The 71,905-nt window shown below is 46.7% G+C and overlaps 1 protein-coding gene and 1 long non-coding RNA gene across 2 annotated transcripts; both read right to left on the reverse strand.

Moving 5' to 3' along the window:
• Window positions 1–933: 933 nt before the first annotated feature.
• On the reverse strand, window positions 934–30,353 carry LOC128337244 (hepatocyte nuclear factor 6-like). Its single transcript, XM_053278013.1, has 2 exons — window positions 29,408–30,353; window positions 934–1,880 (listed from the first exon to the last, which is right to left on the reverse strand). The coding sequence occupies exons 1-2, from the start codon at window positions 30,351–30,353 to the stop codon at window positions 1,573–1,575; spliced, it is 1,254 nt and encodes a 417-aa protein (XP_053133988.1). The 3' UTR covers window positions 934–1,572.
• A 48-nt stretch (window positions 30,354–30,401) lies between these two features.
• On the reverse strand, window positions 30,402–31,558 carry LOC128337474 (uncharacterized). Its single transcript, XR_008312286.1, has 3 exons — window positions 31,460–31,558; window positions 30,985–31,031; window positions 30,402–30,516 (listed from the first exon to the last, which is right to left on the reverse strand). It is a non-coding gene; the product is annotated as an uncharacterized LOC128337474 (long non-coding RNA).
• Between the last annotated feature and the right edge of the window lie 40,347 nt (window positions 31,559–71,905).

Genomic DNA, 71,905 nt, shown 5'->3' on the forward strand with positions numbered 1-71,905 from the left:
CCCCCACCGATGAGTTTCACCATCCTTTTTGGTGCACTGACATGCATTCACACAATCCACATTGCTCCGTGCAGCGGAGATCACTAGAGGCCGGGACTTGTCGTCCTGACCTCCAGGAATGCCACACTGGGGGATTTCTCCAGGAGTTGGGCTCTCTAGGCACCTGACTCTGTGTACACATGACCCTGGTGCCAGGCTTAACCCTTAAAAGGCTTAACCATGTTTAAACCTGAATAGCTTAAGGTTAAGCTTGCACTCTTACCCCTGGCTAAAAGCTGGGCTTCGAAGTTGGGTTAGGCTGGGGGTTGGGAGCAATCTCAGCACTCCACACGAGCAGCCTAACTCGGGCTGTGCTGCCCTAACCTGGGTTAGGTTGCTCGTGAGAACAGCCTTATCGTGGAAAGCAGGGACTAAAAATCGCATACTGTAAAATTTAAATAAATTAAAAGTAAAAGGCTTGGAGAAATGAATATGATGTCACCTGGTATCAAAAAGATAAGTTGAAATTCTCTGGGCTCAACATATCAAGCTGCTGTTGAAAGCACAAGAGCAAGCCAAATTGTTCTCCCCCCCCTTTTTTTTCCTGGACAATTGGGAACGTTCACTGTCCATAATCTGACAGGGATACCACCTTTTATTCTGACCCAAATGTTGTGCCTTTAACCACTGCCAGGCTGCTATTAAGGCTCAGGAGCAGTGACAGCAACATTTATTTATTTACTACCCTAGCAATAAATGAAGCTGCTATGCTACCGAGAATGGGTAAGGACAGGGTGACTACAAGCTGATATTCAACGGATGAAGCTCATTATAACTGGTCTAGCTGCCCTGCACTTGTGAAAACACAAAGAAGCCCTGTCCAGAAAACAAAGCTGCCCTTTTCAGTCTGGCCTTGCCTAAAGAAGAGCCCTGTGTAACTCAAAGCTTCCTTCAAGCATTTCAGGCGCACTAAAAGGAGCTTCTCACTTGCTCAGCATTTATGCAGCTCACTAGTAGATGAGGGGAACTCAGTTCAGCCCTTCTGTGTCGGCTGAGATTTGGTAGTTTGGGTGGGGGAAAGGACAATTTCAGATTTCCTTTCCTTTCCAGGATTATGTATGAAACCGATGCTTTGCTCCTTTATCTACTGCCATCTTTCCATAAACGGATAAAAGATAACCAAGAGAGGTTTCAGCACTTCCACACTCCCCTATTTCCTGCCTCTCACCACTAGATGGCACTGCCTCCTCTATAGGAACAACAAAGAACAGGTCACAAGGGGAACAAAGAAGCAAAAAGTTCTTGAAATGGCCTTGACCGTAGTGCCTTCAAAACCTCCATCCTCTGCAAGGGGAGATGCTATTTTCTATTCCTGATTTTCGGTGTTAACCCTCCTTGGAGTCTCGGTAACCAGAAATGGTAACTCCCCCCCGCCTAGAATCTGGCTTGATTTCAAAGTGTAGGATTAAATCCAGAAGGGGGCAAATCAACTAAGTCAAGCTCCCCGTTTTGCCCTTTCGACACATTGGCCAAGTGCCATTCCGCCATCTTTGGTGTATGGAGGGTAGAGAGAGGCGATCAATGCACCACCCGCTATGCTTTGGTACAAGTGACGGCTGAGGAGGCGTTGGCGGCATGGCTGCCCGAGGATGGAGAACGGCCTTCCTCCATCCATTTGTCCAGACTCCGCCGTCGAGCGTTCATGAAGAAGTTGCTGACGGTAGAGAGCTCCAGGCCCAGCTGTTGGGCAATGGTGATTTGAAGGTCTTTGGAAGGGCGCTGGTTCTCATGAAAGATGGCGTGAAGCGTGCGGCGCTGGATATCCGTGAAGACCAGCCGGTGGCGCTTAGGGACGTGGTTTCTGTCGGCTTTGCTTTGCTCTTGTTCTTTCCTTTTGCAGGCTGCGTGGGAACGGTGGCAGGAAAGAAGAGGAAAACATGAGCGTGTCAATCAGACATCATGTATCAAAATCAAGAGGGGGGAAATTGATTTAAAGGGATCAATTCTCATAGCTAACTTTTCTACCACATGCAATTTCTTCGACTGGAGAAAGTTCGGCTGTTGAAATGGGACAGTTCCTAATTTTTTGGACCCCTATTCCTGGTTCTCATTATGTTCAACACTCATACAATGAATGTTACATTGTAGACAGGTACAGAACTGTACACAGGTATGGTGATTCACATGTGATGTTGCACAAACATTCAGCAGTGTACTCCCTGTATGTACTATGTGTTTGATGGGCTTATACCCAGGTTCACTTTTAATTGAATGCAGGTACAGTCATTCACACAAACTCATGTACGAGTGTACAGACATTTGTAGACTTGTACAATACAATGTCTGAATAGGGCTGTTTTCTCAAATACTTGCTATAACAATCACTCTGAGCAGCGTACAGACTAAGTTAGTAATGACTTAAGTCTTATTGAAATGATTGGGACTTAATCATAAGTAATTGATCATCTGAGGGCTATAGGCCACTGCCAGCCTCAGAAGCAAGATGGCTCTAAATACCAGTTGCAGGGGAGCAACAGCAGGAGAGAGGGCAGGCCCTCAGCACTTTCTCATGGGCTTCCTGAAGGCATCTGGTGGGCCACTGTAGGAAACAGGAGGCTGAGCTAGAGAGGCCTTGGGCCTGATCCAGCAGGGCTGTTCTTAATTTGTCTCATTGGTTTCTATGATGCATAGTCACAACTAACTTGTCCAGATGCTGCCTAGTAACAACAATTTAAAAAGTATTGCCCCTATTTTCTTATGCGCCAACTGTCCTGATATTCCCAGGGCAATCCATTGTCTCTGGTACCTCTGTGATAAATCAATGTCCCACTTTTCCTCTTGGAGGGATACGTTGTTCAAATTTTGTTAAGGTGAATCGTTACAGCCAGTATATCCCTGCTAACGTGTCCCTATTTTCCCATTCACCTGAATGCTAAAATAGGGACATGTTGGCAGGCATGGGATTAATTTAGTCAGGACTAAGCCCCGTTGAAATTAGTAGGGTTTAAGTTAGTCACAATCAGCTTGTCTCATTGATTTCAATGGTGCTGAGTCGTGACTAACTCCGTTTGGATGCTGCTGACTGCAACTACGTGCAGTTGGTAATACATAGCAAAACAATTATATAAATTAGCCAAAAGAAGAGCCAGCCCCTCAACATTTGGAGCCAGTGTGGTGTAGTGGTTAGAGTGCTGGACTAGGACCAGGGAGACCCGAGTTCAAATCCCCATTCAGCCATGATACTAGCTGGGTGACTCTGGGCCAGTCACTTCTCTCTCAGCCTCGCCTACTTCACAGGGTTGTTGTGAGGAGAAACTTAAGGATGGAGGACACCACTCTGGGCTCCTTGGAAGAAGAATGGAGCATAAATGTAAATAATAATTAATAATTAATAACATTTAGATCTGAGGTCTGCAGGATATTTGAAGGCCATGTCCAACTAGGTGGTGAAGAGATTTTAAGTTAGGTATAGTGTTGAGAGAGGTGAAACGGGAGTGTTACAATTCCTTATTTCATCCTGTGAAAACAGGGATGCTACAAATAGGATTGGCTGGAGTCTTCAGAAATTGGTATCTACAACTCCCGTTATCCTCAGCCACAAAGGCCATGTCTGGGGATGATGGGAGTTGTCGTCCAACAACATCTGGGGGCCCAAGGTTAAGAAACCCTGCTCTAGGGCATCTTGGGAGGGTGTGAGCTTGACAGTTAAGAGCGTAAGCCACGAGCAAGAAACCCCTGGTTCGAAATATCAGCACAGCTAGAAGTGTACTGAGTGGCCCTTTCTGGGCTTCAGTCCCTCCATCCATTAGTAACCCTGACAGGACTGCTAAAGATAACTGAGGTAACATGAGACACACGCTTGAAGCATTTAAGAGGAAAGCACTGTCTACATTTTTACATCACAATGGTCCCTTCTTCTTCTATAAGCTGCCTCGGGTTTGCTTTGAAAGCAAGGCAGGATGTAAATGTTTAAAATCAACGAATAAATAAGCATGGTGTAGTGGTTAGAGTGCTGGACTAGGACTGGGGAGACCCGAGTTCAAATCCCCCTTCAGCCATGAGACTTGCTGGGTGACTCTGGGCCAGTCACTTCTCTCTCAGCCTGACCTACTTCACAGGATTGTTGTTGTGAGGAGGAACTCAAGTATGTAGTACACTGCTCTGGGCTCCTTGGAGGAAGAGCGGGCTATAAAATGTAAAATAAATAAATACATTAAAAGTTTGATTGCTGCTGTGTATAAAATGGGATGACCCTGTGTGTTCCGCCACTGAATGGTGCAGCGGGGAAATGACTTGACTAGCAAGTCTGATATATAATGAGTTAAAGAAAATATTTTAAATGACATTTCCTAAGAAGCCAGAATCCTTCCTGCTGGGGATAACACAAGGTGTAATTTCTACAACTAACTTAACATTTTTTATGTACGCTTCTACGGCGGCCAGAATTATATATGCACAGCAATGGAAGAGTAATGAACTGCCTTCAAAAGAGGATTGGCTGATAAAAATTTTGGAATATGCGGAGATGGCAAAACTTACAACACTGATAAGAGATCAAAATTTGGAAGGCTTCAAAGAAGATTGGAAACCATTCTTGTTGTATCTAAAGGATAATTTCCCTACTATGGACTTTACAGCAGGGTTTGAAATTTAGTAAATACTGCAGGTTGGGTAGATTAACTGTGTAAGGGTTTAAATTTATGTTTTGAATTATTATTATAGCAAGGGTAAATTCTATAGCCGATGATTCACGAAGAGAAGTGTGTGGGAAGTCCACTTTTGTGTATATTGTAATGAATGACAATATTATTATTGTTAAAATCAATAAAAATCGAATTTGAAAAAAGCAAGTCTGAGGTTGCTGGTTCGAATCCCTGCTGGGGTGTTCCTCAGACTGTTGGAAACAGCTGTATCGGGCAGCAGCGATATAGGAAGGTGCTGAAAGGCATCCTCTCACACTGTGCGGGAGGAGGCAACGGTCAAGCCCTCCTGTATTCTACCAAAAGGAAATCACAGGGCTCTGTGCTGTGGGTGCCAGGAGTCAACACCAACTTGACGGCACAGCTTTACTGTGCGTGCCACCTTGTAGTCTTTTGTCCCTACAGAAAGCGGTTGGTCACTAGGCCACAGGGAGGCTCAGGATGCATGGGGTGGGTAGGGGGGGCGCTTGCTAGGCCTCAGCTGCCACAGGGAGGGAGACCCCGGTGGTTGCTAGGCAGCAGGGGGGCCCTGGGGGTTGCTATGCCTCCCAAGAGCCCACATTTGTGGCAGAGCCAACAAGCCTTAAAAAAAAAAAAAAAAAAAGCTACACCTCAGGCAGAAATTCCACGAGTGTGACTTTTCCTGGGGTTGCAATGGAGGGGGAAAGTGTCACTGGCTCCTTATTTTATTTTCCTGTCTGCTGTGCAGCTACTCGAAGCATATGCTGTCATAAGCCTCTGTCAGGTGAGGGGAGTGCGGGGGGGGATAGGCCCCTGGTGAACATCTACCTGCCACACCCTTCATATTGCCACAAGAGGCTGCAAAAGGGTGACTAGGCTACATTGGTCAAGTCTCGCAAGATTCTGAGGTGAATGCGAAGGTTCATGTGGTGGGGGAGGCAACAGCTACCAGGACAGGCAGTGAATTTAATGGCCACATTATATTATTATTATTCACATTTATATCCCGCTCTTCCTCCAAGGAGCCCAGAGCGGTGTACTCCATACTTAAGTTTCTCCTCACAACAACCCTGTGAAGTAGGTTAGGCTGAGAGAAGAGTGACTGGCCCAGAGTCACCCAGCAAGTCTCAGGGCTGGATGGGGATTTGAACTCGGGTCTCCCCGAGCCTAGTGCAGCACTCTAACCACTACACCACGCTGACACCATTCTGTGTCAATGGACAATCATTCTTAGTGTTCATAAGGTGCTTTCATCTGTTAAAACACTGTTCATAGCGTGTGTGTGTGTGAGAGAGAGAGATTTCGCTCTGTATGTCTCCCTGCTTTTCTCCCTTGATACAGGACTGCTCAGAATCCAAAAGAAAGAAACAATTAAACACTGGCAATTCTAGCCCAGGGACGACCTCACGAGTGTATCCCCACAGCACTCTGTTTTTATGCCTGCACTTAACTACATGGGACGACGTTGAGAGGAGGGATGTGGGAGGGAGGATGAATTTAATGCCAAATCAATAGCTCTGATGACTGAAGTCTCCTGTCTCCATCCAGGCCTACCAGCCCCTCGGCCCCCTCGTAGAGGTTTCTCCAACTCACCTTTCAGCAGCAAGAAAATCCTTGCCGCTGATGTCCCCAATGGCCCGTAGAAAAACGAGGCAGGACTTCCTAGTTCCTGAGTTTCCGGAGCCACTGGGACAATTCGGGATATCTGCCCCCAGAGTGTCCAAAGTGTGCACGCATTTACTGATTTGGAATAATTTATTCCAAGGGCAAAAACTGTGCATGAGAGAAGGAGGCTGACCTTGTGGTAACAAGCATGACTTGACCCCTTAGCTAAGCAGGGTCTGCCCTGGTTGCATATGAATGGGAGACTAGAAGTGTGAGCCCTGTAAGATATTCCCCTCAGGGGATGGAGCCACTCTGGGAAGAGCATCTAGGTTCCAAGTTCCCTCCCTGGCAGCATCTCCAAGAGAGGGCTGAGAGAGACTCCTGCCTGCAACCTTGGAGAAGCCGCTGCCAGTCTGTGAAGACAATACTGAGCTAGATAGACAAATGGTCTGACTCAGTATATGGCAGCTTCCTATGTTCCTATGAGGCTATTGCAGCATCATTGTTTGTGGGGCAGCCAACTTTTTGGCTGGATGCTGCAGCTGTGCCTTTAGCGGAAACTTGATTTACAGAAATGGCCAGGTGATAAAGATGATACCCATGCCATGGAAAGTTTTACTGTGAGCTGAGATGAAAAGTGCAAGAGCAGTTATTTTTCTGGTTAGTTGGTAACCCAATTTATTTGTGTTTGTTTATTTATGTATTTACCATATTTCTATACCACCTGATATGTGTATCTCTAATTTCATGGGATAAAAACAAACAGTTTAAAACTAATTTCAGTTAAAAGCCTGAAAAAACAGGTGTGTCTTGAAGGTCTTCCTAAAAGCAAACAGAGATAGAGATTGTCTTATTTCAATAGGGAGCATATTCTCTGTGGGGCAGCCACAGAGAAGGCCGGGTCTTGAGTCACCACCAAACAGATCAGTGGCAACCATAACTGGACTTCTCCAGATGATCTTAATCGGTCGCAGGGTTCATATCAAATAAGGTGCTCTCTTATTACTACTCAACAACAAAATGGCACCAGCAAAAGTGTAGTGAAAAGGGCATCTTCTCCTGGTGAACTTTCATTTATTTTATTTCACATATCTTTATACTGCCCAAAACGTGCGTCCCTGAGCGGTTTACAATAAAATAATAAAAATAACAAAAAAAGTTAAAACACAACAATTTAAAATTTTTAAAAAAACAAAAACATAACTTTTGCCAGTTATGCTGTTGTTGAAAGCATGGGAACCCTTCTGGGATGGAAAGGTGGCAACTCCAAGGCTGGGAGGGTAGATTAACACTCTCTCAGTCAAGGATTTGTTTACTTGCTGCACTCAGGTAAAACTAGTTTTAGTTAGTTGATTAATATTCTTTGGGTATTCATTTAAATGCCTTTCTTTGCTCCCATTTCTCCCTATTTCCTCCAGTTCCTTATTCAGTGTGCAACTCTTATTTCTTAATAAATTTCATTTAATTAGAAGCGGCTTCAGTCTGGTTTTAAAAGGTGTGGGAAGGTTACTTGCAAGATTCTTCCCCATGTGCCTTTTTAATTTTCTTTTAATTCTGAACTGCCCAGGGACCTTTTTGAATCGGGCAGTATATAAATGTACTAACTAACTAACTAACTAATAATGCCATGCACTACTGATGAGTTTTTAGAATAATAAATATATTGTTGGCGAGAGCTGGGTTCTCTGGACTCTGGCTGTACACTGCCAGTTAGATCCCAAGCCGGACAGTTCTGGGGTGCTGAAGCCATATCTAAGCCTGGTCAGTGGTTTTAGATCAGTCTTCAACTACCTCGAAGGAGCAGTGTGCTCCTAAATTGGGATCAGCACAATCTCTCTATTGAGGGTGGATCTTTGGAAAGTGTACAGTAACCTTCAATCTGTCACAGTAGAAATGAAGGAGGAAAGGAAATATGGGATATTAAAGCGGGGAGGGGGGTGTAATGCCACCATCAAAAGGTTGAGGGATATTGAGAAAGACTGTGAATTAAGTCAACTTTTTTTTACCAGTCTCTTCTCCTCTGCTCCTAACAGCCACTTGAACTGCAGATGTTACAGCTGACCACCATCCCACAAAAGGTCTCCTCCACTGATTTCCACGCAAGGCACAAGAGCAACCCAGGCAGCTATATTTCTGGTCAGTTAGCAACCCCCTACATGAACCGCTCCAGCAGCCTCTCTTGGCAGCTCCCAATAATGAATGTGGCATGTTTGAAAAGCAAAGGTAAGGGAATAAACCCACAGCCCTAGCCATCCGGGGCCATCATAATATTAAAACAAGATGTAATTTTGCAAAACTAAGATGTTATTGAGCAACTTGGCAGAGGGTCTCCATTAACATTTAATGGACAAAGCTTTTATGGCTGCATGTTAAAACCTTGCACATTTCTGATTTCTAAATGAATGTTTTATTTTAACTAACAATTTGCAGGAGCACTTGTAGTAGCAGCTCAGAGAATGTGGCTTTGATGGGGTGGTGGTGAGGAGTGATTTCCTGATATATTTCTACCCACCACCGCCCTATCCTGAAATCTCATGCTAGACTATAAAATATAACACAGAGAGAGCACGTGAAGCTCTCAGATTACCTTTTACCAATGAATGTTCCAAATGAAATGAGGGAGGCTGGCCAGATTCTGTACTTCGTACACGGCCTGGCATGCCAGTGCAGTAGGTTTGCAAGCTCTAAGAAGTGGTTCCATTCAGTTGATAAGGAAAGCTCCTCCCTGAAGTTGGAGGAGAGCTGGTCTGGTGGTAGCAAGCATGACTTGTTCCCTTAGCTAAGCAGGGTCTGCCCTGGTTGCATATGAAAGGGAGGAGACTAGAAGTGTGAGCACTGGAAGAGATTCTCCTTAGGCAATGGAGCCGTCGCTCTGGGAAGAGCAGAAGGTTCTAAGTTCGCTCCCTGGCAGCATCTCCAAGATAGGGCTGAGAGAGATTCCTGCCTGCAACCTTGGAGAAGCCACTGCCAGTCTGTGAAGACAATACTGAGCTAGATAGACCAATGGTCTGACTCAGTATATGGCAGCTTCCTATGAAGTTGTGTAATCATTTCCAAAGCCATCCAAGTTCATGGCTATAACCCCCATCTTTGGGGAATGAATTTTGCAGGATAATTAATCATGAATTATTAGGAATATTTATATACTGCTTTTCAACCCAAAGTGTTCTCAGTGATAAGGCTGACAACGAGCACAGTATTTGGGCTTCAGGAGTCCCCATCCTGATGCTCCCTTCTACCCATTATCCATTTTGATTGGCTGTCAGTCTTTTCCGGCCCATTACTGTGTGTCTTCAACATCACCATAGTAAGCAGAAATCCTACTGGTGAAGATTTTTCAGGCTTGGTGATACAGTAATGTATGTTGTACCTTCAGAATGTCTACTTGTCACACTGCTATTAAAAGCATAACAGCTCTGAGGATTGTCGACGGGGCGGGGTGGGGGAGAGATGTTGGTGATGGCATGGATGCTGACCAATATGTGTCTACTACAGACAGCTTTTCCTCAACACACTGGAAATAGACAGAACTGGGTTATTTTGATGCTCATTCCAAGACAGAAAAATTTATATATGTGTGTGTTTGCTTCTTGGTAGTGAAAGTGCTTTCCAGTTGCCTCCTCTATCCTTAGAGTTATGTCAGTATTAATGCACAACCTGTGGAGCATGGGTAGGGACGTATGGACAGGCCTGGCTGAACATGGTAGGCAGTATAGGCAACTGTCTAGGTTTTATAGGGGCTTCCCTCATACACACAAGGAAATCTGAAGTGAGCTCAACTAAAGGTTTATTCAACAGCAATAGCATTTTCTCCTTCCCCTTCTCCTCCCTTTTTATTTATTTATATATTAGAAACATTTAATATACCGCCCACTCCGAAGACTCTGGGCGGATGGTGCACAAAAACATGCCAACAAGGCAACATTAAAAATTACATTCTAAATTAAAAACTAAAGCAACTAACAAAAAACAAATAGGTAAACTACAGGGCAAAAGCCTGGCGAAAAAGAAAAGTCTTCAATGGAGATTTGGATCAGTAAGGAAGGGGCTAAACAAATCTGGAGGGGAAGAGAGTTCCCCTGCATATCTCATCCCCCACAATCTCTACAGGATCCCCCTCAGGACAAACACCCAAACAAACAAACTTGGAAAGATTACTGAATAGAATACAACACTTAAGGTGACAGAATTCCAGGGTTAACTGGAAAAATCTAGGGAAGCAGAAAGACCCCCTCATTCCAAACCCAACAGAATCTGAGGAGTAGTGGCATTAATACGAATACAACAAATATTTATATACTGCTTTTCAACCAAAGTTCTCAAAGTGGTTTACATAGATATTAATAAGATGGCTCCTTCTCCCCAAAGGGCTCACAAGCGAAAAATGAAACAAAAGATAAGACACCAGCAACAGCCACTGGAGGGATGTTGTAGTGGGGATGGAGAGGGCCAGTTACTCTCCCCCTGCTAAATAAAGAGAATCACCACTTTTAAAAGGCGCCTCTTTGCTCAGTTAGCAGGGGACATTAACCCTGTATTCCCCCCCCCCGTTTATCCCAGTCGCAACCCCTCAGGGAGGAAATATCCACCCTGCTTACAAGATGCAGTAGTGGCATTTAGTTCTGAACCAAGATAGCCTCCATTTTGCCTCCCAATTTGCAGGCAGTGAAGCTGGGCAAATTATGTTGGGAATTTTCAGCTGTGGAGAGCAAAAACTGGGCAAATGCACCAACATAAGAACAGCCCTGCTGGATCAGGCCCAAGGCCTATCTAGTCTAGCTAAACTGTGTTTCACACAGTGGCCCACCAGTCAGATGCATCAGGGAAGCCCACAAGAGTTGAGGGCATGCCCTTTCTCCTGCTGTTGCTCCCCTACAACTGGTATTGAGAGGCATCTTGCCTCTGAGGCTGGAGGTGGCCTATAGCCCTCAGACTAGTAGCCATTGATAGACTTGTCCTCCATGAATTTATCCAAGCCCTTCTTAAAACCATCCAGGCTGGTGGCTGTCACCACATCTTGTGGCAGATAATTCCGTAGGTTAAGTATGCACTGGAGGGGGGGATTCTTTTTGTCACTCCTAAATTTCTTGGCAATCAGTTTCATGGAATGACCCCTGATTCATATGCGGAAGGGAGAAGGTTTTCTCTCTCTCCACTCTCCCCACATCAGCAGTAGCACTCCTCCCACCAGCTACAGTGGCTGCCATTTTGTTTTTACTCAGAAGTCCCCTCACCATGATGGGATTATGCAGCATTGGGATGAGGGAGCTTCTGGGAGAAATGGCCACTATTAAACAGCTGGTGATAGAAAAGATGAGCCAGGGGACATTTTGGGTCCCTTTTGCCTTCCCTTCCTCCCACATTTTGAGTTGAACATTCTTTTGTAAGAACCTTTGGCTCAGAGCCATAATTCTCACCTGTGGCAACAAAAATGTTTGGCACAACAAAAGTGCCACTCTCCTTGTGTGGAGAGTGTCCCCCCTTTTACCCTGAGAAATGTAGCTCATCTTCTAGAAACCTGCAGAAATTCCTCATATTTTCACCCCAAACAGAAACTTCCAACATTATCTCAAAATTTTGCTTGGCAGTTGTTCTTAAAACAGCGGCATTGGCTCCCCGTGTATTTCCAAACAAAGGGTTTAAAGTCCCAAACTTTAAAGACCCAAAGCACGTGGGGCCAGAGTATCTGAAGGAACACCCTCCCAGAGTCCAGGTAAACCTGTCTGTCCACTGCCGTCATCAGTGGGGACCATGTTGCACATATCCCTGCTTGAGAGGTAAAACTGGAAGTAATCAGGAGATGGGGACTTCTCTGTTGTAGCCCTTCCTCAAGGAATGCCCTCTCTCAAGAAATCCTCCTCCTCCTCCTCCAAATCCATCTATACCAGGGCTGCTCAACTTTGGCCCTCCTGCAGATGTTGGCCTACAATTCCCATACCCCCTGACTATTAGCCACTGTGGCTGAGAATTATGGGAGTTGTAGTCCAAAAACAACTGGGGGGCCTAAGTTGAACAGGCCTGATCTATACCATTCTTCCACCAAAGTTCCCGAAGCGGTTTACATAGAAAAATAAATAATACATAAATAATTGTGAGCCCTGTCCCCAAAGGGCTCACGATCTGAAAATTAGATTGTGAGCACCACAAGTTGTGAGCAACTAGCACCATCCCTGCTTTCTTTTAGACTTGCAAGTCAAACCCTCCCCACCCCCATCCCCCGCTTGCGTCCATTTACTGCTTGGCTCCCTGACTAAGTGGCTGTTGTCCGATAGTTGCTTGGTTTCCTGACTAGTTTGGAAGTGTTTGACCATATTGTTTTTTAGCCTACAGTAGGCTTATGAGATCACCCGGCATTCTGTCTGTGTGTGTCTGTGTGTCCATCCGTGTGTCCCCCCGCCATCAGTTTCACAACGCCTGAACCAATATGAACCAAATTGGGTGCAGTTGTAGGGACACATAGGGACACCTCAACAGCATAGTTTGTGATGATGTCATCCACCCCGATCCAAGATGGCGGACACGTAAGCTTTTGAGGCGCAAGTGGGCTAACTTGTGTACTGCCTAGCCGATTTGAACCAAATTTGCTACAGCTGTAGGGACACATAGGGATGCCCAAATGGTGTGGTGTGTGATGAAGTCATCCACTCCCATTCAAGATGGCAGCCATGTGAACATCTGAGGCAGAAGCGGGACTGTCTAACCAATTTAAACCAAATTAGGTACAGTTGCAGTGAGTGACACACAGGGACACCTCAACGGCATAGTTTGTGATGATGTCATCCACACCAATTCAAGATGGCAGACGCATAAACCTTTGAGGCCCAAGTGGGCTAACTTGTGAACCGACTAGCTGATTTGAAACAAATTTGCTCCAGCTGAATAGACACATAGGGAGGCCCCAATGGTGTAGTTTGTGATGATGTTACTCACCCCGATCCAAGATGGCAGATGCATAAACTTCTGAAGCGCAAGTGCACTAACTTGTGGACAGTCTAACTGATTCGAACCAAATTTGGAACAGCTGTAGTGAGTGACACACAGGGACACCTCAGTGGTGCAGTTTGTAATGATGTCATCCATCCAGATCCAAGATGGCAGACACATGCACATCTGAGGCGCAAGAGATCTAACTTGTGGACTTTGATTTGCACCAAATTTAGTCTGAATGTAGAGATAGTGATGGGAAGGTAGGCTGATTAGTTCTAACTGGAACAACTTGTGTATAAGCTCTTTTCAGACGTTTGGCACTGGGTGCTACATGCTGAATGCACACACATAGCTGGGGGAGGAAGGAGGCATCACAGGCAGAGGTTCTGCCCCTGTTCATTTCAGCCCAATTCTGCAACATGCTGACCTATATAGGTACCTCGCCATGTGATTGTGGTGGCCCAGTTCCCAGTTGAAGGGGGAAGCCTGGAAATGCTTGTATGGCAGGGGCCTGAGCCTACCACCCACCTGACTTATGCACCTTCCGAAAAAGTACCCAACCCTCTACACAGAGCTATCATCATCATTGTTATCGTCTTTGTCATCATCATCATCATCCAGGAGGAGAGCTGGTCTTGTGGTAGCAAGCATGCATTTTCCCCTCTGCTAAGCAGGGTCCACTCTGGTTTGCATTTGAATGGGAGACTACATGAGTGAGCACTGTAAAATATTCCCCTAAGGAGGTGGGGCCACTTTGGGAGGAGCATCTAGCTTCCAAGTTCCCTCCCTGGCATCTCCAAGATAGGGCTGGGAGAATCTCCTGCCTGTACCCTTGGAGAAGCCGCTGCCAGTCTGTGTAGAAAATACTGACCTTTTCCTTTTCATCATCATCATCATCATTATTATAGTATTAATGGGTGTGTTTATGATTTGAGAATATTACGTGAGCCACCTTGAGCACTGGGAGGGGGGAACTGGAAGGGTGGGGTGTAAAGGTTAAAAATAAACACCAAATAGGCAGCATTGTGAGTTACGTGCCACATAATAAGTGCTTTTTCAAATGGCCTTAATTAGTTGACAACTCTCTGCATGTAGCAGGTGCCAGGTTGGAGATAACGGAGGGAGGGAAAAGGCCTTGAGATTGTACAGTGCAGGAGAAAGAAAAGGCAGATTTAAAAAGAAACAAAAAAAACCACACACACACAAAACACTTCTCCTTTGCCCCAAAGTGGTGAGACTTTTCCCAGTGCCGTGATCTATGTGTCTGTCTTGTGGCCATGAAACGTGACAAGCCCCCTTCACTCTCCCATCTGCCTCCTTCCCTGGCCAGCTCTTCTCCAAGCAGACCTCGCTCCCCCCACCATCGCTCCTCATCTTCGGCTCCACGCTGATAGAAAATATTGATCAGATCCCAGCTACGCCGGCTGCAGAGAACTGTTAGTTTCGCGTTAACCCTTGCCGGACAGGATTGGTGGCACATCTCGGCTGGGGAGAGGGAGGGGCGGGAGGGAAACCAGAGTTCCCACTCCCCATTTGGAAAGACAAGGGGAGGCCATTTGGGGAGGCCAAGAAAAAGCACCAATGATGGTTGGGGGTTGGGGTGTATTCTGACACTTAATATTGATTAGGTTCCCTTAGCATACTTTCCTTCCCTGAACAGTAGCTTGATTATTTTTACCATATAGTCTGCTTATGTACAGGTTGAACTGGCATTTCCATAGAAGCAAGCACACAGATTGGTAGTGCTGGTCTTCCCAAAGCAATACCAGTCCCTCAAAAATGATTAGGGGTCACGTTCCCTATGTAAAAGGCCAAAAGCATTTGAGGCTTCCTGATGAAACAAACAAACAAACAAAAAAGGTCTTGTGGTAGCAAGCATGAATTGTCTCCTTTGCTAAGCAGGGTCTGCCCTGATTTGCATTTGAATGGGAGACTACATGTGAGCACTATGAGATATTCCCCTAAAGGGATGGGGCCACTTTGGGAAGAGCATCCTCTTGCTTGCGTGCAGAAGGTTCCAAGTTCCCTCCCTGGCATGATCTCCAAGATAGGGCTGAGAGAGACTCCTGCCTGTAACCTTGGTGAAGCCGCTGCCAGCCTGTGTAGACCATACTGAGCGAGACGGACCAAGGGTCTGACTAAGTATATGGCAGCTTCCTATGTTCCTATATTTCTATGAGAACGTAGATGGAGTATGATGATAATCTCATTTTAGTGGAACTCAGGGTTGTCCAATGAAATTGAAGGGCAGTCTTGAGTAGTCACCCTCCACAGGGGGCTTCAGTCATTAGAGACTGGTCCTGCTCTGCAGCCCTCCACATCTGAGGTAAGCCAGATGCAGGACAAGAACTTCTTTGTGGTGGTGCCCAGGCTCTACTGTAAATTTTGCTGCCCTGGGAAAACCGACTGGTTTCTCAATCTCTGAGGTCATTCGCACAATCAAAAACTGTGTTCTCCCTGGGTTTGGGAGCTCCCAATTTCCGGTTGTGTGGAAGCAAAGTAGGAGGGAAAACTACCCAGGTTCTCCTCCTACCTTGCTTCCACACAATCACTTCTACCCAGGTTTTCCTCTTACCTTGCTTCCACACAAGCGAAAACTGGGAGCACACACAGCTCCCAAGCCCAGGTAGAGCACAGTTTTTGATTGTGTGAATGACCTCTCTGTCTTCCAGCTTTTTAAATGTGGATTTATCAGGGAGTGATTTTTAAAATCAGTTGATATTTTGCTCCAGCCTTTTTTCTCCTGCCGGTTGCCGCTGTGTAGATTGGCTTTGTTTTTCTTTTTTAAATCCTAATGGTCTGAACTATTAACTTAGACTGGGGAAAGTTTTGGATATAAGAGTGCAGATTTTAAACAGTGGGACATAGAACACTGAAGCTGATGTGTATATGTCAAAACATCTGTTCTTTGTTGCAGTTCTCGCTTTATGCTTTAACTTACACAGTAAAAAAGGTCTGGAGAGAAGTATTAACTACTGTTTTTCCTGTTAAGTTCTAGTTGACCTGAACGAAGCCCCCATAAATGGGGCAGAAAGGTGTGTGTGTGTGTGTGTGTGTGTGTGTGTGTGAGAGAGAGAGAGAGAGAGAGAGAGAGAGAGAGAGAGAGAGAGAGAGAGATGGGATTCCCCCCCTAAACATTGTAACAAGTACATGTTTGGCCCATTCTCCTGATCATTGTTCTTATGCTTGTCCAACCCTGTTTAAAGAGCTGTGCTGACCCTTGGTTTTTGGTTGTGTGCTTGTAAAAGTCAAAGTAGGAGGCGGGGAAGCTTGATTGTCTTCCCATCCCAGCTGGGTAGGATGAGCACGCCCTACCCAGACTCCGTCCCCAGCTTCTAAGCAAGGTGGGAGGCCAGTTGAGGCTCAGCAGATGATCAAGCTCCTTGCTGCCTTCTTTGCTTTTTTCAGGCATATGACCAGAAATCAGGAACGGGTACAGCTCCCAGTCCCCAAACCTCTTCTGCCGAATTAATGATCATGAGAACAAGCCTATTGTTTGCCTCAAAGTCCTAGTTTTCAAAGGTATACTGCCTCTGAACATGGAGGATCCATTTAGCTACCATGCCTGGTAGCCATTGATAGACCTCCTCCTCCTCCTCCTCCGTCCTCCATGAATCAGTAAATTCCTCCTTTTGAGCTACCTAGCTCTCATAGCACTGAATCCACCAGGCCATTTCAATTATGCATGGGTAGACAACTTAGTGCCTCGTGTGAAATGGTGGCCCAGAGATGTTGTTGGTAGAGTTTGCACCTCAGGGACCCATGTCAGGTTTTCCTGATTCATGGCAAGTAATGATGATTACTTCTGTGGCTACTGACAAGCACAAATTTCCCCCTTTGCTAAGCAAGGTCTGCCTTGGTTTGTATTTGGATGGGAGACTACATGATATTCCCCTTAGGAAATACTCCCCCTCTGGGATGGGGCCATCGCTCAGTGGAAAAGCACCTGCCTGCTTGCATGCAGAAGCTCCCAGCTTCACTCCCTGGCAGCATCTCCAGATAGAGCCGGGAGAGACTCCTGCCCCAAAATGCCACTGCCGGTCAGTGCAGGCAATATTGAACCAGAGGGACCAAAGGTCTGGCTTGGTGTAAGGCAACTTCCTGTGTTCCGAAATAACTTCCCGCCTTCCAGGGTGGAACAGGGGTGCTGCTCAGTGCTAGAGCATCTGTGTGGCATGTAGAAGGTAATGGGTTAAATCTCAGCATTTGTATTAGATGGAACTTGGGTCGCAATTGATGGAACGGCATTTCTCTGCCCGATTCCGTGAGGAGCTGTTGCCACAGGAATAGGTGGACTAATGACCTGATTGAATATGAGACTGTTTTATGTGTTCAGCTGAGTTTTTAGGTTCTTTTTCTTTTCCCAGCTGCACGTGGCTTGGCTCGCTTATTTGATCCTTCGCCATGCAGACTGGAGCATCCACTTTATGTGCTTCTGTATAAGCAACTCCAGTGGTTTTCAGTTGAGATACAGATCCAGTTGGAGCTGGAACAAGAATTTAATCTCTCTCTCTCTCTCTCTCTTTCTCCTCACGGAAAAAAATTTTGTTTGGGAGCAGGGTTAAAACCGAGAGGGGGCAATTTGGGGCCAATCGAAACAAAAAAAAAATCAATGTTTTGCTTTGCAGAAAAAAACCACCCTGGGGAACAGAGCAGAGGGAATTCTGGGGGACTGTGCCGCTGCTGCTAGCTTGTGACTGTCTCTGCTTCAGAAAATAAAATCAATGACTTCCCTTATATGAAGTCCCTCAGTAGGTCGAGGGCAGGCGAGGGGGGTGTGGGGAGGCAGCACAGAATGAAGGTTTTTCCCTTCCCACTCCTCACGGCTGCTGCCAGATTGCAGTCAGGGCTCCTATGGGGTGTGTGTGGGGGGGGGAACCCACACATGGCCCCCACCTAAAATTCCGATTTTCCTTTCCAGACAATGCAAACAACATGTCTGCAGCAATCGTGATATTAATATCCAATCACTTGATCGCCCGCCTTTGACAACATGGCTGACTGTGCCTAAAATGTCCCTGCCTTTGGACACGTGTGCAGGCCTGCTTTTTCTGCTTGCATTAATACCCGGCCAGACCCACACATTATAACAGCTCCCTGCCTATGAATGAGACCCTAAGCCAGGGATTCTCAACGTGTGGGTCCCCAGATGTAATTGGACTTCAACTCCCATAATTCCTACCAAAGGCCACTGGGGCTGGGGATTATGGGAGCTGAAGTCCAATCACATCTGGGGACCCACACGTTGAGAAACCCTGCCCTAAGCAGAGTGGGTAAAACGAAATTCCATCTAGTCCAGCATCTTGCTTCCACTGGCCAACCAGTTGTCCCTGGGAACCCCCACAAGCCACACCTCTCCCTCACTATTGCTCTCCAGCCGTTGGTGCTCGGGGTATACTGCCTCCGAAACGAGAGGTTCCATTTAGGTAATGGCGCCTTTTAAAAGCGGTGATCCTCTTATATTTAATAGAGCCTCTCCAATCCCAGCACAGCATCCCTCCAGTGGCTGTTGTTGGTGTCTCCAGATTGTGAGCCCTCTTGGGACAGGTAATAGCCACTGATGGTCCTCTCCTCTCCTTCCATGAATTCTCCTCATCCCCCTTTCAAGCCATCTAATCCTTTGGCCATCGCCACATCTGGTGACTCCGAACGCCATAAGTTAGTTATGCATCCTGTGAGGAAATGCATGCTGTTATTTGCCCTGAATCTGCAGCCGATCGATCTCATTGGATGACCCCAAGGTCTAGAATTATGTGAGAGGGAGGAAATCTTCTCTCGTGATCTGCTCCCTCCACACCATGGATGGTTTTATAAGCCTGTACTGTGTCGCCCCTTAGTCGCCTTGTACTGGGAAGATCTCTGGTTTTTCCAATGAAAAACCATGCAACCTTAAAATATTAGGTGTTGCTTATTACGATGATGACACAGCACTCTTGGTATCTTAAATGGGTAGATTTAACATATACACCTGCAAACTGGGCAAAGAGGCGCCTTTTAAAAGTGGTAAGAACATAAGAACATAGGAACAGCCCTGCTGGATCAGGCCCAAGGAGGCCCATCTAGTCCAGCATCCTGTTTCGCACAGTGGCCCACCAGATGCTGCTGGAAGCCGCAGGCAGGAGTTGACGGTATGCCCTTTCTCCTGCCATTACTCCCCTGCAACTGGTACTCCGAGGCATCCTGCCTTTGAGGCTGGAGGTGGCCCACAGACCTCCGACTAGTAGCCATTGATGGACCTCTCCTCCATGAAGTTCTCTAAACCCCTCTTAAAGCCCTCCAGGTGATTCTCTTATATTTAGCAGAGCCTCTCCAACCCCAGCACAGCATCCCTCCAGTGGCTGTTGTTGGTGTCTTCCTTATGTCTCCAGATTGTGAGCCCTCCTGGGACAGGGAACCACCTTGTTTATTTAGTATTATATTTTTCTATGTAAACCACTTTGAGCACTTTTGTTGAAAAAAAGCGGGAAATAAATACAGCGTGGTGTAGTGGCTAGAGTGCTGGACTAGGACTAGGGAGACCCGAGTTCAAATCCCCATTCAGCTATGAGACTAGCTGGGTGACTCTGGACCAGTCACTTCTCTCTCAGCCTAACCTCCTCCACAGGGTGGTTGTGACGAGAAACTTAAGTATGTAGTACACCGCTCTGGGCTCCTTGGAGGAAGAGCGGGATATAAAATGTAAAATAAACAAACAAATAAATAATAAAAGTAAATTGGAGCTTCAGCTGGTTCCTTGGCATGGGCTGGCTTTAACCCCTGAGGCAAAGTATTAACGGCACACCTATTTAATATATATATTTTTAATATTCCAGTTCCAGTGTGCTATTGTAAAGGGAAATGGCCAAAGATGGCCTGCCTTTTCAACAACAAGTGGCCACAGGGCTCTCCTGATCTTTCTGTTAGCCATGGCAGCTAGGAGTTGAGCTTCCATGTGCAGAGGCAGTTTACCTGTGAATATCAGTTGCTAGGAGCAACACCTGTGCCAGTGGGCTTTGCAGAGACCTTTGGCTGGCTGTTATTGTGGGAAGCTGGACGCTGGACTAGATGGACCGTCTTATCCGGCAGAGTTCCACTGCTGCTTCTTGCTTCCCGCAGACTGCGTTCTTCAGCTCAGGGGAAGAGGGAAAGAAACGTGATCTCATTTTCTGCCTGGCCGCTTGGACACCCCAGTGCCTGACCATCCTGCTGATGGATCCATCACCCCCTTGACAGCTTCTTGAGTCACTAACAAGCCAATGGTAGCTCCTAGCACAGGTGAAGCGGCCACTTGTGATGTCAGGAAAGTGGCGCTCCTGCAGCGTAAACTATGCTCCCGGGCGACAACCTCGCTGGCTCCCCTGGGGCCAAGAAGTGTCACCGAGAGACGGTGTCAAGAAAGGCGCAGCCGTTGGATGTTAAAATCGGTGACCGAAAGAGGACGCCTGACAGTTCAGCATGAATGGTGGCGTGTTAGCAGATTCTTGGCAAAGAGATGGTTCTGGGGCATACGGCTGTTAGGAAGGCCTGCCTCTGGGAATGCACATGTTCCCACAGGCCCAAGTCACCAAGAGAAGTCCCCATTTCCTGCTCCCGTAGAGAGCCCAAGACTGTCACTCTAATGTGTGACAAAGAGCTGAAGTCGAGACTCTGGCTTGGGTGTGTGTGTGTGTGCATTTCTATCATGTGATAGAAATGTACATTTCTTGATGCAAAATCTGTCAGACTTAGAGGGTCCAGTCAGGGCTGCTCAACTTCGGCCGTCCTGCAGATGTTGGCCTACAGCTCCCATAATCCCTGGCGATTGGCCACTGTGGCTGGGGATTATGGGAGCTGTAGTCCAGAAACAGCTGGGGGGGGGCTAAGTTGAGCAGGCCTGTACAGTATCTACTGACTCCTCACAGTAGATAACTAGATACCTCAAGGGAGCTTAAAATCAGAATATAAGGGTGATAATTGTCCTCTCTATTTAGTCATTCTGCCTAGCTATTGTGGCTACTAGCCACTGATATAGCGGCCTAACCCTTAAACCTGCGAATTCAGTGATACTGATGCTAGTGCTTCACCCAGTCTCATGAGGAAATGAGTCCCAATGGCTTTGGGTGCTTTGCAGAAATACGACTCCCTCTTGTTTGTGTTAAACCTGCTGCTTGTAAGTTTCCGAGGATGGCCTTCATTCGTTCCTTTCCTCGAGGCTATCCCCCATCTCATTTCAAAGGGACAGGGTACAAAGCAGTCTGTAAGGCCGTACACACAACCAAGCAATCAGGCGGGACAGAGGGCTGCCTCCTGCCTCCCCACACATGATGGATTTTGTTCTCTGGGCTCTGTCGCTCACCCAGCACACAGCAGGTGCTGCAGCCAGTGGCAGAGCTGGAGGAGGGAGTCCTCCGACATCCTCAATGCGCCATGCCAGGAGCATGGCATGCCCTCAGCCGGGCAATCTGTCTGCAACCTGCGCGTACACACGACCTCAAACCTGGGGTGAAGGGCGTGCTCACACCTTTAAACCCAGGTTAACGCCTGGGGTAAATTTCCGGGCTGGAGGCTAAGGCAGTGCTGGGAGCAGGCTCAATTCCGACGGTAGACGTGGTCAACCAAGCCCAGGCTGGGTTGCCTGAGCCCAGAGGCGGACTTAGCCACGGACCTTAGGGATTTGATCCGTGGCCTCCTGTCTCGGGGGGGGGTCCAAATGTTCTGTGGGGCCACCCCAGAGCCCCACAGCTGCCCCGCCGTGCAAATTAAATCTTTTAAACAACTTTTTTGTGCGGCGGGGATGGTAGAAGAGGTGGAAGTAGCCAGCGGGGTGCGGGCATTCAAGGGGAGAGACCGAGGCGGGGGAGATGGAGGCAGTAAGAGCTCCTTCCCTGAGTCCACCTGCCACCCAAATGAGGTCGGGCCCATTTAGGGGCTGTTTGTGCATGCGCATACATGCACAGAGGCCTGAAATGGGCCGGAAAGAGCCTGATCTCTCATTTGGGTGGCAGGTGGGCTCAGGGAAGGAGCACTTTTCCCTCCCCATGGCTGGCCTCTGAAATGCCAAGGTTTGAGAATAAAAACATCTAACGCTGCATCTGGAAGGTGCACACAGGCTCATACTTTGGAGAGCCTCCAAGGAAAAGAATTCTGTGAACTGAAAAGCGGCTACCAAGAACACCTCTCTAAGCAGTGGCACCCTTGTGGCCTAACAGTGTCTGGATTATATATTGCTTTCTCACTCAAATGTACTAAGTGCAACACGTCCTCTTTCTTTGAGTCTCTAGGATTTATATGAATCAGTTAAAAGCGAGAAAGCAAAGTGATTTTTCTCGAACCAAAGAAAATCTTTTAATTTCCCATCAAGGCGAGCATCCCCATTATATATCATTTGCAGCGGTCAGCACAGCGAAACCTCGGTTTATGGCCCTCTTTTGACAGGGCTTGCCACCATGCTGAAAATATTATTAGAATAACTTAGGCTCAGCATATCTAAGTATAGAGACATTGATTCCTTGGTATTTTTTTCTGTGTGTCTCTCTTCCCTCCTGCTTGGAGACTTGGATGGGGAGAATATTGGGTTTAGAATTCGGATTAGTGTTGAAATAACTGGAGACACAAGGGCAGAGGGGAAATAAGTAAGGAAGCAATACAGATATAGATATATATATATTGGTGGTTATGCCAGCTCAGAACCATAAGCTAGACGATTATACCAAAGGTGCATCTTATTCAGCCTCCAGTTTCCTGCAGGGGTTCCAGCCACTGCCAGATGTCTCATCATGCAGGGCATGAAGGCCAGAGGTCTCCCCAATGTTTGTTCCCCAACATCTGGTACCAGGAGGTAGACTGCCTCTGTACATGGACGTTCCATTCCTAACCATCGTGGCTAATAAAAATATAAGAAGAGTCCTGCTAAACCAGACTTGGGGGGGGGGAGCTGGCATCTAGTCTAGCTTTTCTGTTTCTAGCAGTGTCCAGCCAGATGGGTAGCTCACAAGCAGAGCCTGAAAGGGGATGGAAAACCCTGTTGCTTGCTCTAGTCTTCAGAGGCACAATGCCTCTGTCCATGGAGTTCTTGTTTAGCTGGGACTGGTCCACTAATGAGGCCAGGTGAGGCAACTGCCTTGGGTGGCGGACTGGCGGAGGTGGTGGATTGCCTGCCTTCACTGGCCTGCTGCTTTCCAGCCTCCCGCATAGCACAGTGGTGCACCAGCTGTCAACACTGAGCTCTTCCTCCTCCTCCTCCTCCTCCTCCGGATTTCCAAAAGCCAAAGGGGAAGGGAGTGGACAGGAGAGTAAAGGATGGGGCAGTGGGGTGGTGAGGAGGACCCTCCTGGGGGTGGGCGGTGGTGGCTGGAGCCAGCCCGGTCTCTCGCTGATAGACTTCTCCGCGACTTTGTCTTCATCCTTCTCTCTTTTTTAGTCTGTGGCTGTCACTGTGGCAAGAGGTGTCACAATCTCATTACGAATTGTATGAGGGAAGCTTCCAGGTTATCTTTGCTGCTGCTGCTGCTGCTGTGGTTGTGGTCGCTGCTTCTGCTCATCCCCACCCACAGCGCAGGCTGGCTTCTCACACAGTATGCCGGCGGCTGTGCCCCTACTCAGTGTGGAGGATGGGACACTCTGCCAGTGCTTAGGAGTCCTTTTATTTTGTTCCTTCTCAAGTGTGTAGTTATTTGTCTTGTTAATCATATAGCATCTAGACGGTGCTTTACAAGGTTTAAGAGGACAGGTTCTTGCCCCAGGGGGCTTACAATCTAACATACTGTTGGAGTTTTAAGATGTGCACTGCAGAACTCCAAGGTCTTTCAGAAGCTTATCGGGGCTTCCTCAATTCGAAGAGCAGCTTCCCAGCAAGACAGCTGGCCTGCCACTACCAAGCTGGCTGGGGATATTGAGTGTGTCCTGGGGTGCATTCCTAGTCCATAGCAGGCAATACTGGCCCCCTGCAGCAGGACTGGTCTAAATATGGTGGTCCCTGAAGCAATGTGCCAAATGCTCTTGGCCCCACAGCTCTGATGAGAGCCTGGCCTTCTTTCCAAACCAATCCTTCCAGATTTGAAAGTGGCACAGCGGCCAGAGAGGAGACTTTGTGAAGAGGAGAAAAAAAGCTCTTGCAAGCATTGTGAAGAGAGAAAGGAGAGGCATTTCTTGCTAAGCTTGCAAGAGTCAGCTTTGTGCTGAAGAGCTGCTCCAGTGGCAGTGGCCAGGGGCACCTTTGCCGCCCTGCTGGCATCCCAGTGATCTGCCACCGGAGGTGACGGCCTCACCTTGCCTCATGAAAGGGCCGCCCCTGCCCAGCGGGTCTGTGCCTTCTGATGGTGCTCCTGAGAACCTGCCCTGGGACCCCTGTGCAATCAGCAGAGGATTCACACCACATGCTGACTTAGACAGCCGAGTTGTCTTCCAGAGGCAGAAGACTCATCACAGTGGTTTCGACGCTGCAGTTGAGGACGTTGTTACTTTAAGAAAGGGGTGAGGCTGAAGGCAGCAGTGGCCGACACAAAGTGGGTGCGGCTGCTGGAGAAAGGGCAGAGCAGTGGAACAAGAGCGCCAAGAGCGCCCAGCAAAAGGTGGCTACTGCATATGCCTCTATGGAAGAAAGAGCATCCGACTCTCCAATGAGGGTGGTCCGCACACTTGGGGTGAGCACACACTCGTTTGCTGCCAGGCACACAAGCAACAGCGAACTGCGGTCAGTTGTGTGGCTTGTGTACCTGAATGCTACATATGCCGGAAGCATGCATTTTGCCTCGTTTAAGCATAACAGGTTCTTGTAACATTTCTGCATGGCTTCAAACACAAAATGTAACATCTTGCTAAAGATGAAGCTCACCAAGTGACCTTTGCAAGTCACTCTCCCTCAGCATGAGCCAAGAACATAAGAAGAGCCCCACGGAATCAAAGCCAAAGTCTATCTGATCCAGCTTCCTGCTCCCCACAGTGGCCAACAAGACAATTCCAAGAAGCCCAAACAACCCTCCTCCTTTTATCTGGTACCAGAGGCACACTGCCTCTGAACCTTTTAGCTGTCATGACTACTCGCCATTGACAGTCTTCTCCACCACCACCAATTGATCTACTCCCATTTAAAGCCAGCATCACATCTTGTGGCAGTGAGTTCCATCAGCTTTTGACAGGTTGTGTAGAGGAATACTTTCTATTCTCTGTCATGAATGGACTGCCCATCCATTTCACTGCATGATGACCACATGTTCTAATGTTACAAGAGAGGAAAATCATTATCTTTCTCCCCACTTTCTCCACACTGTGCTTAATTTTATAAACCTCTACCAGGTCCCCGCCCCCGCCGCCATACACACCACTCCTCAGTCTTGCTTTCTAAAATGAAAAGCTCCCAACTCAGCACTCTTACTTCAGAGGGAAGGAGCTCAACCTCCCTGATCATTTTGGTTGCCTCCCACTGGGAGGAATGGGGCATAGCTCAGTGGCAGAGCATCAGCTCTGAATGCAGAAGGTCCCAGGTTCAATCCCTGGTAGCATCTCCAGTGAAGGCTGGGAAAGACTCCTGCTTGAAGAGCTGCTGCCAGATTTTGGAGCCTCGTGTGGAGTCTGGTTTTCAATGGAACCAAAAAGATATTCCGTCCACATTCAAAATGCACCTACATTTCTGAATTTATATTCAGCTTTCAAAGTTTTAGAATATTGTCCTTGTTCACTTTGGAAACCCAGTTTTTCAGAATCCTGATCGATTCAGTCTTGCCTATGAATTGTAAAGGAAGAAGCTCGGAAGTCACACCTTCCCTCCTTTTTTGTTTTGTTTTCTTTCTTTAAAAGGACAAAAAAACAAAAACCCCACTAACAATCCCAAGCATGTTTACTCAGAACTCAGTCTCTGACTAAGACATTGACTATGACTAAGTTAGTCATAACTAAGTCCTGCTGAAATTAATCAGTCTAAGTTAGGCTTGTCAAACTTATTCCGTTGATTTCAGGGGTGCTTAGTCCTGACTAATTTCGACTGGAAGTGGCCCACTGTGTTTCATGGGGCCAACCCACAGAACATTGTAGTGTTATTCCAACAGCCTACGTGAACGAGATAATATCATGGTGGGAGACGGAGGGCGAGCAACCCTTAATTCTAAATAGGAGAATATCAATTCCAAGTTTTTGCGAACAACTTTGAACGAGGGGAGTTTAAGAACAGAACAAGGTATGCTAAGCCAGAAATGAGGATGGAAGTTTTGGAGCCACAGATCCAGTGCTCCAGACAGCATTTGGTTGAGCAAAGGAAAAGGAAAATCAAAACTGGAGGTGGAACAATACAAGGAAACCCAGCGCAGTGCTCACGTTCCCGAAACGATCACCTTGACTGGCAGCGTTCGTTTCAGACGTGAGCCAAGGAAGGTGGAAGCCGAAACATTGGACTAAAGAAGGTTTTGAAGCAATCTCCACTTGGCTGTGCCCCTTTTTATTTATATTTCGGATTGGCGTTGGACAGGATCCCTTTCTGATCCTGAGCCGATTTGGCTGCAGCCCTGGTTGGTTGCTTTTGGGATTGAATCAGGGGTGTAGCTATAACTGAGTGGGTGGGTTCAAAAAACCTAGGCCCCCCAGCTCCTGAGGGCCCCCCCTCCGCTCCACCCCTCCCTGATTTCTCCATTATCTCCCTCTCTCCAAGGCACTGCCGGGGAGAAGAGTGAACATGGGCCCCTCTCCCCTAGCTATGCTCCTGGATTGAATTGTATAAAATTCAATCACAAAAGCAACCAAATATGAATGTACACACACAGAGAGTACACAGTACAATATTTTTTGCAGCCCCCTCTTATAGGTACTGGCTAATTCTCTATTGCAAAAACCTAATCAATAGCTGAGATTCATATTACTAAGGAATAATGGATCCAAGGGGGTGATTATTCATGCGCTGTTCCAATATTCAGGAGTTAACAGTTTTCAAGAAGCCGCCATAATGGCGACCTTTGCCTCTCACGCTTCCTTTTCTCTCTCCCTCTCTCCAGTAAAATGTGTTTAAAGGACATAAGAATCTAAGAAGAATCCAGTTGAATCAGACTAAAGGCCATCATTTTGACCAGTGGGAATCCTCCTGGGAAGCCCAAAAGGAAGGCATGAAGGCAGTAGACCTCAATTCCCTGTGGCTCCCCAGCAACTGTTATTCAAAGTTAGACTGCCTCTGGACTTGGAGGTTTCACACAGCAGTCATGACAAATAGCCAGTGGCAGACTTATCCTCCATGAATTCATCCACTCCCCCTTTTAAAGGCCTCTGAGCTAGTGGCTATCACCAAGCCTTGTGGCAATGGGTCCCATAAGTGAACCTCATCTGGGGTGAGAAAAGAATTCCCATTACCATTTGCTAATCAGTTTCAGTAGACAACTCGGGTTCTGGCGTGACAAGTGAGGAGGAGAAAGTAACCCCTCTCTCCACTCTCTGCCTGCCACGCATAACTTTATAAACCTCTTATCACGTTCCCCTTTAGAAAAAGAGCTCCAGGCCCCTGATCATTTTGGCTGCCCTCTTCTGCACCTTCCCCAGCTCTACCGTCTTGCTTTTTGAGATGCAGCAGTCAGAAGGGCATCTGGTGTCCTGGTGTGGGCTGCACCACAGAGCTGTCTAAGGGCATTATGATACAGGCAGCTTTATTCTTCTCAGTATCGTTTTATTAATGCTACCAGGGCAAGGGTTCCCAAGCGTAGGTCCCCAGGTGGTGTTGGACCATCTCGGTCCTCGAGCCCTACATGATGCTAGTAGGGACCGTTTCCTAGCGATGCTGAAAGGTCTTTCATTGAGAGAGCTTCCAGGGGGGCAGATGGAGCAGCTGTGCCTGGGCACCAGCTCTGTTGCAGGCCTGAGAGAAGCCCCTTGCAATAAAGCCGGAAAAGATGGGTGCTGGCGTAGCAGCCTCTGCCTGTTTCCCCTGGGGAGGGGAAAGTCTGTCGGGTCTTTCTTGTGCTGGGAAACTGGGTCCCAATGGCTCTCTGGTTTTGATCCTTCCTCTGGAACTATTTTTTGGTGTCTTCCTCTGCTCTGCAAATTGTGGAACTCCCTTCCATCGGATACCTGTTTCTAAGACTGGTTTGCCACGAGAGGAAATCTGTTTAACTGGCTTCCAGGCAAAGAGTGCTGGGAATTCTAGTTCTGGGAGGACTTGACGGGCTAGGGATCTCCAACACAACCTGCCTACCCACCCCCCACTAAACCCTAAGGTCCCCCATGCTTCCTTCTGGGAAGCCAGGATAGCTGGCCACTGTGTGACACTGGACTAGATGGCCTCACCCAACGGGGCAGTTCTTATGTTGTTTATATTTAGGAATGGAGCCTCCATGTGCAGAAGCAGTGTACATGTGAATACCAGATTCTGAGGACAAACTACAAGGAAGGGCAGTTGCCATTTTGCCCGGCTTGTAGATGTTGCAGAGGCATCTTGTTGGAAACCGGATGATGGACTGGACAGATTCAAAGGTGATGCTCTTAATAGGCTTCCAAGTGGCACAGGTTGTCTGTCTTTCTCATCTGAGTTAGCTTTTGGCGGCTTCTGTAAACTAGTACACGGGGAATCGCTGAACCCATGAAGAGGGGCAGTTTAGAGAGCCAGTGAGGAGTAAAGGACTTTGACTAGAAAAACCTGAGTTCGAATCCCCACTCAGTCACACAATTCACATGATTCTCTAAGGCCGGTCACTAATCTCTGGGGCTTAATCTACCTCACAGGGCTTTTATGGAGGTAAAATGCATGGGCAGGAGATTCTCCTGGATGCCATTCTGACCTCCTTGAAGGAAAGGCAGAGCAGCAATTAAGATTTTTTTAAAAAATAAAAAAATTCACAATTTAACGTAATCACGATTAGCCTCAGACTGGAGAAATCTCAGGAACCTGGTTATCTTGGCAAGTTAAAAAAAAAAAACATGCCGTGCCTTTGATTCCACTCCTCCTAGTCTTTTTATATACACACCCCATTCTATTCTAACCTGTTGCCTTTGAAAAAAAAAAAAAAGGATACAGGCTCTGAAAAATTTAATGCTGGATTTTAAACGTTCCCAGCACTGTAAATTTTGGCTATTTATCTGTCTCTCTATGCTCATAACTCAATCCTGGCACACTTATTCAGAAGCATGTCCCAGTAGTTGAAAGGGGACTTAGTCCAGATTTAGAGAGGAGAGCAGGTCTTGCTGTAGAGCAGGCATGAATTTTCCCCTTTGCTAAGCAGGGTCTGCACTTGGACATCAGGACCTGCCTTCGCAATTCCTTGTATTGTTCCTCAGTTTCCCCGACCGCGGCGGTGAAAAAATTATCTTACCTTCTAACCTTAAAGCTGCCATTCTCTGGAACTCGGGTTCCTGCAGCCACCGCCACATCCTCTTGAACGTCTCCCTTCCCGACTTGAGCTTGCTCCACGGCTTGGGGTTCCTCAGGAGGTCCGACAGGGTGCCCTGAGACCGACAGAGGACCCGCTCGGCGAAGATGGCTTGCGGGATGCTGTACCTCTTCAACTCGGCGATGATCCTCTGGGCCACCTCTTTGGTGTTGATCTCCTCCAACTGGCTGGAGAGGACGGTGGTCTGAGTGGCGATGGGCGGGTTGGGCCTGGCGTTCATGTCCGACCTTGGGTGGCCATAGGGGGTTTGGCTCATGGTGTTTGGGGAGGCCATGGTGGAGTTCTGGGAGGGAGACATCTCCCGCGGAAAGTGCTGGTCCATCCGGCCAAACATGGAGGTCGAGTGGGCATCAAAGCCATTGCCAAGCACCATCTTCTCATTGCCCAGGTGCCCGGCGGAGTGTCCGGCATAGTTGTGCATAGGGCCCAGCTGCGGGCTGGGCAGGGAGGACAAGCTCTGCCCCATGCCGATCTCCTTGTGGTAAGGGCTGTAAAAGTTGCTGCTTGTCCCCAGCCCCCTGTCCTCCCGCATGAGGGTGAAGCTCCCGATAACGTTCCCCATGGGCAGACACTGGTGGTGGTGGTGGTGGTGGTGCTGATGGTGGAACTTCTCGTGCAGGGGCTGCAGCGGGGTCAAGGTGGTGTAACTGTTGGCTGTGCTGGCGGTGGGTGACTCCCCACCGAAGCCCAGCCCAGGGTGCAACGTGGTCGCCAAGGCGTGCTCCGCCCGGTGGTACTCGCTCCCTTCCAGGACAGAAGCCACCAGAGATGGCCTCTGCAGGGCCGAGTGCAAGGCCCGGGTGTCGCTGTGCATGAGCTCCTGCTCCGACATGTCCCCCCCATTCTCCAAGCTCAGCTGGACGTTCATGGTTCCAACCACTAGGCCATCATCCCCTGGTCCTCTTGGCAAACAAGATCTCAATCTCTGGCCGCCTAATAAACTCAAGCCAATTAATCGCGGCCTCTGGGAGGTGTGGGGAGCCGGGGGTCAGGCAAGACCAGGCAGGCGTCTTCTGATCTTCGTCAAGATCCTTCAGTGGGGCAGGGACAGAGGGGTGAGAGAGAAACAGAAGGGCGCAGCCAGGTTTTAAATTCAATAAATAAAATGAAATCAACCAAGGCTTCATTTAGCAGGCCCGATTAAGCATGCACCGGCCAAACTTCAAAGCTGATCCCGTCTTTCCACTCTTGAAATGGACAGAGCAGCTTCAGAAAGGGAAAGCGAGACATCTCAGCGACAAGATGCAAACCGCTCCCCCACCCCAGCTTCCAAAGAGAGCCCCACAGGATATTTAGAGCTTCCTGCCCCACAAGTAAGGGGGAGAAATAACCCACCTGCATGCAAAATGAGAGATATCACCCCACCCCAAGTCAGTGCAAGGTGGATTTGGGGAAGAGAAGCATCAAAGGATTCAGTGGATTAAAATTAATTCATTTCCTTCTCTTTTATTTCACCCCATCCAAAAGTCAAATCCCACCCCTCAATTCAGGTGGCTTACCTAGTGTTGAATACTGTATTTTCTGGGCATGCTGGAGGCATGTAGGACTGTAGGAAGACAGGGCGGGTGCGGGGGGGAGAGAAAAGGAGAAGATTATTTTTAAATTCCAGCCTCACACAAACATCTCTCCCATTTCAGCATGTTCTTCACATTCATTTCATCCACCGGTTTCTTCTCCCTCCCCACATTTCAAGCTGCTTCTTTTTTTTTTAAAGCCACTTCCTGAACATAGAAATTTACACTCCCTCAATTAGTCAGAAACAAGCCCATTATATATGTGTGTGTATACACACACAGAGAGAGACCATATGTATAGCAAAAGTCCCACTCTTTGGAGCGCAAGAATTCTCTTGCAAAACTGGTACCCAAAGCTGAGTGACTGTCCAGAGAAAATCCATGAATAGATAGGTCTCTCTCTTAAAGGCTGCAGTCCATTTAATTGTTGCTTGTTTGAATAGGTCCAGCTTCTACTAACCTCCTCTTTGTCTCTCTCTCTTTCTCTCTCTCTCTCTTGGTTTCTCTCTCGCTTTCCGATCCCTCTCCCTCTCTCCAGAGAGTCCTCTCTTGCTTGCTCCTTTTCAGCCCAAAGCCACTGTTATCGATTCCACAACCCAAACCCTGCGCTTTCCTCTTCTCCCCACGTCACCAGCCTAAAAATCTGACAGATTGCAATCAGAAGCCAACCTGATTTAACCCAGTCAGCCCTGGATTCGGGGGCGGGGGGGGGAGGGCTGCTGTGAGGAGGAAAGAAAGGGGAAAAGAAATCAGAGAAAGAAAGAGACTTGCTTACGTGTAGTGGTGCAGATATTGATAATGTTGTTTCACTTTAAAATACTGGCTGGTTTTGCATTAAAACTGCACACTGTTTGTGGGGGCGGGGGGATTGATTTACTCCTCTGTGATACAGCCAAATATATTTGCACACACAGAAGGGAGCTGTGTTTACATGCACAGATGGGAGAAACTGTTGGCACACAACCCACCCACCCTGGACTCAATGTCCCACTGTAACTACTACATGTAACTGAAATAATTGAATTTTCTTCCCCTGCCTATCCCTGCCTCAGTTCCCCTCCTTCCTCCCCTTCATCAGTTTGAAGGTTGTAAACTCCTTGGGGCAGGGACCTGTCCTCTGGGGTCGGAGCAATTCCAAGGGTAACAGAATTAGGCATGTTAATACTTTTTTGATTACCATAGCCATGAGCAAATTTTCAAGTTGATATTCTGTATCTCCACTGGCATATGTTTACAAAACCCTTAAATATTATAGATCGTGTCTAGAGTGTGTAAAATACATTGGTAACAGAATCAGAAGCAATGTCCAAAAAGTATTCTTCCATTACTGGCATATTTTGCACATTTCTGACACTATAATATTTGTAAAAATATGCCTTCTAGTAGGAAACGTTCTCTTGAAAGTGGATATATATAATATCAACTTGAACAATTGCTTATGGCCACAGGCATTGAAAAAGTGGTAACATGCCTGATTCTGTTACCCTTGGAATTCCTCATCTTTTACTTTACAATTATGGCACTATGGTTTTAGTCAGCAGGCTCTTGTGTAGTTCCTATTTGTTTAAGTAGAGACATGCACAGATGAACTGCCCAGTAGGCAGCAGCATACCCAAGGGCTAAATCCATCGCAAAACTCGCTGCCCTTCATGGGCATAAGGACATACACAAGAGTCATGCCCTACTGGCTCAAATCAGGGGCCCAGCTAAGCCAACATCCTGTTTCCAGCAGTTGCCCTCCAGATTCTCACAGAAAGCTGGGCTGGAAGGTGATGAATCCGAGGTATACTGCCTCTGGACATGGAGGTTTTGTATAGCGGCCTTGGCTAATACAAAACCTCCATGTACAAATTTATCTCATCCTCTTTTCAAGCTGTCTTCAAGCTTAAGCAGCCATAACCACATCTTGTGGCAGCATGTTCCACAAGCTAATTACAATTGGCAAAGAAGGGATGCCTTTTTAGCAGTCCTGAATCTCTACAGCCACCCAACTTCATGGTGTGATCCTGAATTCTAATAGAGCTAAATATTTCTCTCAATCCCTACCCCAGCTTTAGCCACAGTGAGACTATCTCCTGGAAGTCAAGTCAAAAATCACAGTCATTTTAAAAAAGAAAGAAAAACAAAAGTGGATTTAAATTGTTTGTACTCTATACACTTTGCTTTTGACTCCAGTCCACCTAACTATATAGGAATGTCAGCTGAGCTGTGATTGTTATAAATCAACATTGGTGGGTTTTCTGATGTCCCTTTTTATGAGCATACCAGAAAATATATTCCCTTTTTCTATGGCACAATATTTCTTTATGGCTTCTCACCCATGGCATTAAGTCTAGGGTCTTTTTTCCTCCATTGACATGAATATTGTTCATACAAGACAGAAAGTAGAAGGGAAGCATCTTCAAATCAAATGTACATTTTGGATTTCCATGTTCGAATTACAGACACAGAACACACAAATACACAAAAGGACTTATTATTTATTCATTGTATCAACATTTTCACACTGCCTCTTCCTTCCTTCCTTCCTTCCTTCCTTCCTTCCTTCCTTTCTTTCTTTCTTTCTTTCTTTCTTTCATATGTGATTTGTTGATTTTCTTAAAAAGAATATAAACTTACACAAAAACAGCAAATAGGCATGATATAGACCTAATATGCACTTCATGTGTAAGGGGGGAAATACAAATGTGAACAAGAACCAAATATATCTTCTTTATCCAAAACCTGATCACATCAGTTAGATTTCCAGACAATGTCAAATATAATGTGTCTCAGGTCAAATAAAAGTTATTCTTTTTATCCTATTTCTCAAGATCATATATTTATAATATTAGTAGCATTTCTAGTTTTGCCATATACCATGTTCTATGCACCTATTCTGAATCTATTCCACCTTTCTATCATAGATTTTCACAGCTGCAAAACCAGATTCCGATTTAATAAAAACAGCATATCCTTAAAATTAATATATAAAGAAGCCAATAATCCTTTAAAAAAATAGAAAAAATAGCATCATTCATGTTTGAGTTGCCATTTCAGAGGTATTTAAGAACTCTGTGCATTCTAAAGAATTGTCAGAAGAGTTATGTGTCCTGGGTTACAATTTTGTTTATTTTTTTCCATAGCAATGTTTTTAAAAATATAAAATAAAATTATGTCATATGCACACAACAAGCTTTTTACTTGGGATGAAAATAGTTCCTCCTAGGTGAGACTCTTATAAAGCTTCCCAAGACCAGTCCTAAATCTGAATTTAATCTAGGAGTTCATCAATCCACCTTCTCTGAGGGGGAATTACAGCCACTGGCCCTGAACCCAGAGAAGGCGGCATTTGCCAAGCACCATCTGTAGGTCCACATGAGACTGTTGACTAAGGATGGAAACTAGGCCCTAGTTCCTCAGCAGAGGAGTTGCTACTGACCTACTCCAGTAGCGAATGCTACTGCCAGCAGGGTGGGCCAGAGGTAGACTGCCTCTAAACCTGGAGGTTCCATATAGTCGTAACTACCAACCAGTGATAGGCCTCTTTCCCTCTATGTATGTCTTGAAGCCCGTTTCAAAGCCATCTGAGGCAGTCACTTTGAGGCAGTGAGTTCCATAAATTACATAGGCATCATGTGAAGAGATGTCCTTTGTTTTGTTTATCCTGAAATGTACTGCCAATCAGTTTCACTGGGTGGCCTCAAGGACCAGTCTTAAGAAAGAGGAATCTCTCCCAAACTATTTTCCCACACCATGCATGATTTTATAAACCCCTCCCATGCCCTTCCATACTTATTTGCCTTTTCTCTGAACTCAAAAAAGCCCCAAACACTTCACCCTTTCTTCATATAGAAGATGCTCAGATTCCTTGATAGTTTGGGGTGCTTCTTTCTGTGCCTTTTCCAGATCTAGGATATCCCAGAGTTTTGTGTGTGTGTGTGTGTGTGTGTGTGTGTGTGTGTGTGTGTGTGTGTGTGTGTTTAAGTTGGCTTCTTAAGGCTGGGATCTGGCACCTGATGGTATTTAAACATCAGCACAACAGATCTCTCTCTTCTGCACCCGCTTCTTGGATATGGGGTTCCAGAGTCCCCAGCCTAATACAACCTGCCACTGAATATGATTCTGCACCCATCCACTGTGTCGCTTAGACCGCTCACTGCCCTTTGTTGCACAGGGGTACAGGAAAGCTGGCAAACCTCTTGGTGGGCCAGGAAAAGATATATTTTTTAATTTAAATGTCCTCAGCTTGGCTTTAAACTGTGCATACCGCTTTTGGCATGAAGAAGAGTGTGATGGCTCAAACTGTATTCATTCAATCCTGCAAGCGTGAAGCCATGATGAGGCAGAAAGCTGGTGTTTTAAAAAGAAACCAGAGAGCAGGTAGCAGAAGACCACAGCTCAAGGCTCTAGAGCCCTATGCCGGCCACATTATCAAACAGGAAGAGATGTGCAGCCCATTTGTATGTGTGTGCGAAACTGTGGCTGATTTGCACCTCTTTACAGGCATGCTTTAAATGTGCCCCTGAAAGAGACATTCCATCCTCCAAAGGGCTCTGGGGCGGGTGGGGTGGGGCGGTTCACAGTGCTGCTTCTGTGGTGGTCTGTCAGAAATCCATTTCTGAGTGGGGTGGCTTAGAAGTGCTTTTAAAAATAACACCACAAAACAGACCACCACAGAGGCAATACTGTGAAAGACAAGAAGGTGTCACAACCAGCTTCAACAAATGGACAAGAAGCGCCCGTCCACAGCCCAGGAAAAGTGTCACAATCAGCAAAGACTTCCACTAAGTCTGTTTCTGTTTTCTAACAAAACCATTAAAAAAAAAGAAAAGAAAGCTTTCCTTTCTGTGTTTGTGTGAGCAGTATGCAAATTTTCCAGCTACACAGGACTCTTGGTCAGTGTTGAGGAACACAGTGCTCAAAAGCTTTTCATCTTCTTGATGCTGACAGATGCTGGCATGGGGGTGAATGGCTGTGCTGTCGTGAATCTCCCGTTTATTCCAACAGGGCTTGTGCGGGAGAAATACTTCCCGGGTTGTGCTCAATAATCGCTCTCATGGTTTTGTATCGCTTATTTGCTGGGATCAGCTGCTGATCCTGAGCAAAAAATGCCAACCTTCTAGCCTTGCAAGGATTACATTCCAAAGTAGTTACCCCGGTTGGGCTTAGATGTAAGAACTGCTTTACTGGATCAGACCAGGCCTTCATCCAGTTCAGTGGTCTGTTCCCACAGTAACAAACTCACTAGGTAATGGCCTTCCCTTGTTGTGTTGGCATCTGCTATTCAGGGGTAGAATGCTTCTGTACATGGAGGTTCCATTTAGCTATCACAATAGCTGTTGAGAGAGCTATCCTCCATGATGGCTGAGGGTTACATATTTGCTGTGTGAGCTGTTCTTGTTTTCTGGGGTGCATGAACTCCATCCTGAGGGGCTGGCAGGAGAATTGCCTTTCCTCGTCCCAGGGGGTGGACTAGAAGGTCTTCTGCTTCATTCTAGGAAGCAGAAAAGCCTGGAAGTGTAAGGCAGGTTTTGCTGCCTACAAAATGCTGGCTGTTGTCATTTATGCTTTGGTTTGTAAGGAGGCCTAGAGTGGCATTTCAGATTTCATGAATATATCCAAGACTGCATTGCCAAAAATACGCACATTGCTTGTGGTCACTTGATTTTCTAAACCTCTTCCCAACTATAGCAAGGTTATCAACACAAGGTCAATCATCTGCCCTTCATTTCAGCAAAAGGCCTGGTGTTTCTGCCATGTCTATCTAGCTCCAGGCCCATTTAATAAATCATAATTCCATTTGGTCCAATTCTGTGCATATTTATTTCAAAGTAAGCCCCAGTGTGTTCAGTTAGTTTGTTGAAAAGTGTCCAGCGGGGCTTGCTCAGGATGAAAGCCTTGAGGATTACAGCCTTGGGGTATCAAACCAGTGAGATCTACAGTTGCTCCTAAAAATAACCATGCAGGGTCTCAAATGCCTAGTTATTGTGGGAGGCCTTTCTCAGGTGCTTGCTTTGAATACTCCATGGGAAGAACAGCCTATGCATCTATATTTTCCTGTTATGGTTTTATATTTCCCCCCATTGTGTCCAATTATGCATTATAAAGCAATAAGGATTTTTTTCTCCCTGCCACAGAGTGTTTTCTAAGCACCAGACACACCAACTCACCATGCCATCATTTGAGGACATGCCCCACTCCAGTAGCTGGTTTTTAGCTCAGTAAACTGAGGACTGCTGCAAATGAGCCGCTTAAGAATGTTAAGTTACGAGTCTCTGCCCACAAGGAGCTTACAGTTTGAATTGCCTCACCTAGAAACACTTACCTCTGCTAGGAAGTCACTAGATGATCTTTGGCAAGTTACTGTTCATGCAGCCCTCAGTCCTGCATCTGCAAAATGAGTGGGTTTGTCTGTGTCTCTTTGTGTGTTCTACCTTGCAAAGTTGTTGTACGAATTAGTAAAACAAGTGGCATGACTGATGGATAAGAACACTTGTAAGAATGATGGTGCCTTAAAAGTGTTATCTGCCTAGCGGCTGTGGGGTATGCTATCATCTGTGCTGATTTTGACGGCACTGAAGTATCATATTCAGCAATCAAAGTATTCAGAAAACCATTTTAAATATGACCGACAAAATCCTTTCTAGCCCAGATCCAAAGCCATCTTTGGATCTGGGCTAGATCCAAATAGTGCCATCTCTCTTGCCTTTGTTGTCTCCTCAACTTTCAAAATTTACACTGTAAACACTCCTTGTGGGCACATGTGTGTGTGTGTCGCTTTTGCTACCGTATAAAGGTGTCATACAGTCCTTTAAACTGTCAGTCTGTGGGCAAGGCCTGTGTTGTTTTTCATTTTTGTGCAGCCCCTAGCCCTTGTAGGTGAACATAAGAACAGACCTGCTGGATCAGGCCCAAGTCCCATCTAGGTGGTATAATAATAATAATGAAATATTATTATTTCTGAACAAACTGACACATTTCAACCTAGCCTCATGTATGCAACAGAGGCTAGATGTATGCAATCTAGACCGCCACCCTTATACTGTTCCCTCTAGAATCCTGGCAACACCTTCTTTAGAAATCTAGATGCAGCCCATGTTTGTGTCAAGTGTTTCAGTAGTCCTTACCATTTAAAAAATAAAGACAACTGATGTAGGTCCTAAAATAGGGGGGGGGGGTAGAAAGCCAATTACATCATAGAAGCTTGAGGAATTATGATCGTGTGTGTGTGTGTGTGTGTGTGTGTGTGTATAATCATAAACCTTAAACCCATGTCATTTGGAGAAAAAGAATTATTTTCCATATAATTCCATATAAATGGATCTCATCCATCTTCAGTATGGGGGAGGATAAATATGAAAGGGAAACCATGCCAATCAATCAATATTTTGCACAGAGAGCTGATTTAACCTCATGGAGAAGAGAATCACAAACTCGACCATGTCCTGGGAAGTCGAGGTATCTCTAAGGCGCTGTCCCCCAGCTTAGGTGCTGAAGAGGGCCTGGTTGGGTCCGCCGTGACAGTTTACAAGACACTGATATTCTTTTAAAAGGGATTTTGGAAAGTGGAAGAATTAAATCCGTGATTTCTCTCTCGTTACCCCCCCCCCATTTGAATTTTGTTTTCACATTGGGACGTTCTGTAAAGGTCTTTCCGAAGCTTTGTTGCATTAATACAGAATCATGCTTAGATGGGCAACTATTATCTATAGAAGGCAACGTGTGTGGCAGGCAATTTTCCTATGCATTTCCTACCATGTAAAATCAACATTTTTCCAGGGGTGGAAGCTGGTACGGTGGGAGGCATTTCCCACTAGAATAAACACACCAAAATGTCCTCACATAGAACTTCATAACTCAACAGAAACGTCCATTAAAACAAACAAACAAATCCAGGTGCCAAAATTATTAGTTCAAATACCATCCTCTTTCCCTAGGACATTTGTTCAGGTATCCAGTTGCAAACTAGGAGGAAGGAACCCAACCGACGTTTTTTAAAAAGAAAGAAAAGAAAAGAAAACTTTCTTCCTTGGCAGAATCATAGCGGGCCTCTTTTTCGTTCCATCGCACTCTTTGTAAATCCATTGAAATTGCGTTTGCAGACAAGAAATTGACATTAACTCCCCCCCCCATCTAAAGAAAACTATTGTTATAAATATGTCTTTTTAAACAGATAGATTTTTAAAAATGTGATTTAGCCTTCTGAGCCTCGAGGGAAAGGGAACTGAGTTTTTAAGAGAAAGAAAACAAGCCTTTTCCATTATCAGGGCATGCAACGAAGTTAGCAATCAATTGTCCCGCAAACCCAAGAAATATGTACTAATAGTTCATATTCCAATTTAACCTAATTATGAAACAACACCAGACGCTTTGGAACTTCCAACGCCTTCCTAGGAAACCCGAGGCGGCTTCTACATAAGTCTTTAAATGCACTTGTCACATCAATTTGATTTTTTTTCCCCCTTACCTCCCTTGGATAGAGTTTAAAACACCATTTGGTTGATTAATTGTCTTGTATTGATCAATCTGCTATTTGGCAGCGACGTTGGGGCCTTTCACTGCATAGATTTCAATACATTTCCCAACCATTAAAACACATACAATACTCTTTTAAACCCACCCCCTCTTTTTTTTAACCGTGTGCTTCCTCGGCCCCCCCACCCACCTCGATCTCTGTTGACAAGAAAACGGAGCAAAAGCCTCATTGCTCAGAGCGAGGAAATGAAGACGCCCTTAATGCAATAGAAGGCCTTTTAACAGCATGAAAATTACATTATATAAATTTAATCTCTCTCCTCTTTAGGGGAGCTTCAGAAGAATAACTTGCCAATTGTTAATGAAATGCCAGGAAAACAAATTTTAAAAACTAAATAAATAAACTTTTTCTCCTCCTTTAACTCTGGAAGAAAAGTAGCTAACTTTCAGAAATATAATAATAATAATAATAATAATAATAATAATAATAATAATAAGAAGAAGAAGAAGAAGAAGAAGAAGAAGAAGAAGAAGAAGGAGTGGCCAGCCGTTCTCCTGCTCCTGTGCCTCTGACATCAGAAACAGGCATGTAGAAACTTCTCTACAAGTGATCGAGACACAAAGTAATCGAGAAGGCAAATGCCTCCTGCTACATCTCACAGGGCCAGGTTTTTTGTTTTTGTTTTTGTTTTCATTAATATTTCTATCTCCTCCGGCTCCTCCCCTTTCCCTGGAGCTTAGGACAGGCTCCAGAATGTTCCACTGATCGAAACTGGACCGCTTTTTAAAATACAGTGTACACCCTCTCAATGCAATTAAAAGTCAAATAACTATATTGAAAATCTCAACTAACATCCCTCCCCAAACCTCGATATACCAATTATATCGCATGTATGTGTGTATGCGTATATGTGTACACATACGTAAATGTTTATGTATGTATATGTATGTTTGTGTATATATGTATACACACAGACAGAGAGAGAGAGAGAGCGCGCAAATGAAGGATCCCAATCCTGAACACACCTACTAGAGAGTGATTGGACATAATGGAACTTGCTTTCAAGAAAACAGGCGTAGCATTACTGCAACCCTGGACACACGCTTCCGAAGGAGTGAGTAGACCCACTGAATGCAGTGGAACTGACTTCTGGGTAAATATGCGCAGGACTGCGGGCTGAGAGATCATCTGGGGCGTGTGCAAATACATATCTGGTTCTCTGAGGACGGTTCGATGATCCTTCCTATGACCCATTGCCCAATTATTGGTCCCAGAAATTAGAAAACTGTAAATAATTTGCGGGAGGGCGAGGTCTCATGTTTGTAAGGAGAGATTCGGACTGGGGAAGGATCGAGGAAAGGTCAGCAGGATATTAAAGCCAAGCCACTGAGAAAGAAAGGGGTGAAAAGAAAGAAAGGAGAAGGCAGCGGCTTTGGATGAAAAAGAGATGTGATTAATTCACGAAGCATCGGAGGTGGAATTGCCAGACGACAACTCTTTCCAGGAGAATGTGCTCACGGCTGCATTTTTTGGGTTCCTAAGTGCTCTTTTTATAGGAGAAATGCGGTCTCTCTCTCTCTCTCTCTCCTAAATGTTAGCGAAGTCAATCTAATGGCGATCTCTCGATCTCTCTCCCCTTCCACCGCCAATATTTCTTTTATTTTTTCCAAGGTAGGTATATAGACACACGAGCTTCTAAGCGCCAGGTAGGGTTTTGAAACTGGCCGTCTACACACATGCTTTCATTCTGTGCACACCTGTGGACACAAAAAAGCCCCCTCCAGCCACGCAGGCTGCCCACCCTTACTCGGAAGTAAGTAGCATTGAACTCGGGGCTTCCTCAATAATCAGGTGTAGGATTGCTCTGGATATGTTGATGATCCGTTCCATTTCAGAGATGGAAGTGGCTGTTAAAATTAAGGGTCCATGGGAATGCAAAATAAATAGATAGACAGATAGATAAATAGTGTGTGTGTGCGTACAAGAAACAAGAAAGGAAACAAGACCCGGCATTTAAACGGAGCTGAATCCGAAGCAAGCACACGCTCCGTGTAAACGGAGGCAGTAGCCAAGGACTTTGCGCAAGGCAGGTCGGATGCGGTGCTGCTCGGTAGCCAGCCCCTCTGTTTCGTGGTGCTTACTCGCAAGGAAGTGTGCAGCAGAGGATTGCAATCTTGGCTGACTTTCATTCACCTAGATACACAATTATAAAGCAGATCCGTGTGTGTGTGTGTGTAGCTAGGTAGATAGACAGACAGATAGGCTTCGGGCAAGCATTTGAGTCCTATCCTTCTGTCTGTCAATTCTAATCCTAAGCATCTTTACTTAGAAGGGAGGCCTATCCCAGCCAGTGGGGCTGCAAACCCTAAGAATCGCCTTGCTGGATCAGGCCAAAGTGGGTCCATCTTAACCCAACTGCAGAAGCCAGCCTCTGTTTGAAACTGGCGGGCCTTACTCCCGAGTAAACCTGCTTAGGATCGGGGCCCGCCACCCGTTCCAGTCCTGAATGACAGCCGGTGCCCGCGATCCCGCACGCGAGAATCCTCTTCCCTTGGCCTTGTGTAGGGGGGTGGGGGTGTCTGTGCTCATGGAGTAAGTAGCCTTTGGGTCCCAATCCGCGATCAGCGTTTTGCTGTAAGGGTGTCACCTCTCCCCATACCCCACCCCTTGGCAGAAGCTCCTGCGCTTTCAATGTCTGCCTGGCAGGCAGAAGCCCAACAGGTTGCAGCGTTCCTCATTTCCATGCGGAGATAAATCTACACTTGTTGAATGGATGCCTGTTAGGAGGCTGTTAAAGGCACAGAGCCTCTGTCCTTCCCCCCACAAATACGGTATGAATTCCAACTAATTTCCGTTGTCGTGAGGTTAGTCTTGGCCACGCAGCTGGAGTCCAGGGCGATCCTTTAACTCTTCTTAATTCCACAATCCCCTTTAATTTAGGTGCCAACCTAGTGGGGGAGGAGAACTCTATTTATTTTTTCATTAGCGATCTGACTCAACTCTGGGGTTTATTTATTTTTCCGAGTTGGTTGGTTTTTTAATACTACTCAGACGGGCTTCGGAGGAGGTCGTTTTTCGTGAATAAAGAGCAGAATTAGAGAAATGGGATCAAGCGGTCCTTATCTCCCTACAAATATCCGCACCAAATTAAGTGGCATATCTCCGAACTTAATCTGCCTCCACACTCATGAATCAATGCGCAGCTGTGGTGCTGAGCAAGCCGCCCGATCCTAGGAGTGCTTTACCCGCGGAAGTAAGCAAGCCCCGCTGTGTCCAATTGGGTTTACTCCCAGGTAGGGAACTTGCCGCGATTGAGAGCCTGCACGAAGCGGATCCTTTCTAGCCCCCCTCTCCGGATGTTATTGTAACTTTCAGGCCCTGAGATCCACAGCACCCACTTGCCACGCAACAAGCTCTGGGTCTCTGCCCCGCTGCCCTACACATTGCGAAGCAAAGGTAGAAGAGCAGGCTCCAGATTACAACTATGCGCTCCCCGTGTGCAATCGAGTCACGTCGATGACCCGTTTGTGCTCATCCAAATATCAGACTGGACGCCGGGGCAGGAGGGAGATATATACGGATGATGAGGGATCGTGTTTAATATTGTATTAATATTAATATTAAGTAATTGCACTATGGACGTGCTCTGCACCTGACTGAGCACTATAAATAGACACGAGGCCATTCCCAGCCCCGAGGAGCCTACAATCTAAATTTAGACACTGCTGGGAGGGAAAAGACAAGCGGGGGTGGTGAGAGGAGGCAATGGTAACTCGAGAGTCATCCGAGCAAAGTAGCACTGACATAGTAGGTAACGCTTTTAACCCTGATTTCTTAAAAAATGAATTCGGTTTCCAAAGAGTCCCCATTGACACTCCTTTCTGGGTTCCACTTGTCTCATTGCTGGCAGCGAAACGCGTCGAAAGAAGGCTTTTGTGAGCCTCGAAAACTTACTCACGTCACGCTGCCTTGTAAAGAGACACTATTATCCGTCCTCTGAATTCATTTGGCTCTGATCGGTCTTTCTTTGGGCTCACTCCAAGCAGCTAATATATTATTAAAGCACTCCATATTCTGAAACGGCGGATGTTGCTGATGATGATATCTGCATTTATTTTAGTATTCCGAGTGCGTCCGATCCATCAGCTCATCAGTAAACAACAGCCTTGTAAGGTGGCTCGGTCTTATTATTATGCTCATACTGAGGATCAGGGGAGGCTGCAAATAGTTAATTTTCTTAATATTAATCATATTATTATAGAATTCCGGATCCTGGCTCCTCATCAGCACAACCAACCCCCTCGCGACTAAAATAACGTGAACATCTACTTGGAAGCCGGAATCGGTGTGAAATAGTCCTGGTTTATTCCAAACCAAGATTTCTGCTAGAGCAGGAAATTGTAGATAAGGGTCAGATAGCCAGAACCTTCCTTTCCCCGCTAAAGACGTAATTTACCATCTAGAAATATAAAGTCTGAAAATAGCCGCGTGTCTTTCTCTTTCTCTCCATTCCAAGAACCTTAATAGAAAGGGAAGTGAATTATCTCCAAGTCCAGGAGAAATTTTTCACAGATGTGATCAGCTCTCTTAACCTTTGGAGAACGATAAATGTGACTATTTTAAAAAGGGAGAGAATGAGGGAGGGAGGCAGAATTTAACGTGATTAAACCTCATCAACATTATTTAAACTATTCCCAGAACCCTGTCCCCAATGAAGTTTGCCTCACCGATAAAAGGAAACGGAAGATGGCGAAATTGAATTAAATCCCTGTATTTGCCGTCGCCTGACAGGCGGAAGAAGGGGGCGGGTGAGAGAGAAAACTAGCAAGGAGGCTGTGAATTATTTTGCATTAAATACTTTTTTTAAAAAGGCCTTGCGCGCGCCTCTTTAAATAAATACGCCTTCGCCGGGGACTCAAAAGAATCCGTTTGGTCCCTCCGCAGCCATCGTAGCGGCTCTCCAAGGTGCTGATTAGAAGACAAGCAGGGAAATTAACGTGCTATCTTTAGCCAAGCGGAGGGCAGATGAAATTAACAGGGTCAGAGTTGAGAGATTCAAAACGCCATGTCTTGGGGGTTTCTCCCCCCCCACGCGCGCAGCTTCTGTCTGCATCGCCCAAACACTCTCTCTCTCTCACACACACACACACAGAGACACACCCCTGATACAACTTAAAGACCATCCCGTTGAATATTGCACAAGACTTGCACAAGGAAGCCAGCCTGGTGTAGTGGTTAGTGCTGGACTAGGACCGGGAGTTCAAAACTCCATTCAGCCATGAGACTTGCTGGGTGACTCTGGGCCAGTCACTTCTCTCTCAGCTAACCTACATCACAGGGTTGTTGTGAGAAGAAACCTAAGTATGTAGTACACTGCTTTGGGCTCCATGGAGGAAGAGCGGGATATAAAATGTGAAATAAAAAATAAAAAATAAAGACTTCCTGTACTACAACATAGCATTTGGTGACTATATCAGTGAAGTTCACTTTTCAAGGGAAATTATTCCACTACTGCCCCTCCATCATCCCCATGACCATCAAACACAGACCTCTCTTTAGAAAGGATGGGGGGGAGACCTTTAAGCAATCAAAATGGATTTATTTTTCTCCAGGTACATTAAAAACTGAAAAACGCACCAGGGCCGGTGCCAGACTATTTTGCGCAAGGCTACGTACTTGCACCGTACCCCCAAATTTTTTTCAACTTCGGTTTTCAAAAACATGTTTTGTAGAAAAAATGAAAAACACACAAAACTTGAAACTGCTAAATTTATTTTAAACTGCAAGAATAGGTAATACATCAGTTTTTGATTATCTTTCTCAAATACAAAAGAAAATATTTGGGCACACAAATCATTTTGATTGATTTGATACACTCTGCGCCCCTCTGCGGACTGCACCCTAAGCGGCTGCCTCTCATTGGCCTAATGGTAGCACCGGCCCTGAGCCCCACATCTAAAGGGCTTCATGTTCCTAACTGTGACTGCAGAATTATTTCACTGGATTTTTTTAAAAGGAGGATACACTTCTAAATGTAGACTAAGATGGCAATCCTGTGCACACTTATTAGAGAATAAATGCCACTGAATATCATGTGGCTTTATGATTATATTCAACTGAATATAGTGACGCTTCTTTTGAGTAAAATGTGATAAAACTGGCCTGCATAATCTCATCTCTGTATTCGGTGTGTGCAAATATGTTTCTCATCCTGTCTGTCTCATCCATCTAAGCCCAAACTGCATAACAACTGACATGGCTGGATGTTAATTTTTGTATTTTTAATGAAGAACAGAATTCAAAATGCGTTCCCCCCACCCCACAGTCCATGAAAACCCCTTTTCTGTCCCTAACTGGCAAGAGGGAAGCCTTTTAGCTGTCTTTTGTTTCCACACATTGATCTCTTTTTGCTTTTTATTGATTGCCATATAAAAACCCTCACCCCAATCTGCTATGAGATGCTGGATGGATAGGGAGACAGATAATTTGTTAAATGGGTGTGAGATATCCCTTTTCTTCCTTTTAATTGGGGCAGTCTGCTCATGTTTGCCATAATGCATGAATTTACTGATGGCTTTAGTAGATAAGGACCTTTTGATAGTTCAACTTTAAGTGTGTGTGTAAATATAAATGTGCAAAGTAAGTCCCACCCAGTCAAGTGGGGGGTTACTCCTAAACAAGTGTGCAATAGTTGTTATTTTGTCTCTTCTACTCCTTCTCTTTGATAATAAAAATTTAATAAACAGTAGAAGTGTGTGTGTGTGAGAGAGAGAGAGAAAGAGAAAGAGAAAGAGAGGGGGGGGGGTCTCTTTATTTGATAAATCAGAAATGTATACCTTTTACTTTCCACTGACACTCAACCAAAATTCTATTTTAAAATGGCAGTATTTGGGGTGTGGGAGGGAAAGTCTATCTTTTGAATAAATCAAGAGTGTGAGTGTGTGTGTGTGTGTGTGTGTGTGTGTGTGTGTGTGTGTGTGGTTTATCAAAAAGACAGACATCATCATCAACAACAACACATATTTATATACCGCTTTTCAACAAAAGTTTCCAAAGTGGTTTACATAGAGAAATAATAAATAAGATAAGATGGATCCCTGTCACCAAAGGGCTCACAATCTAAAAAAAGTAACATCAGATAGACACCAGCAACAGTCACTGGAGGTACTGTGCTGGGGGTGGAGAGGGCCAGTTACTCTCCTCCTGCTAAATAAAGAGAATCACCACGTTAAACAGGTGCTTCTTTGCTAAGTTACACACTTGGCAAACCCTCTTACACACACATGCACACACACACTTCTGATTTATCAGAAAGATAGACACCTCTCTCTCTCTCTCTCACACACACACACACACACCCCTTTTCTTCTCTCAGCTGACACTCAAAACCACATTTTTATTTTTAAAGGCCAGGGTTGGGTTTGTAAAGCAATCCGGAGCTCCAACATATTTAATTTTCTAAAAGATCCTTCTGTGCCCTTTGCCTTTAGATGGTAAAGCTTCCTGGCACTAGTGGAGGGAGGAGGTGATACTGGGAGAGGTGCCTTGGTTTTAGAAAGCTCTCAGTTTCTGGAGAAATTAGCACGCCAGTGAAATAAACTGAAAGAGGCAGGGTTCCTTGAAAGGAGATATCACCTTGTCTTGATTTAAGAGGGGAAATATAGTGAAGAGCTTGGGTAGCCTCCCACCACCATCAACCAACCATACCATTCAGTATAATATCCTGCTACTCTGCTTTGAAGGTCCATTGTTGTTGCAAAGAAATCAGTCCAGTCCTTCATTCCCCCCTCAAACCAGATTAGGTCAACTCCAATGTATTGACGACTGAATATAAAACATGACAATTATTTCCCCCCAGCATTTTGCTTCCTACCAGGGGGCGGGGAGAGAGAGAGGGAGCTTTCTGTTCTCTCTCCCCAAGTCAATCAGTTTGTCTATCAATTATCTACCTATGCGAAGAAGTTATTAATGCAAAATCCAGCTAGGAAATTAATTTAATTGCATTCAAATGCACTACGACTGGCTCTGTGTAACCTGAACTCTCATTGGTTGGGGAGATTTCATCAAACACACACACTAATGCTGAAATGGATTATCAAGGGAAATCAATGTGACAAATTTCCCATTTTTATGAGCACGGAATTAGGCTTTGAGCGAGCTCTCCTCTTGCAAAACTCCAGCCAGGGAGTGAAAAAGCCAGGGATGTTGAGTCAGGCAAAGGAAGAAACCCAAAGAGCAGTCCCCAAACTTCACATCTGGATTTGCAGCAGAGGCACACTGCATTTTCAGTTGTCGCGCATTGTGAGAGTGAATGTTTCACCTCACGTGCACCTTACTGAACACACAGGGTTCTTGTGCTTGACCCCAGTTCAGATCTCATAACCCATCGTGAAGACTCTCTCAGCCCACCCTACCCCACCTGCAGAATGGGGATGCTGGCCTCCCTTGCAGGTTTGTTGTAAGACTTTATTGGGAGAATATGGAGTGCCTTGAAGACTTGACATACAGTAAATCCTTATCTGTCTACAGTATCCATCCTTCCTTCCTTCCTTCCTTCCTTCCATCCATTCATCCATCTGCTTCAGGGATGTAGCAAGTTTGGAGTGGGCCCTGGGAGGAGAAGTGAAGGTGGGCCCCTGCCCTCCAGGGCAGCCATAGAGGCAGGAGGGGAAGAGGAAACTGACACCTTGCCAGTGGCCCCCCTCCCTCAGGGACAGTTGTCCCACATAGGAACATAGGAAGCTGCCATATACTGAGTCAGACCCTTGGTCTATCTAGCTCAGTATTGTCTTCACAGACTGGCAGCGGCTTCTCCAAGGTTGCAGGCAGGAGTCTCTCTCAGCCCTCTCTTGGAGATGGAACTTGGGACCTAGATGCTCTTCCCAGAATGGCTCCATCCCCAAAGGAGGGAATATCTTACAGTGCTCACACAAGTAGTCTCCCATCCAAATGCACACCAAGGCAGACCCTGCTTAGCTAAGGGGACAAGTCATGCTTACTCCCACAAGACCAGCTCTCCTCTCCTCACCTTTTTCAGTTATAGCTATGACCCTGGTCTGTGTGTCTGTCTATCTAGCTAGTTAGTTATCCAGGGCACAGGAAATCCACTAGTCTACTTATCTGTGATGAGTGAAAAATGATGCCTGACAAGTGGAAAAAAAAAATCCTGATGTACCAGCACAGCTCAGAGAGTAACATTTTATCTGGCTAGTGAACAGAGCCAACATCTATCTATCTATCTATCTATCTATCTATCTATCTATCTATCTATCTATCTATCCCCAACTAGGTAGCCCCTCCATCATGTCCTGGGAAGGCCACGGCAGAGGATGGCCATACTTTAGTGGTGGAGCATCTGCATTGCATGCAGAAGGTCCCAGGTTCAATCCCTGGCAGCATCTCCAGAGGAAGGGCTGGGAAAGTGCCTGAAACCTCGTGGAGAGGAGAGCTGGTCTTGTGGCAGCAAGCATGACTTGTCCCCTTAGCTAAGCAGGGTCCGCCCTGGTTACATATGAATGGGAGACTTGATGTGTGAGCACTGTAAGAGATTCCCCTCAGGGGATGGAGCCACTCTGGGAAGAGCAGAAGGTTCCAAGTTTGCTCCCTGGCAGCATCTCCAAGATAGGGCTGAGAAAGATTCCTGCCTGCAACTTTGAAGAAGCCGCTGCCAGTCTGTGTAGAGACAATACTGAGCTAGATAGACAAAGGTCTGACTCAGTATATGGCAGCTTCCTATGTTCCTTGGAGAGCCGCTGCCAGTCAGTGTAGGCAATACTGAGTCTGTGTTCCTAATGATCTCTGACCTTATAAACCTCCACTGCTATCCGGTCTCCTAAGTGGATGCATATGGTGGTGTGGGGTTGCATTGATTCCATGCAGTGGTTCACACTCTTCACATACTCAGAGACACTCTTCTTTACTATATACCAGGGCTGCACAACTTTGGCCCTCCAGCTGTTGCTGGACTACAACTCCCATCATCCCCCCACAGTGGCCAATAGTCAGGAATGATGAGTGTTGAGGGCCAACCTCTGCAGGAGGGCTGAAGTTGTGCAGCCCTGCGTGTTGCATTCCAGGGCTGAGCCCCTACACACAACCCCACCCACCCCACCCACACACACACACACCTTCCAAATCTATCATAGTCCTATGGTCTTACATTTCACCATGGTCTGCTGTAGGCTGCAAGTGGCACCACTAACCTGGGTGGCTTCTGTACAGCGCAGCAATCCGAACGGCGCCCTCACACCGTGCCTGGAGTTAATAGTGCATTTTTTAAACCATTGCATTCTGTGTAGTAATGAGGATTAACCCCTATCTCCCCATGGATTCCCCAGGTCACCTGCTAGTTCCACAATCCATGACTGTGCTCTGCTTCCCCAATGCATGTCCCCCCCCTCCAGTCCTCTCTCTAATCATTCCCAGCTCATCAACATGTTAATGAGAAGCCGCTCTAATTAATAGGTTCAATCGGGAAAGCATGAAGATATGATCCTGTTGCCTGCCGCTTCCTAGCTTGCCTTTTCTCTCAAAGCCATCTCCCCCACTCACTCACTGCAATATGATCAACTAATGAAAACAAATATTCCTGACAATCGAATTTAATTATTCCCTAAACCAGATACGAGCATTTCCAGAGTGGAAACTCAGGGAGATACATTCATTCACCTCGTGGTCTCCATCTACCCCCCCACACACACTCCCCCACTCGGCATGGTATTTCACAAAGAGATAGATATGTTTTGTTTCTGCCTATTAACACTGGAGTTGCATGGTTTGTTTACTGCTAGGGGTGACACCCACACATATCACAATCTGCATTTTCCGGACAACATGAGGTCGCGCACACATATCTTTTGGCGTAGGGTGAGAGCAGTGTCAGATTTAGGAACAAGCTAAATACGCGACAGCTTAGGGCCTCACATTCTGAGTGGGCCTCTGATGACTTAAAAACATGACCAAATTTCAAGTTTTACATAGGAACATAGGAAGCTGCCACATACTGAGTCAGACCATTGGTCCATCTAGCTCAGTATTGTCTTCACAGACTGGCAGCAGCTTCTCCAAGGTTGCAGGCAGGAATCTCTCTCAGCCCCATCTTGGAGATACTGCCAGGGAGGGAACTTGGAGCCTAGATGCTCTTCCCAGAGAGGCTCCATCCCCTGAGGGGAATATTTTACAGTGCTCACACTTCTAGTCTCCCTTTCATATGCAAACAGGGCAGACCCTGCTTAGCTAAGGGGACAAGTCATGCTTGCTACCACAAGACCAGCTCTCCTAATTGATTGGGGGGTAAAGGGAAAAGGTCTCTGAAACAGATATCATCGTCCAGATAGACCAAAATAGACTTACAAGGCTACATTAGGGGCGTAACTATCATAGGGCAAGGGGAGACAGTTGTCTGGGGGCCCACTGCCTTGGCCCCCCCAGAGGCTATTCACATGACTGACTCCCCCAGCCACGCACCCGCCCGGGCTTCCTTCAGTTGTATTCATCCTCAAAAACTGATGTGAGTGTTAAGACCTGGAGCTACCAGAACAGCATGTCTTTCTCTAGTACCATTAAATGACTTGCATCGTTCACAATTTACAAAACCTTTTAAAAAATAATTTAGGATTATGGATAATTTAGGATAATTTGTGCGCGCACACACACCCCTAGCAAAATTTATATTTATTTATTTGTGTGTGTGTGTGTGTGTGTGTGTGTGTGTGTGTGTGTATATATATATATATATATATATATATATATATATATATATATATATATATATATATATATAATATATATATATAAATTTTGCTAGGTGTGGCGCGTGCGCACACACACACACACGTATAGATAACACAAATAAATAAATATAAATTTTGCTATACTTTTTGTTACCACTATTCAGCCTCATTTAAGATTTCTTTACTTCATGAGCTGAGCTTCAGTGAGGGGGGGCGCATTTTAAAATCTTGTCTCTGGGCCCACTCCCACCTTTCTGTGCCCCTGGGCTACACAATTATTTATCATACTGAGTGCATCAGTCTGTGCAGAAATAAATGCAAGTTACATCATAATTTTTATTATTATTATTATTATTAGAGCAGGGCCTGGTTGAGACCAATGCCCACCATTACAGTTATGGGCAGCAGGGTTTACCTCTATAGGCAAGTGCTGCTGTCACCATGAACAGGGTGGCAAGGAAGGAAATTGAATGGCACATGGGGGTGAGGTGGGGCTTCCGATCCATTCTGTAATGCTTTGAGGCCTTTTAAGCTTGACACCCCTTTGGGCCAGGTCATAATCTGGCCCTGGGGGGGGGGGGAGACAGTGAAAGCGACCCTTTGGGGAGACCCTTCAAAGAGTCTGAGGGGCAGAAACACGGCTGTTTAAGGGAGCCACTTACCTAAGAGCTGAAGCTAGGTGCAGGAGCATCATAGAGAGTGTCGCAAGATACATGGCATGCACTCAGACACACTGGGTCCCCCTGTTGGTGAAGGCTGAGCCTACCCAGTGAAATAGTTTTCTTTCCCCCTCTCAACTGTGTGCCTCATAGAACTTAGTAGGAACCAACACTGTCCTTGGAGGCGCAGGCAGTGTGCAGAAGTGCCTTTTTACCAACTACAGTTGCTATGCCAGCTGCGACCCTACTTGGAGAAGTTGGACCTGACCTCAGTCACCCAAGCATTGGTAACATCCAGATTGGACTACTGCAACGCACTCTACGTGGGGCTGCCCTTGAAGACTGTTCGGAAGCTTCAGCTGGTTCAGAATGATGCCGCAAGGATGCTCGTGGGTGCGAGTCACTTCACGAGTACTACACCCATCCTGCGTCAGCTTCATTGGCTACCGGTCCACTTCCGGGCTAGATTCAAGGTGCTGGTATTGACCTTTAAAGACCTACACGGCTTGGGGCCGGAGTACATGTTGGACTGCATTCGCCCCTATGAATCTGCCAGGGCCCTCCAATCATCATCTCAGGCCCTGCTCATGGCCCCACCACTAACAGAAATCTGGTTGGCGGGGACTAGAGACAGGGCCTTCTCGGTTGTGGCCCCTCGGCTTTGGAACACCCTCCCTGAAGAGCTTCGTCATGCTCCCTCCCTCAGTGTTTTTTTAAAAACATCTTAAATCACACCTTTTAATGGAGGCTTTTAATATCATTATTATTTTGTTCTATCTGGTAGGTTCTTTAGCACCTTTAGCTTCTTTAGCTTTTTATAATTTTCAGTTTTAATTTGACTCTAATAATTGTTCTTAATCTGACTTAAAAAAAAATTATTTGTATTATTTGTATCTGTGTCTATCTTATTGTTGTAAGCCGCCCCGAGCAGTATTGCACTGGAGGGGCGGGGTATAAATATTTTAAATAAATAAATAAAATAAACCCCTGCAGATGGGTCTGGCTCCAGACTAGATAGGCCTCAGGCCTGATCCAGCAAGGCTCATTTTATATCCTACGATGGATATTTATATACCGCTTTTCAACAGAAGTTCCCAACATGGTTTACATAGATATAATTAAATAAATTTAAATAAATAACATGGCTCCCTGTCCCCAAAGGGCTCACAATTTTAAAAAAAGAAACATTAAACACCAGCAACAGCCACTGGAGGGATGCTGTGCTGGGGCTGGATAGGGTCAGCTGCTCTGTCCCTGCTTAATGGAGAAAATTTCCACTTTTTAAAAAGGTTCCTCTTCTTATGTAATCTGCCTTTCATCTGCATATCCATGCCTTACATTCTATTTCTTGGTCACAATGATTATTCCTCTCCATTTATTAGTTATAAAGGTAAAGCTGTGCCGTCGAGTGGGTGTCGACTCCTGGCACCCACAGAGCCCTGCGGCTGTCTTTGGTAGAATCCAGGAGGGGTTGACCATTGCCGCCTCCCGCTCAGTATGAGATGATGCCTTTCAGCAGCACCTTCCTATATCTCTGCTGCCCAATATAGATATTTCCTATTCACTATTCCCTCTAAGGACATGCGCGCGCGCTCACAAGTTTTCTGATGTCTGCTCAGTTCATTTTAGATCCCGCTCAGGTTGAATCAGGAAGGCCCCATTCTGAATGCAGCTGTGCACATGCTGCACTGATACTGCCGCCCAGAACAAAACTAATTCTGCACAGAGATGAAAAAAAATTAGAGGGACAACTGTTCCCACAGTCTGGGAAACATACCAGCAGGGATTCGAACCAGCAAACTCTGGCTTGGTAGTCAAGTCTTTCCCCGCTGTGCCTTTAGGTGGTTTTATTAGTTATACACACACTATATCACACTATATTTGATAGGAAGGAGAGCTGGTCTTGTGGTAGCAAGCATGACTTGTCCCCTTGGCTAAGCAGGGTCTGCCCTGGTTGCATCTGAATGGGAGACTTGATGTGTGGGCACTGCAAGATGTTCCCCTCAGCGGATGGAGCCACTCTGGGAAGAGCAGAAGGTTCCAAGTTCCCTCCCTGGCAGCATCTCCAAGATTGGGCTGAGAGAGATTCCTGCCTGCAACCTTGGAGAAGCCGCTGCTAGTCTGTGTAGATAATACTGAGCTAGATGGACCAATGGTCTGACTCAGTATATGGCAGTTTCCTATGCTCCTATGTTCTTACGAGCTGCAAACAGCACTTTTCTTTGAAGGCACAAATCTCAGTGATGGGAGCTGTGCAGGATTCAACAGGTCCAGCTTTCCCTGAGATGTGAGGGAAGCTGTGTCTGTTGATTTCTGTCTACTTTCTGCCATGAAAAGTACCCAAGATCTGTCAGAGCAAAAAAAAAGATTAGCCCCCCCTCCCCGTGTCAGACTTCTGCTGTGGACTGACACTCGCCTGCCACTTATGCCTCAGTTTGGGCTGGTTGGGTTTAATCTGCCAGATCCTGAAATCTGCTGGCTCTGAATGTCTGAGAACATCTGTATTGGGGGGTTGATGAAAAAAGGCAATAATTATAATAGGCATCATAATCTGCTGACTGAAGGCATTCTAACATCTTCTGGGATGCAGGCAACCATGTTTCTGAAGCTAATCTTCTGAAATGTCTTTGGAGATGCATTTGGCTTGGCCAGTAGCATATGCCAGGAGCCCCTTGTTGATTCCCTGGGAAACAGGCCTGTCAGTTTCCTTCTGGTGAATGTCAGTGAGAATGTCCCTCTGTATATGGGTAAATTAAAATGCTCACCACTGTTGCATGAGCCTGCAATGTGGATCATTCCAGGGGCCCAGCTAGATGGAGTGATGCCATAAGTACAGAAGAATAGCCCTGCTGGATCAGACCTTCTGATCCAGCATCTGGCTCCCCACAACAGCCGGTCAGAGGGCTCCAGGATGCCCACAAGTGGGACATGAAATGACAGCCACCCCCCATTATTTGCCTCCAACAACTGGACTCAATGAAGCTATTCTCACGATCACTGAAAAGCAGGCCAAGGGGGCTTAGCCCACTTTCCAGGGATCGTGGGAACCACCGGTGCTCCCAATTTGGCTAGCCTGCCTAATTACCCCTCCTCTTAGACAAGGTTAACAGAGTGAGCGCTCCATGTACCTCATCTTTTTGCTCGTGTGTTGCTGCGGCGTGCAGCAACACACGAGTAGACCCAAACAGCCTCCTGGGCTCTGGGGTATCTCCAGGATGTTCCGCGCACTCACGTGGGGCATCCTGGAACTTCTGGGGGCCACGCAGCCCCCGATCCCCACAGCCCCCGATCCCCTCCGTGACAGAGCCGGCAGGGTGGCCGATCCAGCCACATAGGTGCCTCTCGATCATCTGCGGGGAGAGCGGGCTAAGCACTTCACACCGCTCGTGTGAAGCACCTCAATATCTTGTTGCCTCTGAACATGGAAGTTCAATGTAGCCATCAGGGCCAATTGCCCTTGATAAAGATCTCCCTCCCTCCACAATTTTGCCGAATTTTCTTTCAAAGCAAGCCATGCCTGTGCCCAGTTCCCACATCTTGTGGCAGTGAGTTCCATAATTCTGCATCGGGGGGAAAGAGGGATATTCTTTCCTCTCTCCAGAATCTCTCGCCAATCCATTTCAAACTTCTTCTATGATAAGAAAGCAAATTCTCCGCATCTGCTTTCTCAGTCTCCTGCATCTTTTTCCAGAGCTTGAATATATATCCCCCTGTAGTCATTATTTTTCTAAGAAAAACAAAAAAACCTCCAAGCACTTTAGCTTTTACTTGCAGGGGAAATGCACCAGCCACCGATTATTTCCTACCTGCAGCAAGCAGGTCCCTATGACCGTGGTTCCTACATTGGAGTTCATCGGAAGCTTATCAAGGGTGTCTTCAACGAGAAGCCCAATAGCATGGAAAATTTCTATGCCAGTTTTCCTCACTGCTGCTCCATGAGGAAAACTTAGAATTCAGTGCATTCAGGGGCGTATCTAGGGGTAGGGCAGGCAGGGCACGTGCCCCAGGCACCACTTGAAGGGGGGCGCCATTTTGTAAAATTAATTTAAAAAAAAATGGCTGCCAAAAACAAAATGGCCACCGTGCATGCTCAAATGGCCTCTGTGAGGCTCTAGGTCATGCCAGGCTTTGCAGAGGCCATTCGAGCATACGCGGTGGCCATTTTGTGTTCAGTGGCCTTTTTTTAAAAAAAAAAGATTATTTTTAAAAATGGCCACTGCACATGCTCAAATGGTCCCTGTGAGGCCCTAGAGGCCAGCGGGGTGAGGGGGAATCTTTGCAAACCCCCCCCAGCCTTTAGGAAGCCCCCCAAAGGGGCTACGGGTAAAAATAATAATAATAAATATATAATATAAGACACTGTACACATATTCAGATTGGCACTATGTACAGAGAATCAGGGCTTGTGAATACTGAGCTGACGTTTATGAGCTAGGATTGTATTCATTTGTTCTTACTTTGCTTCTTGTGATAAGTGAGTTAAATGTGATGTCTTGCTAATATGGCTATTAATGGTGAGTTTGTCTTTGAATCAGTGTGAAATCCTTAGTATTAAGGCCCACTGGGAGTTTCTTGCTCTCTTTCTCTCATTTTAACTGTCTTTCTGAAATACTAGAATATATTCCCACCAGTGACACAGTTGACTCTGCATATCCTTGAATTATTTTCAGAGTATCTGGGGAAAGTCAAATTCTCCATTTATTTTTAAAACTTATGTAATGGTGATGCTACAATGCATAGTAGAGAATTAGACAGGCACTTCTGTTTAGTTTTCCAAGTACATCTCCACATAGTATTTGGGTATTTCATGAGCCCCCACATACTGAAATTTGTAGTTTTCCAGCATTTTTTGGTCTGGCTAAGTCCACTGCTAAATAGTTTTTGAAATATTAAAAGATTAACGAGCTTGACTTGTATTTTTCAGCTGATATTATGGTAAAGTTATCTGAAAGATGGGTGTCAGATGCTTGGACAGGGGGCGCAATTTCAGTGTTTGCCCTAGGCGCTATTTTCCCTAGATATGCCTCTGAGTGCATTGCATTCCCAGTTTAGGATGGAAGCAAAGTTAAGGATGGTGTGGGATGTGGCAAAGGGCATTGGCTCAAAGAGCTTTAAAAAGGGATTCAACACAGTTGTGGAATAAGAAATAGAAGTCTAGCAGTGACTACAAGTCACGGTGAGCCTCCATGTTAAGGGGCAGTCTACCTCTGGAGGCCAGCTCCTCGGGGGCAAACAGGAGAGGGCTGCTGCCTTCTTTTGGGATCCCTGCTGGTGGCATCTGTGGGAAACAGCCTGCTCAGGCCTTTAATTTGAGCCACGCAGGACTGATCAGGGCCTTGAAGAAGTGCACTGGGAGCTATTCACACATGGCTTCATGCTGCGGGGTAGACATCGAGCGAAGCCGCTTCGAATCACACTCATGGCATTGAGAGAAGCAGCCCCTCCCCTCTGCTCTTGGTTTTGGTTTTGGTGCAAGTTCACATGGTTTGCCTCCGTGTTTTCCTTCTAGCCCGTGGGGGGGGAGAAAGAGAAAGAGAGAGAGAGAGAGAGAGAGAGAGAGAGAGCACTTCCTAAAGAGCTACATCTACAGTTCTAAAGAGAGTATCCCTCTTATCATGCTACTGATTCTGCATCAGTGCCTCTCCCTATTTGCTCTGGCCTTTTCAGAAAAAGCAGCTTAAAACCAGCATTTTAAAAACCCGGAAATACATCGCGATAAGCTAGAATTCGCAAGACAACGCCTGACTTGTGTGTGGAGTGGGTCCAAGGATCTCAGAGGGACTTCAGGGTACATTTGGCTGGCATGTGAACGCACGCACTCTCTCCTGAAGGAGTTTCGGGGTAACAGCCCTGTCTGTCAAGCCTCCTGGCAGAGCTAGTGCAGGGGAGTCCACATGTGAAGCTCGCCTCCTCCACTCATCCACCGCAGTGGGGTCCACTTGCCTTCTGCCGTCTCCTCCTCTCTCCCTCTCTGCCCCTGCAAGGCTTAGAAGCCGTTCCAAGCATGGCACGAGCCGCAGGAGGAGGAGAGGGAAAGTGGGGGAGGCGGGCAGGGTGGAGGGGGGTGGCAGGCAGACCGAGTGGGTGGGCTCCATGGGGCAGGTGGGCTCACACTCAAGGGGGACAGCCCTGTCCCACCCCGACCAAGTGCCAGGCTGCTCTGAATAGACATCGGGACCCACGCAGCTGCCTTACACCTGCCTTAGACCCAGTCATCTAGCTCAGGGTGGGCGTCACAGGCTGGCAGCGGCTCTCCAAAGTCCCAGGCAAGAGTCTTCCCCAGCCGCCCTACCTGGAGATGTGGCCAGGATCAAACAGGGGGCCTTCTGCCCGGCCACTGAGCTGCGGCCCCATCCCCTGCCTTCCGCCGTGTCTGGGCTTCCTTTTGTCTGCCCAGACTGGCAACATCCCTCCAGGTTGACAGAGGAGAGAGCCCTTCGCAGCCCTCCCTGGAGGAGATGCTGGCCAGGGATCGAACCCGGGACCTCCTGCATGCAAAGCAGATGCTCTGCCACTGACCTATGGCCCTTCGGGGTAGCAGATTGGTGCGGAAAGGATGTTTCTGGACGGAGGTTTGGGAAGCGGCACCGCCTACGCCAAGACCAGGATCTTCCCCCATCTGTTTGCTCCCAGATTCTGCCCGCCGTCGGGCCGAGGCCTTCCCTTCGGCCCGACGGGTCAGCCCAAGTGGTATTAAAGCCCACCTCCAGATGCCGTCCACTCAGCCCTCTCCCCCACCTTTTGCCTCTCCCCACCACCCCCAGAGTCCCAGTTGTCGTGACCTCTGGGTCTCCTGCCTGCCTGCCCAATAGGCTATCCTCCATCTTCGATGCAGCGGTCTCCTAGGCAACCGTATCTGACCCCGGCTGGCTCCAAGGACTGGCCTATCGATTGTGAAGATAATAAATGGACAGCAGTGATGTGCCCGTCTATCCCCCCCCCCAACCAATCCATTTCTACTCTTTTCTTGTGTAGGCTCTTTGATGGAGTCTTGTTCTGATCCTCCGGGTAGGGAGGAGGAAGCAATGGGGTTAACTCTTTAGGAGCCTGGGGGTTTGGAAGGGCTGAGCTCTCAAGGGGACTCCTGAGATCATCCAGAGAGGCCACCACACACACTTATGCAAAACTGGAGTGGAAGGCCATCAGCCTGGCTGGATCAGACCAGAGGTCTGTCAGGTCCAGCATCCTGCTTCCAAATGTGGCCAGCCATCTGCGGAAACTACACACAAAGCTGGAAGGCATCTCTTCCTTTGGGTGTCTCCCAGCAACTGGTATTCTGAGGTATACTGCCTCTGTATGTGGAAGTTCGAATCAGCAATCATGGCAATTGCCACTGACAGACCTCTCCCTCTCTCAATGAATTTGTCCTATCCTTTTTTAAAAAATCTGTCTCGGCTAGTAAACTTTGCCACAGCTTAGGGTAGTGAGTTCTCATCTGTTTTTTAAATACAGAATCAGAGCTGGTAGGGTTCGAATCCCCACCGGGATGTTCCCCAGACTATGGGAAACACCTCTCTCTGGCAGCAGTGATACAGGAAGATGCTGAAAGGCATCGTCACAGACTGCACGGGAGATGGCCATGGTCAGCCCCTCCTGTATTCTACCAACAGAAAACCACAGGGCTCTGTGGGCGCCAGGAGTCGAAATCGACTCGAGGGCACAAATTGGAGCAGATTTGGAAACGGGCCTAAAGAAGGTTGGGTGGCACAGAGTGCTTCTGGGGGAAGGGGAAGTTGTCAAAACCCCACCCCACAAGGTCAGTGCTGCTGATGCACTAGTCAAACCCAGCAACAGACCCCACTACATCACACATAGTGCCAGCGTGCCTTCTACCGAATCAAACCTTTGGTCCGTCCAGGGGCGTAGCAAGGTTGGCGTGGGCCCAGAGACAATATTTTTAAATGGGACCCACCCTCGTTGAAGCTCAGCTCATGAAGTAAAGAAATCTTAAAGGAGGCTGAATAGTGGCAACAAAAAGCATAGTATATGTAGTATATATATAACCTATGTGCCACAATAGAACATCATCCTAAATTATTTTTTTAAAGGTTTTGTAAATTGTGGACGATGCAAGTCATTTCATGGTATTAGAGAAAGCCATGCTGTTTTGGTAGCTCTAGGTCTTAACACTCACATCAATTTCCAGAGTGAGAGCCAGCATGGTGTAGTGGCTAGAGTGCCGGACTAGGACCGGGGAGACCCGAGTTCAAATCCCCATTCAGCCATGAGACTTGCTGGGTGACTCTGGGCCAGTCACTTCTCTCTCAGCCTAACCTACTTCACAGGCTTGTTGTGAGGAGAAACCTAAGTATGTAGTACACCACTCTGGGCTCCTTGGAGGAAGAGCAGGATATAAAATGTTTTTAAAAACCAACCCAAATTCGGAGGATGAATACAACTGAAGGAAGCCCGGGCGGGTGTGTGGCCGGGGGAGTCAGTCATGTGATTTGTCTCTGGGCCCCTCCCCTCAAGGCGGTGGGGCCCCAGACAACTGTCTCCCCTTGCCCTATTATAGTTACGCCCCTGGGTCCGTCTTCCTCAGTACTGAAGCCACCTTAAGTGGCACAGCAGGGAAATGCTTGACTAACATGCAGAAGGCTGCCAGTTCGAATCCCTGCTGGTATGTTCCCCAGACTATGAGAAACACCTCTATCGGGCAGTAGCAATATAGGAAGATGCTGAAAGGCATCCATCTCACACTGCACGGGAGGAGGCAATGGGCAACCCCTCCTGTATTCTACCAAAACAAAACCACAGGGCTCTCTGTGGGCACCAGGAGTTGAAATCGACTTGATGGCACAACTTACCTTAGCTCAGTACTGTCTACACTGACCAGCAGCAGCTCTCCAAGGTTTCAGGCAGGGGTCTGCCAGGGAGTGAACCTGGAACCTTCTGCACACACAAATAGGAACATAGGAAGCTGCCATATACTGAGTCAGACCATGGGTCCATCTAGCTCAGTATTGTCTACCCGGACCGGCAGTGGCTTCTCCAAGGTTGCAGGCAGGAGTCTCTCTCAGCCCTGTCTTGGAGATGCTGCTAGGGAGGCAACTTGGGACCTAGATGCTCTTCCCAGAGCGGCTTCATCCCCTGAGGGGAATATCTTACAGTGCTCACACATCCAGTCTCCCATTCATATGCAACCAGGGCAGACCCTGCTTAGCTAGGGGGACAAGTCATGCTTGCTGCCACAAGACCAGCTCTCCTCTCTTCCACTGAGCTATGGTCCATCCATACGGCCCCTTGGATTGAGGGAGATGATGAAGAAAATACAGAGGGTTGAAGCTGGGGGCCCCTCAGGAGCTGGGAGGGGGTGGGTCCTTTGAACCCATCTGCTCAATTATAGCTACACCCCTGGTCCCATCCCCTGGATGTCAGCCAATGTTTTTATGATCATTCACTTGAAAAGGTGCATGTGCATACAGACATGCACAGAATGCCATGTACGGATACTTCTTTGTGATTTTTGCAAATCTACTTCCACAGATTCTGAATCTTCTCTGTGCAAAGACTCAGACATTGTGCCCTAGGCATATACAGGGGTCTGTACACAGGCGCCTGTTTTTGTGTGAATGCCTCTACTTTCATTCTAAAAGGGTAGAGGCTCCCTCAGATGCAGTGTCTGGATAGGAAGTGCACTCCTGTATGTATGAATACGCTGCCTGTGTGAATGGCTGCTGGTGTGCACACAGGTTGAACCTGGATTGAACCTAATGGTGCAATTCGCACAATCGGTACGTGGAGGGGACAAGCATCCTATCCAAGACAACAACCTGGATGGCTTTAAGAACCTCTCCTGTCCCGCCCTGTGAGGTCATCTCAGGTGGGCCTTCTCAGAGTTAACACCCTAAGATTCCTAAGAATCCTAAGATTTGTAATGCCACCTCCCTTCTGTCCTTTAAGAAGCTTTTGAAAACATATTTATTTTTGCCAGGCTTTTAGTTGTGTGTGTGTGTGTGTGTCCCCCTTTCCCCCCTCTTGTTTTCAATGTTGTTTTAATTTATGTAAACTGCCTCGAGTCTATGGAAGTCAGGCGGACAAAAAATTTGCTAAATAAATAAATAAATAAATAAATAAATAGGGGTTTTGGATAAATTCATGGAGGAGAGGTCTATCAAGGGCTACTAGTCTGGAGGCTATAGGCCACCTCCAGCCTCAGAGGCAGGATGCCTCTCAATACCAGCTGCAGGGGAGCAACAGCAGGGGAGAGGGCAGGCCCTCAGCTCTGGCCTGTGGGCTCCCCAGAGGCAACTGGTGGGCCACTGTGGGAAACAGGATGCTGGACTAGATGGGCCTTCTTGGGCCTGATCCAGCAGGGCTGTCCTTATGCTCTTAAGTCTGGCAGCTGTGTGCACTCTTATTCTGTGATCATGCGCGGGTGTAAAACAAGGTAGGAGGCAGGGAGCTTGATCATTTGCTAAGCTCCAGCTGGGTAGGAAGGTTCCCCCTCCTACCTCGTTCTGAAGTTAGGTACAGAATCTGGGTAGGGTGCGCACTTCCTACCCACCACCTAGGACCTAGCCCCTGATCACGTCCCACACCTGCCACCTTGATTTCCCCTCTCATGCGACCAAAAAACCAGAGGCACAACACAGCTCCTGAACTTGGCGAGGACACTTGCGTGCCCTAATGTGTGATTAGAGCTTCGGATGGCATTTCTCCCACACCCTTCCTCCCAAAGATGCTAACCTCCCATCCAGAGATGTGGAAAGCCGAGAGAGAGAGAGAGAGAGAGAGAGAGAGAGAGAGAGAGAGAGAGAGAGAGAGAAGACGCGACTACCGTGGCCCATTAAGAAGACAGACACCGTTAAGCACTTAATTTGCCAGGAGGCCACGAGAAGCCCTCATCCATTTAGACGCCACCTCCGAGGCAGCGGGGCCCAGGGTGCCAAGAGAAGGCAGGAGGATGTCATTAGAGAACCGGTACCTGAGCGAAGACCCCTCGCAATGCTCTTGAGATGAAAGAAGCAGGGTGCTGGGAAGGTGAGCTAATGGGCCCGTCGCAGGCAGCTTGGGAGAAACACGGGTCCTTGGTAAAAGGCCTGCTGATTGCGCAGAGAACCCACTTCAGCAGCGACATCAAAACCTGGCATTCAAAGCCCACGGCCACTTCAGGCCCTTTTTGCTGCTGCTTGGGAAGTGCTTTTCAGCGAGAGGACCTGCTTATGCTCCCTCTTACGTGCTCTCTGTCTCTCTCTTGTTCTCCCGCCTCCCTTTCTCGTCTCCCCCACACACACACCCCAAGCCAGCAAAGTGGCGGAGGCTTGTCAGTGAGCAAAACGCCCCCTAACTTCAAGATGCTAGTCCTCATCTCTAAACCATTCCACCCTGGCTGCCCTACCCGTCCTCATGTTCTCAGGGGGTGACCCTCTCCATCCCCAGCACAGCATCCCTCCAGTGGCTGTCGCTGGTGTCTGTCTTGTGTTTCTTTTTTTGATTGTGAGCCCTTTGGGGACGGGGAGCCCTTTAATTTATCTGTTTGTTCTATAAACCGCCTTGGGAATTTTCGTTGGAAAACAATATATAAATATCCGTTGCATTTGTGAGCGATGTAACTTCGTGCAGTGCCCTAACCGCAGAGGCCCTCCATATGCCAGCGTGGTGTAGTGGTTAGAGTGCTGGACTAGGACTGGGGAGACCCGAGTTCAAATCCCCATTCAGCCATGAAACTAGCTGGGAGACTCTGGGCCAGTCACTTCTCTCTCAGCCTAACCTACTTCACAGGGTTGTTGTGAAAGAGAAACTCAAGTATGTAGTACACCGCTCTGGAGGAAGAGCGGGATATAAATGTAAAAATAATAATAATATGCTACGCCGCTAGGTGCAAAGTTAAAAGTTGGCTTTTTGGTTGTGCTTTCCAGGGGGGCTAGTTTTGTGGCAGGGTGATTCCTGGCTTTAGCGGGTCTTTTTGCTCTTTCTGGCTCTCTGGATTTCCAGGTCTGTGGACTTTGTTCTTCTTTTTTTTTTTGGCGGGGGGGGGGGGGATATTGCTTTGTTTGTATGACTATGTTTGGGTTTTTAAATATATATATATTTGGATGATGGTGCTGTTGCATGCTGAAGGTCTTACTGAATTGCTCTTTGAATTGTTCCACCTAGAAAAGCAGATTGTCAGTGTCTGAAAATCGATCAGCGCCCTCCAGTTTTTCACAAAATAGGGATATATCTATGACACCCCAATTCTTAGGCGAAAAACCACCTGGTGAACCTCCCCTCCACCCACTATTTAGAACCCTGTCTGCTATGCACTGTACTCATTGACTCTGCAAGCACCTCTCCTCCCTTGTGGTTAAAGCCAAGAGGCTGGAGGTTCTTTGGGTTAAACTCCCTTGTCCTGCAATCACTAGGCTTCAGCAGCTGCACAGTACATGGCACCTTAGTGCTCATGCACACACACTGATGTGCATGTGTGCTAGAGACAAGAGGTGTCACAGGGACATAGGAAGCTGCCTTATACCGAGACAGACCATTGGTCCAACTTGCTCAGTATTGTCTACACTCTACACAAACTGCCAGCAGCTTCTCCAAGGTTACAGACAGGAGACTCAGCCCTATCTTGGAGATGCTGCAAGGGGGGAACTTGGGATCCTCATGCTCTTCCCAGTCCATTCTGCTGCCTCATTCTCCTGCATACGTAGACCAGATCTGACATTTGCAATAGGAAGATTCACAACCATGAGGTCTAGAAACTTGATCTGCAGTTGTTTTTAAAGTTGAGATACTCTGCATGCCTGCTTCTAAAGCCAGCACTGAATTCCATATTCCGTGCCTGGTTCTTTAGCATATGGTTATACTCAACAGTATCTTGCTTGGGTGTGTGAGTGGATGTGGGCAGAGCGGAGGTGTCGACCTCTGGTTTTGAGTATACTGGTCCTGTAGGTAGGACAGTAGTGGAACAAAGAAGGTGGAACCGCAAAGATTCTGATCAGTTTGGAGCGATGCACAGATGGATGGTGGTGGGTCGGAGTGGGGCCAGGCCACAATCCGGCAGGTTGGGGCAAAGCTCTGCTCAAATTGGGCGGGCCAGGTTGTGGATGGGAACTGGCAGAAACTGGTGGTTTATGGGCAGAACCTAGCAAGACCTGGCTTTTCAGACCCTTGCCACTGACAGAGCATGGAGTCACTGGCCACGCCAAGAAAATACTGCCTGCTTGACAAAGGACCCCGGTGCTGAAATGCTGCTGCTTCTGCATGCGTGGGCGCACACACACACACACACACATGCACACACACAATGTTAAAAGGCTCTGTGTCTTTAAGAAGTGGCGGCTGGCCGATCGATCTACAGCCAAGGGCAGGTGACCTCTGGGTAGCCACAGGGGTTAAAGATCAGCCATCCCCTTCTGTTCCCGTAGAGGCCCAAAAGGCTCGGCCAGATGAGCTAATTAGAGACCTGCCTTGGCTCAGAGGGAGGGGGAGTTTACAAGCAGGGGTCTTGCGTGGGCGCGCACGTGTGTGGTCAAGTTTTCCAGGGTGCCGCTGCTTTCCCCAGGTGGCGCAACGCTTGCTAATCCGTCCTTGGGATTCGCCATGATGGATGCTCAACTGAGTGGTCCGAGGGCTTGAAAAATGTGTAGCCAGAAATAGGCTGTTGGGATCTCAACCTGAATTCTCCAAAAGCTGCTAAGGCAAAGTGATTGTCTGATGACAAGGAGTTGAGATAGATAGATAGATAGATAGATAGATAGATAGATAGATAGATAGATAGATAGATAGATAGATAGATAGAATAAACCTACATTTACTGTATATCCTGTTCTTCCTCTAAGGAGGCCAAAGTGGTGTACATGGTTATGTTTATCCTCACCTGTGAAGTAGGCTAGGCTGAGAGAGAAGTGACTGGCCCAGAGTCATCCAGTGAGTTCCATGGCTGAGTGGGGATTCGAACTCAGGTCTTGTCTCCCTGCTCCTACTACTAACCACTACGCCACAATATTAATAAATAATGAAATAATGAAAAGGCTCACGTGCTTCAGGGGAAAAGCAAAAATGCCTCTTTTCCTCTTGGAGGATACATAGGAAGATACTGTATTTGTCATTTAGGGATTTTGTTAAAGCCTTGTTTTCTTGGGCATTTGTTTTGCTCTGACCTTTTTCCATATCCTTGTATGATTTCCCGTTCTCTGAGGTGTCAGTTTGGTGCCCTGAGCTTTGGCTGTTTGAGTGGTGTGTGGAGTTTCAGTTGATTGTCTTTGATTTAATGGCTGCTTTCATAGGTTTGGTAAACCATCTCAGGCGGCCCTTTTTTAGTACCAAGTGGCAGGACTGGAATTCTTACATGAATAGATAAAATAATCTATGTTTTATTAATTTCCCCCCACCAGTCCTTATTCTACAAAAGGGTAAAATGAATTCTGCTCCAAGCAAAGTCTGTGCTGTACCCCAACAATGCAATCCTAGGCATCTTTTCTCAGAAGTAAGCCCCATTGGTTCTGTGGCGTTTACTCCCGCGGAAGTGTGCGTAGGATTCCCATGTTCAATTATTCATGCTGGTCACATCCTTATGTGTATAATTGATTCCCGGGCCAGGAGCAGAACATTGAAACTTCACACCATGGAAGTGGAGTGTTTTCCCACGTGAGGTCTTAAAAAGCTTTCAGGGGCATGAGGTCTAGAAACTTGCCTTTGTTTTTATTTATTTTTAAAGGAACCCTGAGTTGCTGTGGGGGCTGTGGCCTCATCGACACACATAATGGGATGAGGTGGTGGGATGGATGATACTACTTTCCGATTTTAGGTAGAAGATGCCATTTTGGAATGTCCCCCTACGTTTAAAAAGCACTTCCTGCAAGTAGAAAACTACCATGCAGTGAGCTTTTTCTCCTCAAAGTGCTAGATTTCTACTTTGGAGGAATTTCCGGCATTTCTTATCTGCAGGCTGATGTGATAGGATCCATTCCTTCTCATTTTCCTGTATGTGTCAACGAGGCTTAAGAATATAGGAATTAAGGAAACTGCCCTGTACTGAATCGGACCCTTGGTCTATGTAGCTCAGTATTGTCGACACTGACCGGCAGCAGCTCTCCAAGGTTTGGTGCAGGACTCAGTGGCAGATGTAGGCACAAGCTAAGTAAGCTACAGCTTAGTGTCTCGCATTATGAGGATCATAAGTACATAGGAAACTGCTTTATACGGAGTCAGAGCATTCGTCCATCTAGCTCAATACTGAGTCAGTATTGTCTGCACAACCACCTTAAGTGGTGCAGCAGGGAAATGCTTGACTAACAAGCAGAAGGTTGCCAGTTCGAATCCCTGCCGGTACTATATTGGGCAGCAGCGATATAGAAAGATGCTGAAAGGCATCATCTCATACTGTGTGGGAGGAGGCAATGGTCAACCCCTCCTGTATTCTACCAAAGACAACCACAGGGCTCTGTGGTTGCCAGGAGTCAGAATCGACTTGACGGCACACTTTACCTTATTGTCTCTACACAGACTGGCAGCAGCTTCTCCAAGATTGCAGGCAGGAAACTCTCTCAGCCCTCTCTTGGAGATGCTGCCAGGAAGGGAACCTGGAACATTCTGCATGCAAGCACAGATGCTCTTCCCAGAGAGGCCCCATCCCCTAAGGGGAATAATTTATAGTGCTCATACATGTAGTCTCCCATTCAAATGCAAACCAAGGCAGGCCCTGCTTGGCAAAGGGGACAATTCATGCTTACTACCACAAGACTAGCTCTCCTCCCATAAATACAAAAATACTATTTAAGGCCTCTGGATTTTAAAAAAAATGATGAAATTTAGGTAATTTATTCTCATTTACAGGTATTTCTAATGCAAATAGGCTGACTGAAAGACAACAGTTTTGTTAGATTATTAAATTTTCATTGCATCTTTGCCAAGTAAAAGAGCTATGTTACTTTTTATTCTTCTTTTTATTAAAATAATATTTTTTTCTTAATGCTTTGGGCCTTTTAACCTTGATAAAGCTTAGGGCCGCAGCATGTCATAATCCAGCCCTACCTGAAGATGCCAGGGAATGAACTTGGGACCTTACGGCCCCATCCCCTAAGTGGAATATCTTACAGCAGATGGAGCTTGCATGTTGTTGCCCATCCAAATACAAACCAGGGTGAGCCCTGCTCAGCAAAGGGGACAATTCACACTTGCTACCGCAGGACCACCTCTCCTCCCGCTGATGTTGGAAAGCAGACAGCTCTGTGGCCATGAGGTCTAGAAACTTTGTGTTTTTAAAATGAAGATTCTCCCCATGCTAGTTTCTTCTTTTGGCAAGCAGAAAGCTTTGTGGCCATGAGGTCTAGAAACTTCGTATGTTTCTAAAACGAAGATTCTCCCCATGCTGATTTCTCTCCAGCTAGTACTGAATTCCGCACTGGGGTAGCAGCTGCAGAGGCTTAACTTGTGCACTGTCTCTTTTTTCCGGCTTGCAGCAGAGCTGTTGTTGCAAAATATACATACTATATTTCTATTATAGCGGGTAACCAGGGACCTCTCCTCCTTGCCTTCGCCCCAGAACGGTCCCCTCTTGGCTCCTCTGTGCAAGGAAGGGCCTGCAGGGCGATGAAGGGGGGAGGAGAGGAATGCATGGGAAGAGAGAAAGCCGCCAGAGGAGGGATACTCATCCGGAATAAACAGTGTCTAATATTGATTTAGGCCCATGGTTAGAAAGAAGAATGTGCAATTGCTGCAGAACCCTGAGTGGACAGAAGGCTGTGGCTCCTCTAATCAATAGCCCAATACATCAGGCGTAACCATGGAAACCCCGGGTTGGAGATGGGGTGTGTAATGGAGGTGTGGGGGGAGGGAAGATTCATCCAATCTTCAATCCAATCTTTTAAGGGTCCCTCCTAAGGCTGGGCATTGGTAAAGAAGAGATGGCAAGCAGAAGGAGGAGGATTGTGTTGCATGCAGTGTCCTGTTTCCATCCTGAAATGGGACTCTTCTTCCTTCCTTCCTTCCTTCCTACCTTCCTTCCTTCCTTCCTTTCTTTCTTTCCTTCCTCCCAGTGTTATCAAAAATCAAGATGGAAGTGTAGGCAAAAGAATATCATTTTAGCAGGCCAATTTAGATTGGAGATTAAAGTGTGCCAACTTTCAAGTTTCGCAGAACTCCTCGTCAGACAGAAGAAGCTTTCTGTAAAACTCAGAAGCTTGCACACTCAGCCTGAATCAAGGATCCAAACTGGACACAACACCAATTGCTGCTTAATTTCAAAAACAAGAGTAACCCGAAAGTCATGTCCCGCAGTCTCAGATGCTGTTTCTGCCAAACTGAAGAAATAGGAGTTGTGGTTATTCAGTATTCAGGAGCAGGCCCTTTGCGTGTGTGCTAATAAATCCAAACATCCCAGCACAGAGGAGTTCTTGGTAACTCCTCCTCTGCTTTAAAACATTCTGTCTCCACAAAGAGATAAAGGGGATAAGCAAATTCATGGAAGAGAGTAGACTATCAATGGCTATTGGCCACAGGCGCTAAAATGATTGATTGATTGATTGATTGATTGCATTTATATACCGCCTAGTATAAAAATCTCTAGACAGTGTGAACTTCCAGCTTCAGATGCAGTCTACCTGAATACCAGGTGCTGAGGACAGACAACCAGGGAGGACTGTTGCCTTTATGACTAGCTTGTTGGCTTTCTGGAAAGACTGGGACTAGATGGACCTTTGGTCTGATCCAGAAGGGCTCCTCACCTTTCTAAAAGACATGAGGAATTTCTGGAAGCAAACTGAGATCTTTATTTTTTGAGGAAGTGCTGCCTGGGTGTTGTTGATCACACTGTTTCTTTAAGTATATGATATGATATGGTGTATATTTATATACCGCTTTTCAACAAAAGTTCCCAGAGCGGTATAGAAATATACATATATAAAAGTTCCCAAAGTATCTACTACTAATATTAATTGTACTAGAATTTATGGAATCTGATTCTATATTTCTAAATGGCCTGGTTGGGGGCTGCCATCTGATTAAATGAGTCTTAGTCTATTAGTTTTATAAGTTGATTGAACTCATTAAACTGGCATAAACAGACCTATGAATGAAACCAACAAGAGAAAAAAAGCATACTTGCTTTGATTTTAGATTATACATGCACATATAGTGCAAGCACTATCCCTTATCTGTGTGTGAGAAGGGGAATGCCTCTTTTCAGATAGTATTAGGTTCCTTTCTGTATGTGAGAGAACAGGAGTGCCTCTTCTCAGATAGTGTTAGAAGAGGCATCATGCACTCCATATATGAGATAATGGGAATGCCTCTTTCTCAGATGATATTAGAAGAGGCATTCCTTTTATGTGGGAATGAAGGGGGAATACCTCTTCTCATATCCTCTGTACCAACTGCAACGGTTTGTGCAAGTAGTTGTACTTAACTGTTTTTTTAAAATAGTCTGCCCAATGAACCATAGGTACCGTTTAAATCACTCTAAATGCTTTTAGTCATTTGATCTAACCGACGAATTGTCCAAACAGTGCAGCCCTCTTTACAGCTTGCTGCCTCAGTTACACTCGCTGAAATATTGAAATCCATTTGTATACAAATCCGTAAGCAATTCAAGTTCCCATGCAAACAGGTACCTTTTTAGGACACCTGAGTTTCATGGTACAGGCACAGTCAAGTTGTCAGAGAATATATAGGTTTTCCTGGTGCTGGTGGGAAGAGCCATTTTGCCCCCAAATGTCCCATTAAAATGCAATCAATGGAGGGTAAAGTAAATCCAGGACTGCCATTGACTGAGCACCGAATGACACATCCATGCAATACGAATATGGCTAAGGTGGCCCCCTGTTCTCTGACTCTGCTGTTCTCCTGTAAAGCGCAACTCAACACATCAACATTCAGCAGGTGAAGCTTGGTAGATAAAACATGGGGGAAACTTCCCCTCTTCAGGGTCAGGTCACACCCTTCAAGGCCCACAAGCAGGATGTGTTAAAAGTGATTGCCACCCACCCACCCAAACACTGCAAAAAGCTGCTCAGTTTCTCGCCAGTCCCTGCAAGTGTCAGGGCTTTGCATCCATGAATCAGCACCCCCTCGCAGGAGAAAGAGCGCCCCCTGCTGATGGCCACCAGCGTGACCTCTGTGCAGCCCGAGGCCTACCACAGCCCCACTGAAAGGTCTGCAGGATAGTTGCTCCCACCTGCCACACGCACACACACACGAGAATGCACAACCCGAGCCGTGCAACACTGCGTCTGAATCCACGTGGCCTCCCGGCTAAATGCCCCCGCCTGCCACCCCCATCCCTACGAACCACTCACTTACCCACTCCTCAGTAGCATCTCGGCTCAAGGCTGACAGCGTGGGCCTAGGAGACCGAGGCGAAGATGCAGATAATCAAGGCAGAGCAGAAGATCGCAAGGCAGCATCTAAATAGAATCTGCACGCACACACACGCACACACACACACAGAGTTACGAGGCTGGCCTGCCGGTTCGTCTCCACTCATTAAAAAATCTGATGTGAAACACACATGCACACGCGCGCACACACACACACACACATTTGGTCCTCCCGGCAAATTAAAGGAGCTCTGGCGTGGCGCGGGCGTGTGAGCGAGTGAATCCTCGAGACCCAGAAACATATTGCAGGGTAGTTATTGATTTTCATTCCCCCCCCCATCCCCTTCCAGCGGATCAATGCGGCCCCAATCAATACAGCGAGCAGGAGATTCACCCATGTGGCACACACTCAAACATGCACTCTCTCGCTCTCGCTCTCTACACACACACACACACACAACCACGCTAGCATGGAGAGAGCAGTGACAGTCTCAGGAGCTGGGCCCACTGTTGATTTGGGGAGATACATGCTGCCTGTCCGATATTGCCGAAGGGCAAAGAATCGGTGCACACTCAGGCATGTTGACCAGCGAAAGACGACTCTCCTTTTTTGAAACAAAATGTAGATTCCCCAATAGCAGGGACTCACTTTTGTGAGCCAAGGGGTGATGGGAGGAGGAGGGTGTCGCAATGGGGGACAGCTCCCCCCCACCCCGCATAATTCAAGAACATGCCAACGACTGAGCTCTCAGACATACTTTGGCAGCTGCAGTGGTTTGTGAAATGGCAGGCAACACAGCGTGTCAGGATGCC

This window comes from Hemicordylus capensis, chromosome 14 (genome assembly GCF_027244095.1).
Source record: "Hemicordylus capensis ecotype Gifberg chromosome 14, rHemCap1.1.pri, whole genome shotgun sequence".
Taxonomy (NCBI): Eukaryota; Metazoa; Chordata; class Lepidosauria; order Squamata; family Cordylidae; genus Hemicordylus; species Hemicordylus capensis.

Excerpts from the sequence above, each read along its gene's own strand:
- LOC128337244 (XM_053278013.1), bottom strand. The coding sequence starts at position 30,353 with ATGAACGTCCAGCTGAGCTTGGAGAATGGGGGGGACATGTCGGAGCAG. Across the intron at positions 1,881-29,407 it reads GGCAGCTTTAAGGTTAGAAG|CCTGCAAAAGGAAAGAACAA; the intron begins GTAAGATAATTT and ends GTTCCCACGCAG.